Raw genomic sequence first — 72089 nt, forward strand, 5'->3', positions numbered from 1 at the left:
TGGGCGGGGCCAAACGGGCGGGGCTTCCATGCGAGTGAACATGCCTCTTGTGTGTATATAAGGTCAGAGACCGATCAGAGCAGCAGATGAAGATACAGAAGCTCGTGGTCACAGGAACAGCACAGGGATTGCGCTCTTGAAAGTCAAGGATGCAAAGGCCTCTGTCCAGCATCACAGCTGATTTTCGATGGTATATTTGGGAAGAAGGCACATCTGCCCAGCCTCCCAACGCTCACGATTTTTTTTGGGCTGATGAATGAGTCACTGCATTTGAGCTTCAACTAGTTCCAGCGACCAGGTGTGTGTTACTATGCAATCTCGCTGAAGTGCGCAGGGGTCCCTTGAGTGAGCTGTCCATCATAGTGGGTAAATAGCGGGAAGAGGGTGCACACCTCGTGTGTGTGGGCGGGGCCAAACGGGCGGGGCTTCCATGCGAGTGAACATGCCTCGTGTGTATATAAGGTCAGAGACCGATCAGAGCAGCAGCTGAAGATACAGAAGCTCGAGGTCACAGGAACAGCACAGGGATTGCGCTCGTGAAAGTCAAGGATGCAAATGCCTCTGTCCAGCATCACAGCTGATTTTTGACGGTAGATTTGGGAAGAAGGCACAGCTGCCCAGCCTCCCAACGCTCACGATTGTTTTTGGGCTGATGAATGAGTCACTGCATTTGAGCTTTAACTAGTTCCAGCGACTATGTGTGTGTTACTATGCAATCGCGCCGAAGTGCGCGTGGGGTCTCTTGAGTGAGCTGTCCATCATAGTGGGTAATGGCGGGAAGGGGGTGCACACCTCGTGTGTGTGGGCGGGGCCAAACGGGCGGGGCTTCCATGCGAGTGAACATGCCTCTTGTGTGTATATAAGGTCAGAGACCGATCAGAGCAGCAGCTGAAGATACAGAAGCTCGTGGTCACAGGAACAGCACAGGGATTGCGCTCTTGAAAGTCAAGAATGCAAAGGCCTCTGTCCAGCATCACAGCTGATGTTCGATGGTATATTTGGGAAGAAGGCACACCTGCCCAGCCTCCACGACGCTCACGATTGATTTTGGGCTGATGAATGAGTCACTGAATTTAAGCTTCAACTAGTTCCAGCGACTATGTGTGTGTTACTATGCAATCGCGCCGAAGTGCGCAGGGGTCCCTTGAGTGAGCTGTCCATCATAGTGGGTAAATGGCGGGAAGACGGTGCACACCGCGTGTGTGTGGGCGGGGCCAAACGGGCGGGGCTTCCATGCGAGTGAACATGCCTCTTGTGTGTATATAAGGTCAGAGACCGATCAGAGCAGCAGCTGAAGATACAGAAGCTCGAGGTCACAGGAACAGCACAGGGATTGCGCTCCTGAAAGTCAAGGATGCAAAGGCCTCTGTCCAGCATCACAGCTGATTTTCGATGGTATATTTGGGAAGAAGGCACACCTGCCCAGCCTCCACGACGCTCACGATTGTTTTTGGGCTGATGAATGAGTCACTGCATTTAAGCTTCAACTACGGCACATGCTTTATTGATATCTGTAAGTGCTTCCTGTTGAGGTTTAATTTTTGTGCCAGGACCATCGTGCCAGAATGGACCCTGCCCTTCATATTTATTCAAGAAGACGCCACCGTTTTGTGCCATACCTCTACTCAACTGGAGTACTTTCTACTGGATAATCAGTAAGTGCTACCTCGTTGGGTAAATGTATAGTGCTTTTACTACACTGCAGCTGCCTAAAGTGCCAGAGAGTTGTCTACAGCGACCATGTGCGTGTTACTATGCAATCGCGCCGAAGTGCGCAGGGGTCTCTTGAGTGAGCTGTCCATCATAGTGGGTAAATGGCGGGAAGACGGTGCACACCACGTGTGTGTGGGCGGGGCCAAACGGGCGGGGCTTCCATGCGAGTGAACATGCCTCTTGTGTGTATATAAGGTCAGAGACCGATCAGAGCAGCAGATGAAGATACAGAAGCTCGTGGTCACAGGAACAGCACAGGGATTGCGCTCTTGAAAGTCAAGGATGCAAAGGCCTCTGTCCAGCATCACAGCTGATTTTCGATGGTATATTTGGGAAGAAGGCACATCTGCCCAGCCTCCCAACGATCACGATTTTTTTTGGGCTGATGAATGAGTCACTGCATTTGAGCTTCAACTAGTTCCAGCGACCAGGTGTGTGTTACTATGCAATCTCGCCGAAGTGCGCAGGGGTCCCTTGAGTGAGCTGTCCATCATAGTGGGTAAATAGCGGGAAGAGGGTGCACACCTCGTGTGTGTGGGCGGGGCCAAACGGGCGGGGCTTCCATGCGAGTGAACATGCCTCTTGTGTGTATATAAGGTCAGAGACCGATCAGAGCAGCAGCTGAAGATACAGAAGCTCGAGGTCACAGGAACAGCACAGGGATTGCGCTCCTGAAAGTCAAGGATGCAAAGGCCTCTGTCCAGCATCACAGCTGATTTTCGATGGTATATTTGGGAAGAAGGCACACCTGCCCAGCCTCCAAGACGCTCACGATTGTTTTTGGGCTGATGAATGAGTCACTGCATTTAAGCTTCAACTAGGGCACATGCTGTAATGATATCTGTAAGTGCTTCCTGTTGAGGTTTAATTTTTGTGCCAGGACCATCCTGCCAGAATGGACCCTGCCCTTCATATTTATTCAAGAAGACGCCACCGTTTTGTGCCATACCTCTACTCAACTGGAGTACTTTCTACTGGATAATCAGTAAGTGCTACCTCGTTGGGTAAATGTATAGTGCTCTTACTACACTACAGCTGCCTAAAGTGCCAGAGAGTTGTCTACAGCGACCATGTGCGTGTTACTATGCAATCGCGCCGAAGTGCGCAGGGGTCTCTTGAGTGAGCTGTCCATCATAGTGGGTAAATGGCGGGAAGACGGTGCACACCACGTGTGTGTGGGTGGGGCCAAACGGGCGGGGCTTCCATGCGAGTGAACATGCCTCTTGTGTGTATATAAGGTCAGAGACCGATCAGAGCAGCAGATGAAGATACAGAAGCTCGTGGTCACAGGAACAGCACAGGGATTGCGCTCTTGAAAGTCAAGGATGCAAAGGCCTCTGTCCAGCATCACAGCTGATTTTCGATGGTATATTTGGGAAGAAGGCACATCTGCCCAGCCTCCCAACGCTCACGATTTTTTTTGGGCTGATGAATGAGTCACTGCATTTGAGCTTCAACTAGTTCCAGCGACCAGGTGTGTGTTACTATGCAATCTCGCCGAAGTGCGCAGGGGTCCCTTGAGTGAGCTGTCCATCATAGTGGGTAAATAGCGGGAAGAGGGTGCACACCTCGTGTGTGTGGGCGGGGCCAAACGGGCGGGGCTTCCATGCGAGTGAACATGCCTCTTGTGTGTATATAAGGTCAGAGACCGATCAGAGCAGCAGCTGAAGATACAGAAGCTCGAGGTCACAGGAACAGCACAGGGATTGCGCTCGTGAAAGTCAAGGATGCAAATGCCTCTGTCCAGCATCACAGCTGATTTTTGACAGTAGATTTGGGAAGAAGGCACAGCTGCCCAGCCTCCCAACGCTCACGATTGTTTTTGGGCTGATGAATGAGTCACTGCATTTGAGCTTCAACTAGTTCCAGCGACTATGTGTGTGTTACTATGCAATCGCGCCGAAGTGCGCAGGGGTCCCTTGAGTGAGCTGTCCATCATAGTGGGTAAATGGCGGGAAGACGGTGCACACCGCGTGTGTGTGGGCGGGGCCAAACGGGCGGGGCTTCCATGCGAGTGAACATGCCTCTTGTGTGTATATAAGGTCAAAAACCGATCAGAGCAGCAGCTGAAGATACAGAAGCTCGAGGTCACAGGAACAGCACAGGGATTGCGCTCCTGAAAGTCAAGGATGCAAAGGCCTCTGTCCAGCATCACAGCTGATTTTTGACAGTAGATTTGGGAAGAAGGCACACCTGCCCAGCCTCCCAACGCTCACGATTGTTTTTGGGCTGATGAATGAGTCACTGCATTTGAGCTTCAACTAGTTCCAGCGACTATGTGTGTGTTACTATGCAATCGCGCCGAAGTGCGCAGGGGTCCCTTGGGTGAGCTGTCCATCATAGTGGGTAAATGGCGGGGAGACGGTGCACACCGCGTGTGTGTGGGCGGGGCCAAACGGGCGGGGCTTCCATGCGAGTGAACATGCCTCTTGTGTGTATATAAGGTCAGAGACCGATCAGAGCAGCAGCTGAAGATACAGAAGCTCGAGGTCACAGGAACAGCACAGGGATTGCGCTCTTGAAAGTCAAGGATGCAAAGGCCTCTGTCCAGCATCACAGCTGATTTTTGACGGTAGATTTGGGAAGAAGGCACAGCTGCCCAGCCTCCCAACGCTCACGATTGTTTTTGGGCTGATGAATGAGTCACTGCATTTGAGCTTCAACTAGTTCCAGCGACTATGTGTGTGTTACTATGCAATCGCGCCGAAGTGCGCAGGGGTCCCTTGAGTGAGCTGTCCATCATAGTGGGTAAATGGCGGGAAGACGGTGCACACCGCGTGTGTGTGGGCGGGGCCAAACGGGCGGGGCTTCCATGCGAGTGAACATGCCTCTTGTGTGTATATAAGGTCAGAGACCGATCAGAGCAGCAGCTGAAGATACAGAAGCTCGAGGTCACAGGAACAGCACAGGGATTGCGCTCCTGAAAGTCAAGGATGCAAAGGCCTCTGTCCAGCATCACAGCTGATTTTCGATGGTATATTTGGGAAGAAGGCACACCTGCCCAGCCTCCACGACGCTCACGATTGTTTTTGGGCTGATGAATGAGTCACTGCATTTAAGCTTCAACTACTGCACATGCTTTATTGATATCTGTAAGTGCTTCCTGTTGAGGTTTAATTTTTGTGCCAGGACCATCGTGCCAGAATGGACCCTGCCCTTCATATTTATTCAAGAAGACGCCACCGTTTTGTGCCATACCTCTACTCAACTGGAGTACTTTCTACTGGATAATCAGTAAGTGCTACCTCGTTGGGTAAATGTATAGTGCTTTTACTACACTACAGCTGCCTAAAGTGCCAGAGAGTTGTCTACAGCGACCATGTGCGTGTTACTATGCAATCGCGCCGAAGTGCGCAGGGGTCCCTTGGGTGAGCTGTCCATCATAGTGGGTAAATGGCGGGGAGACGGTGCACACCGCGTGTGTGTGGGCGGGGCCAAACGGGCGGGGCTTCCATGCGAGTGAACATGCCTCTTGTGTGTATATAAGGTCAGAGACCGATCAGAGCAGCAGCTGAAGATACAGAAGCTCGAGGTCACAGGAACAGCACAGGGATTGCGCTCCTGAAAGTCAAGGATGCAAAGGCCTCTGTCCAGCATCACAGCTGATTTTCGATGGTATATTTGGGAAGAAGGCACACCTGCCCAGCCTCCACGACGCTCACGATTGTTTTTGGGCTGATGAATGAGTCACTGCATTTAAGCTTCAACTACGGCACATGCTTTATTGATATCTGTAAGTGCTTCCTGTTGAGGTTTAATTTTTGTGCCAGGACCATCGTGCCAGAATGGACCCTGCCCTTCATATTTATTCAAGAAGACGCCACCGTTTTGTGCCATACCTCTACTCAACTGGAGTACTTTCTACTGGATAATCAGTAAGTGCTACCTCGTTGGGTAAATGTATAGTGCTTTTACTACACTACAGCTGCCTAAAGTGCCAGAGAGTTGTCTACAGCGACCATGTGCGTGTTACTATGCAATCGCGCCGAAGTGCGCAGGGGTCTCTTGAGTGAGCTGTCCATCATAGTGGGTAAATGGCGGGAAGACGGTGCACACCACGTGTGTGTGGGCGGGGCCAAACGGGCGGGGCTTCCATGCGAGTGAACATGCCTCTTGTGTGTATATAAGGTCAGAGACCGATCAGAGCAGCAGATGAAGATACAGAAGCTCGTGGTCACAGGAACAGCACAGGGATTGCGCTCTTGAAAGTCAAGGATGCAAAGGCCTCTGTCCAGCATCACAGCTGATTTTCGATGGTATATTTGGGAAGAAGGCACACCTGCCCAGCCTCCACGACGCTCACGATTGTTTTTGGGCTGATGACTGAGTCACTGCATTTAAGCTTCAACTACGGCACATGCTTTATTGATATCTGTAAGTGCTTCCTGTTGAGGTTTAATTTTTGTGCCAGGACCATCGTGCCAGAATGGACCCTGCCCATCATATTTATTCAAGAAGACCCCACCGTTTTGTGCCATACCTCTACTCAACTGGAGTACTTTCTACTGGATAATCAGTAAGTGCTACCTCGTTGGGTAAATGTATAGTGCTTTTACTACACTACAGCTGCCTAAAATGCCAGAGAGTTGTCTACAGCGACCATGTGCGTGTTACTATGCAATCGCGCCGAAGTGCGCAGGGGTCTCTTGAGTGAGCTGTCCATCATAGTGGGTAAATGGCGGGAAGACGGTGCACACCACGTGTGTGTGGGCGGGGCCAAACGGGCGGGGCTTCCATGCGAGTGAACATGCCTCTTGTGTGTATATAAGGTCAGAGACCGATCAGAGCAGCAGCTGAAGATACAGAAGCTCGAGGTCACAGGAACAGCACAGGGATTGCGCTCCTGAAAGTCAAGGATGCAAAGGCCTCTGTCCAGCATCACAGCTGATTTTCGATGGTATATTTGGGAAGAAGGCACACCTGCCCAGCCTCCAAGACGCTCACGATTGTTTTTGGGCTGATGAATGAGTCACTGCATTTAAGCTTCAACTAGGGCACATGCTGTAATGATATCTGTAAGTGCTTCCTGTTGAGGTTTAATTTTTGTGCCAGGACCATCCTGCCAGAATGGACCCTGCCCTTCATATTTATTCAAGAAGACGCCACCGTTTTGTGCCATACCTCTACTCAACTGGAGTACTTTCTACTGGATAATCAGTAAGTGCTACCTCGTTGGGTAAATGTATAGTGCTCTTACTACACTACAGCTGCCTAAAGTGCCAGAGAGTTGTCTACAGCGACCATGTGCGTGTTACTATGCAATCGCGCCGAAGTGCGCAGGGGTCTCTTGAGTGAGCTGTCCATCATAGTGGGTAAATGGCGGGAAGACGGTGCACACCACGTGTGTGTGGGTGGGGCCAAACGGGCGGGGCTTCCATGCGAGTGAACATGCCTCTTGTGTGTATATAAGGTCAGAGACCGATCAGAGCAGCAGATGAAGATACAGAAGCTCGTGGTCACAGGAACAGCACAGGGATTGCGCTCTTGAAAGTCAAGGATGCAAAGGCCTCTGTCCAGCATCACAGCTGATTTTCGATGGTATATTTGGGAAGAAGGCACATCTGCCCAGCCTCCCAACGCTCACGATTTTTTTTGGGCTGATGAATGAGTCACTGCATTTGAGCTTCAACTAGTTCCAGCGACCATGTGCGTGTTACTATGCAATCGCGCCGAAGTGCGCAGGGGTCCCTTGGGTGAGCTGTCCATCATAGTGGGTAAATGGCGGGGAGACGGTACACACCGCGTGTGTGTGGGCGGGGCCAAACGGGCGGGGCTTCCATGCGAGTGAACATGCCTCTTGTGTGTATATAAGGTCAGAGACCGATCAGAGCAGCAGCTGAAGATACAGAAGCTCGAGGTCACAGGAACAGCACAGGGATTGCGCTCCTGAAAGTCAAGGATGCAAAGGCCTCTGTCCAGCATCACAGCTGATTTTCGATGGTATATTTGGGAAGAAGGCACACCTGCCCAGCCTCCACGACGCTCACGATTGTTTTTGGGCTGATGAATGAGTCACTGCATTTAAGCTTCAACTACGGCACATGCTTTATTGATATCTGTAAGTGCTTCCTGTTGAGGTTTAATTTTTGTGCCAGGACCATCGTGCCAGAATGGACCCTGCCCTTCATATTTATTCAAGAAGACGCCACCGTTTTGTGCCATACCTCTACTCAACTGGAGTACTTTCTACTGGATAATCAGTAAGTGCTACCTCGTTGGGTAAATGTATAGTGCTTTTACTACACTACAGCTGCCTAAAGTGCCAGAGAGTTGTCTACAGCGACCATGTGTGTGTTACTATGCAATCGCGCCGAAGTGCGCAGGGGTCTCTTGAGTGAGCTGTCCATCATAGTGGGTAAATGGCGGGAAGAGGGTGCACACCTCGTGTGTGTGGGCGGGGCCAAACAGGCGGGGCTTCCATGCGAGTGAACATGCCTCTTGTGTGTATATAAGGTCAGAGACCGATCAGAGCAGCAGCTGAAGATACAGAAGCTCGAGGTCACAGGAACAGCACAGGGATTGCGCTCCTGAAAGTCAAGGATGCAAAGGCCTCTGTCCAGCATCACAGCTGATTTTCGATGGTATATTTGGGAAGAAGGCACACCTGCCCAGCCTCCACGACGCTCACGATTGTTTTTGGGCTGATGAATGAGTCACTGCATTTAAGCTTCAACTACGGCACATGCTTTATTGATATCTGTAAGTGCTTCCTGTTGAGGTTTAATTTTTGTGCCAGGACCATCGTGCCAGAATGGACCCTGCCCTTCATATTTATTCAAGAAGACGCCACCGTTTTGTGCCATACCTCTACTCAACTGGAGTACTTTCTACTGGATAATCAGTAAGTGCTACCTCGTTGGGTAAATGTATAGTGCTTTTACTACACTACAGCTGCCTAAAGTGCCAGAGAGTTGTCTACAGCGACCATGTGCGTGTTACTATGCAATCGCGCCGAAGTGCGCAGGGGTCTCTTGAGTGAGCTGTCCATCATAGTGGGTAAATGAATGAATGAAAATGTTTTTATTCTGCGCATACTTTGCCCCATGGGCGTCAAGGCGCCTAACATCAAAACACAGCTTATCACTCCAGGGAACGTTCAGTTAGAGATAAGACTTCCTAAAGAACCATGTCTTTAGCTCCTTTTTGAACAACTCAATAGATGGCAACCTCTTAAGCTCAATGGGAATCGAATTCCAGAGCTGAGGGGCCACCACTGAAAAGGCCCTAGCTCCCCATCTTGCCAGCCTGACCCTTGGCACGACAAGTTGGAGCAATTCAGCGGATCGAAGGCCTCTAACTGGGACATAGCGAGCGAGCAAGGAACTAATCCCACTCATTGATCCCTCAGCCAATGCTCTGTAAGTCATGCAAAGAATTTTAAAAGAAATTCTGTGCTGCACTGGAAGCCAGTGAAGATCTTTCCTGGCTTTAGTCGCCGAAGCCACCTTAGGAAGGGCCAATACAAAACGTGCAGCCGCGTTCTGCACAATTTGCAGTCGATGTACAAGGCTCTTGTTGGACTCCATATACAGGGAATTGCAATAATCCAACCTGGAGCCAACAAGAGCGACTGCAATTTGTTTCCGAGCTTGGGGAGAAAGATATTCACGGATTCTATTTAGAGTTCTAATCACACCCCAGCAAGTGGCCACGGTCCTGTTTACTTGAAATGGCGGGAAGACAGTGCACACCACGTGTGTGTGGGCGGGGCCAAACGGGCGGGGCTTCCATGCGAGTGAACATGCCTCTTGTGTGTATATAAGGTCAGAGACCGATCAGAGCAGCAGATGAAGATACAGAAGCTCGTGGTCACAGGAACAGCACAGGGATTGCGCTCTTGAAAGTCAAGGATGCAAAGGCCTCTGTCCAGCATCACAGCTGATTTTCGATGGTATATTTGGGAAGAAGGCACATCTGCCCAGCCTCCCAACGCTCACGATTTTTTTTGGGCTGATGAATGAGTCACTGCATTTGAGCTTCAACTAGTTCCAGCGACCAGGTGTGTGTTACTATGCAATCTCGCCGAAGTGCGCAGGGGTCCCTTGAGTGAGCTGTCCATCATAGTGGGTAAATAGCGGGAAGAGGGTGCACACCTCGTGTGTGTGGGCGGGGCCAAACGGGCGGGGCTTCCATGCGAGTGAACATGCCTCTTGTGTGTATATAAGGTCAGAGACCGATCAGAGCAGCAGCTGAAGATACAGAAGCTCGAGGTCACAGGAACAGCACAGGGATTGCGCTCGTGAAAGTCAAGGATGCAAATGCCTCTGTCCAGCATCACAGCTGATTTTTGACAGTAGATTTGGGAAGAAGGCACAGCTGCCCAGCCTCCCAACGCTCACGATTGTTTTTGGGCTGATGAATGAGTCACTGCATTTGAGCTTCAACTAGTTCCAGCGACTACGTGTGTGTTACTATGCAATCGCGCCGAAGTGCGCAGGGGTCCCTTGAGTGAGCTGTCCATCATAGTGGGTAAATGGCGGGAAGACGGTGCACACCGCGTGTGTGTGGGCGGGGCCAAACGGGCGGGGCTTCCATGCGAGTGAACATGCCTCTTGTGTGTATATAAGGTCAGAGACCGATCAGAGCAGCAGCTGAAGATACAGAAGCTCGAGGTCACAGGAACAGCACAGGGATTGCGCTCGTGAAAGTCAAGGATGCAAATGCCTCTGTCCAGCATCACAGCTGATTTTTGACAGTAGATTTGGGAAGAAGGCACAGCTGCCCAGCCTCCCAACGCTCACGATTGTTTTTGGGCTGATGAATGAGTCACTGCATTTGAGCTTCAACTAGTTCCAGCGACTATGTGTGTGTTACTATGCAATCGCGCCGAAGTGCGCAGGGGTCCCTTGAGTGAGCTGTCCATCATAGTGGGTAAATGGCGGGGAGACGGTGCACACCGCGTGTGTGTGGGCGGGGCCAAACGGGCGGGGCTTCCATGCGAGTGAACATGCCTCTTGTGTGTATATAAGGTCAAAAACCGATCAGAGCAGCAGCTGAAGATACAGAAGCTCGAGGTCACAGGAACAGCACAGGGATTGCGCTCTTGAAAGTCAAGGATGCAAAGGCCTCTGTCCAGCATCACAGCTGATTTTTGACGGTAGATTTGGGAAGAAGGCACAGCTGCCCAGCCTCCCAACGCTCACGATTGTTTTTGGGCTGATGAATGAGTCACTGCATTTGAGCTTCAACTAGTTCCAGCGACTATGTGTGTGTTACTATGCAATCGCGCCGAAGTGCGCAGGGGTCCCTTGAGTGAGCTGTCCATCATAGTGGGTAAATGGCGGGAAGACGGTGCACACCGCGTGTGTGTGGGCGGGGCCAAACGGGCGGGGCTTCCATGCGAGTGAACATGCCTCTTGTGTGTATATAAGGTCAGAGACCGATCAGAGCAGCAGCTGAAGATACAGAAGCTCGAGGTCACAGGAACAGCACAGGGATTGCGCTCCTGAAAGTCAAGGATGCAAAGGCCTCTGTCCAGCATCACAGCTGATTTTCGATGGTATATTTGGGAAGAAGGCACACCTGCCCAGCCTCCACGACGCTCACGATTGTTTTTGGGCTGATGAATGAGTCACTGCATTTAAGCTTCAACTACTGCACATGCTTTATTGATATCTGTAAGTGCTTCCTGTTGAGGTTTAATTTTTGTGCCAGGACCATCGTGCCAGAATGGACCCTGCCCTTCATATTTATTCAAGAAGACGCCACCGTTTTGTGCCATACCTCTACTCAACTGGAGTACTTTCTACTGGATAATCAGTAAGTGCTACCTCGTTGGGTAAATGTATAGTGCTTTTACTACACTACAGCTGCCTAAAGTGCCAGAGAGTTGTCTACAGCGACCATGTGCGTGTTACTATGCAATCGCGCCGAAGTGCGCAGGGGTCCCTTGGGTGAGCTGTCCATCATAGTGGGTAAATGGCGGGGAGACGGTGCACACCGCGTGTGTGTGGGCGGGGCCAAACGGGCGGGGCTTCCATGCGAGTGAACATGCCTCTTGTGTGTATATAAGGTCAGAGACCGATCAGAGCAGCAGCTGAAGATACAGAAGCTCGAGGTCACAGGAACAGCACAGGGATTGCGCTCCTGAAAGTCAAGGATGCAAAGGCCTCTGTCCAGCATCACAGCTGATTTTCGATGGTATATTTGGGAAGAAGGCACACCTGCCCAGCCTCCACGACGCTCACGATTGTTTTTGGGCTGATGAATGAGTCACTGCATTTAAGCTTCAACTACGGCACATGCTTTATTGATATCTGTAAGTGCTTCCTGTTGAGGTTTAATTTTTGTGCCAGGACCATCGTGCCAGAATGGACCCTGCCCTTCATATTTATTCAAGAAGACGCCACCGTTTTGTGCCATACCTCTACTCAACTGGAGTACTTTCTACTGGATAATCAGTAAGTGCTACCTCGTTGGGTAAATGTATAGTGCTTTTACTACACTACAGCTGCCTAAAGTGCCAGAGAGTTGTCTACAGCGACCATGTGCGTGTTACTATGCAATCGCGCCGAAGTGCGCAGGGGTCTCTTGAGTGAGCTGTCCATCATAGTGGGTAAATGGCGGGAAGACGGTGCACACCACGTGTGTGTGGGCGGGGCCAAACGGGCGGGGCTTCCATGCGAGTGAACATGCCTCTTGTGTGTATATAAGGTCAGAGACCGATCAGAGCAGCAGATGAAGATACAGAAGCTCGTGGTCACAGGAACAGCACAGGGATTGCGCTCTTGAAAGTCAAGGATGCAAAGGCCTCTGTCCAGCATCACAGCTGATTTTCGATGGTATATTTGGGAAGAAGGCACACCTGCCCAGCCTCCACGACGCTCACGATTGTTTTTGGGCTGATGACTGAGTCACTGCATTTAAGCTTCAACTACGGCACATGCTTTATTGATATCTGTAAGTGCTTCCTGTTGAGGTTTAATTTTTGTGCCAGGACCATCGTGCCAGAATGGACCCTGCCCTTCATATTTATTCAAGAAGACCCCACCGTTTTGTGCCATACCTCTACTCAACTGGAGTACTTTCTACTGGATAATCAGTAAGTGCTACCTCGTTGGGTAAATGTATAGTGCTTTTACTACACTACAGCTGCCTAAAATGCCAGAGAGTTGTCTACAGCGACCATGTGCGTGTTACTATGCAATCGCGCCGAAGTGCGCAGGGGTCTCTTGAGTGAGCTGTCCATCATAGTGGGTAAATGGCGGGAAGACGGTGCACACCACGTGTGTGTGGGCGGGGCCAAACGGGCGGGGCTTCCATGCGAGTGAACATGCCTCTTGTGTGTATATAAGGTCAGAGACCGATCAGAGCAGCAGCTGAAGATACAGAAGCTCGAGGTCACAGGAACAGCACAGGGATTGCGCTCCTGAAAGTCAAGGATGCAAAGGCCTCTGTCCAGCATCACAGCTGATTTTCGATGGTATATTTGGGAAGAAGGCACACCTGCCCAGCCTCCAAGACGCTCACGATTGTTTTTGGGCTGATGAATGAGTCACTGCATTTAAGCTTCAACTAGGGCACATGCTGTAATGATATCTGTAAGTGCTTCCTGTTGAGGTTTAATTTTTGTGCCAGGACCATCCTGCCAGAATGGACCCTGCCCTTCATATTTATTCAAGAAGACGCCACCGTTTTGTGCCATACCTCTACTCAACTGGAGTACTTTCTACTGGATAATCAGTAAGTGCTACCTCGTTGGGTAAATGTATAGTGCTCTTACTACACTACAGCTGCCTAAAGTGCCAGAGAGTTGTCTACAGCGACCATGTGCGTGTTACTATGCAATCGCGCCGAAGTGCGCAGGGGTCTCTTGAGTGAGCTGTCCATCATAGTGGGTAAATGGCGGGAAGACGGTGCACACCACGTGTGTGTGGGTGGGGCCAAACGGGCGGGGCTTCCATGCGAGTGAACATGCCTCTTGTGTGTATATAAGGTCAGAGACCGATCAGAGCAGCAGATGAAGATACAGAAGCTCGTGGTCACAGGAACAGCACAGGGATTGCGCTCTTGAAAGTCAAGGATGCAAAGGCCTCTGTCCAGCATCACAGCTGATTTTCGATGGTATATTTGGGAAGAAGGCACATCTGCCCAGCCTCCCAACGCTCACGATTTTTTTTGGGCTGATGAAGGAGTCACTGCATTTGAGCTTCAACTAGTTCCAGCGACCATGTGCGTGTTACTATGCAATCGCGCCGAAGTGCGCAGGGGTCCCTTGGGTGAGCTGTCCATCATAGTGGGTAAATGGCGGGGAGACGGTGCACACCGCGTGTGTGTGGGCGGGGCCAAACGGGCGGGGCTTCCATGCGAGTGAACATGCCTCTTGTGTGTATATAAGGTCAGAGACCGATCAGAGCAGCAGCTGAAGATACAGAAGCTCGAGGTCACAGGAACAGCACAGGGATTGCGCTCCTGAAAGTCAAGGATGCAAAGGCCTCTGTCCAGCATCACAGCTGATTTTCGATGGTATATTTGGGAAGAAGGCACACCTGCCCAGCCTCCACGACGCTCACGATTGTTTTTGGGCTGATGAATGAGTCACTGCATTTAAGCTTCAACTACGGCACATGCTTTATTGATATCTGTAAGTGCTTCCTGTTGAGGTTTAATTTTTGTGCCAGGACCATCGTGCCAGAATGGACCCTGCCCTTCATATTTATTCAAGAAGACGCCACCGTTTTGTGCCATACCTCTACTCAACTGGAGTACTTTCTACTGGATAATCAGTAAGTGCTACCTCGTTGGGTAAATGTATAGTGCTTTTACTACACTACAGCTGCCTAAAGTGCCAGAGAGTTGTCTACAGCGACCATGTGTGTGTTACTATGCAATCGCGCCGAAGTGCGCAGGGGTCTCTTGAGTGAGCTGTCCATCATAGTGGGTAAATGGCGGGAAGAGGGTGCACACCTCGTGTGTGTGGGCGGGGCCAAACAGGCGGGGCTTCCATGCGAGTGAACATGCCTCTTGTGTGTATATAAGGTCAGAGACCGATCAGAGCAGCAGCTGAAGATACAGAAGCTCGAGGTCACAGGAACAGCACAGGGATTGCGCTCCTGAAAGTCAAGGATGCAAAGGCCTCTGTCCAGCATCACAGCTGATTTTCGATGGTATATTTGGGAAGAAGGCACACCTGCCCAGCCTCCACGACGCTCACGATTGTTTTTGGGCTGATGAATGAGTCACTGCATTTAAGCTTCAACTACGGCACATGCTTTATTGATATCTGTAAGTGCTTCCTGTTGAGGTTTAATTTTTGTGCCAGGACCATCGTGCCAGAATGGACCCTGCCCTTCATATTTATTCAAGAAGACGCCACCGTTTTGTGCCATACCTCTACTCAACTGGAGTACTTTCTACTGGATAATCAGTAAGTGCTACCTCGTTGGGTAAATGTATAGTGCTTTTACTACACTACAGCTGCCTAAAGTGCCAGAGAGTTGTCTACAGCGACCATGTGCGTGTTACTATGCAATCGCGCCGAAGTGCGCAGGGGTCTCTTGAGTGAGCTGTCCATCATAGTGGGTAAATGAATGAATGAAAATGTTTTTATTCTGCGCATACTTTGCCCCATGGGCGTCAAGGCGCCTAACATCAAAACACAGCTTATCACTCCAGGGAACGTTCAGTTAGAGATAAGACTTCCTAAAGAACCATGTCTTTAGCTCCTTTTTGAACAACTCAATAGATGGCAACCTCTTAAGCTCAATGGGAATCGAATTCCAGAGCTGAGGGGCCACCACTGAAAAGGCCCTAGCTCCCCATCTTGCCAGCCTGACCCTTGGCACGACAAGTTGGAGCAATTCAGCGGATCGAAGGCCTCTAACTGGGACATAGCGAGCGAGCAAGGAACTAATCCCACTCATTGATCCCTCAGCCAATGCTCTGTAAGTCATGCAAAGAATTTTAAAAGAAATTCTGTGCTGCACTGGAAGCCAGTGAAGATCTTTCCTGGCTTTAGTCGCCGAAGCCACCTTAGGAAGGGCCAATACAAAACGTGCAGCCGCGTTCTGCACAATTTGCAGTCGATGTACAAGGCTCTTGTTGGACTCCATATACAGGGAATTGCAATAATCCAACCTGGAGCCAACAAGAGCGACTGCAATTTGTTTCCGAGCTTGGGGAGAAAGATATTCACGGATTCTATTTAGAGTTCTAATCACACCCCAGCAAGTGGCCACGGTCCTGTTTACTTGAAATGGTGGGAAGACAGTGCACACCACGTGTGTGTGGGCGGGGCCAAACGGGCGGGGCTTCCATGCGAGTGAACATGCCTCTTGTGTGTATATAAGGTCAGAGACCGATCAGAGCAGCAGATGAAGATACAGAAGCTCGTGGTCACAGGAACAGCACAGGGATTGCGCTCTTGAAAGTCAAGGATGCAAAGGCCTCTGTCCAGCATCACAGCTGATTTTCGATGGTATATTTGGGAAGAAGGCACATCTGCCCAGCCTCCCAACGCTCACGATTTTTTTTGGGCTGATGAATGAGTCACTGCATTTGAGCTTCAACTAGTTCCAGCGACCAGGTGTGTGTTACTATGCAATCTCGCCGAAGTGCGCAGGGGTCCCTTGAGTGAGCTGTCCATCATAGTGGGTAAATAGCGGGAAGAGGGTGCACACCTCGTGTGTGTGGGCGGGGCCAAACGGGCGGGGCTTCCATGCGAGTGAACATGCCTCTTGTGTGTATATAAGGTCAGAGACCGATCAGAGCAGCAGCTGAAGATACAGAAGCTCGAGGTCACAGGAACAGCACAGGGATTGCGCTCGTGAAAGTCAAGGATGCAAATGCCTCTGTCCAGCATCACAGCTGATTTTTGACAGTAGATTTGGGAAGAAGGCACAGCTGCCCAGCCTCCCAACGCTCACGATTGTTTTTGGGCTGATGAATGAGTCACTGCATTTGAGCTTCAACTAGTTCCAGCGACTATGTGTGTGTTACTATGCAATCGCGCCGAAGTGCGCAGGGGTCCCTTGAGTGAGCTGTCCATCATAGTGGGTAAATGGCGGGAAGACGGTGCACACCGCGTGTGTGTGGGCGGGGCCAAACGGGCGGGGCTTCCATGCGAGTGAACATGCCTCTTGTGTGTATATAAGGTCAAAAACCGATCAGAGCAGCAGCTGAAGATACAGAAGCTCGAGGTCACAGGAACAGCACAGGGATTGCGCTCCTGAAAGTCAAGGATGCAAAGGCCTCTGTCCAGCATCACAGCTGATTTTTGACAGTAGATTTGGGAAGAAGGCACACCTGCCCAGCCTCCCAACGCTCACGATTGTTTTTGGGCTGATGAATGAGTCACTGCATTTGAGCTTCAACTAGTTCCAGCGACTATGTGTGTGTTACTATGCAATCGCGCCGAAGTGCGCAGGAGTCCCTTGGGTGAGCTGTCCATCATAGTGGGTAAATGGCGGGGAGACGGTGCACACCGCGTGTGTGTGGGCGGGGCCAAACGGGCGGGGCTTCCATGCGAGTGAACATGCCTCTTGTGTGTATATAAGGTCAGAGACCGATCAGAGCAGCAGCTGAAGATACAGAAGCTCGAGGTCACAGGAACAGCACAGGGATTGCGCTCTTGAAAGTCAAGGATGCAAAGGCCTCTGTCCAGCATCACAGCTGATTTTTGACGGTAGATTTGGGAAGAAGGCACAGCTGCCCAGCCTCCCAACGCTCACGATTGTTTTTGGGCTGATGAATGAGTCACTGCATTTGAGCTTCAACTAGTTCCAGCGACTATGTGTGTGTTACTATGCAATCGCGCCGAAGTGCGCAGGGGTCCCTTGAGTGAGCTGTCCATCATAGTGGGTAAATGGCGGGAAGACGGTGCACACCGCGTGTGTGTGGGCGGGGCCAAACGGGCGGGGCTTCCATGCGAGTGAACATGCCTCTTGTGTGTATATAAGGTCAGAGACCGATCAGAGCAGCAGCTGAAGATACAGAAGCTCGAGGTCACAGGAACAGCACAGGGATTGTGCTCCTGAAAGTCAAGGATGCAAAGGCCTCTGTCCAGCATCACAGCTGATTTTCGATGGTATATTTGGGAAGAAGGCACACCTGCCCAGCCTCCAAGACGCTCACGATTGTTTTTGGGCTGATGAATGAGTCACTGCATTTAAGCTTCAACTAGGGCACATGCTGTAATGATATCTGTAAGTGCTTCCTGTTGAGGTTTAATTTTTGTGCCAGGACCATCCTGCCAGAATGGACCCTGCCCTTCATATTTATTCAAGAAGACGCCACCGTTTTGTGCCATACCTCTACTCAACTGGAGTACTTTCTACTGGATAATCAGTAAGTGCTACCTCGTTGGGTAAATGTATAGTGCTTTTACTACACTACAGCTGCCTAAAGTGCCAGAGAGTTGTCTACAGCGACCAGGTGTGTGTTACAATGCATTCGCGCCGAAGGGCGCAGGGGTCCCTTGAGTGAGCTGTCCATCATAGTGGGTAAATGGCGGGAAGACGGTGCACACCGCGTGTGTGTGGGCGGGGCCAAACGGGCGGGGCTTCCATGCGAGTGAACATGCCTCTTGTGTGTATATAAGGTCAGAGACCGATCAGAGCAGCAGCTGAAGATACAGAAGCTCGAGGTCACAGGAACAGCACAGGGATTGCGCTCCTGAAAGTCAAGGATGCAAAGGCCTCTGTCCAGCATCACAGCTGATTTTCGATGGTATATTTGGGAAGAAGGCACACCTGCCCAGCCTCCACGACGCTCACGATTGTTTTTGGGCTGATGAATGAGTCACTGCATTTAAGCTTCAACTACGGCACATGCTTTATTGATATCTGTAAGTGCTTCCTGTTGAGGTTTAATTTTTGTGCCAGGACCATCGTGCCAGAATGGACCCTGCCCTTCATATTTATTCAAGAAGACGCCACCGTTTTGTGCCATACCTCTACTCAACTGGAGTACTTTCTACTGGATAATCAGTAAGTGCTACCTCGTTGGGTAAATGTATAGTGCTTTTACTACACTACAGCTGCCTAAAGTGCCAGAGAGTTGTCTACAGCGACCATGTGCGTGTTACTATGCAATCGCGCCGAAGTGCGCAGGGGTCTCTTGAGTGAGCTGTCCATCATAGTGGGTAAATGGCGGGAAGACGGTGCACACCACGTGTGTGTGGGTGGGGCCAAACGGGCGGGGCTTCCATGCGAGTGAACATGCCTCTTGTGTGTATATAAGGTCAGAGACCGATCAGAGCAGCAGATGAAGATACAGAAGCTCGTGGTCACAGGAACAGCACAGGGATTGCGCTCTTGAAAGTCAAGGATGCAAAGGCCTCTGTCCAGCATCACAGCTGATTTTCGATGGTATATTTGGGAAGAAGGCACATCTGCCCAGCCTCCCAACGCTCACGATTTTTTTTGGGCTGATGAATGAGTCACTGCTTTTGAGCTTCAACTAGTTCCAGCGACCAGGTGTGTGTTACTATGCAATCTCGCTGAAGTGCGCAGGGGTCCCTTGAGTGAGCTGTCCATCATAGTGGGTAAATAGCGGGAAGAGGGTGCACACCTCGTGTGTGTGGGCGGGGCCAAACGGGCGGGGCTTCCATGCGAGTGAACATGCCTCTTGTGTGTATATAAGGTCAGAGACCGATCAGAGCAGCAGCTGAAGATACAGAAGCTCGAGGTCACAGGAACAGCACAGGGATTGCGCTCGTGAAAGTCAAGGATGCAAATGCCTCTGTCCAGCATCACAGCTGATTTTTGACGGTAGATTTGGGAAGAAGGCACAGCTGCCCAGCCTCCCAACGCTCACGATTGTTTTTGGGCTGATGAATGAGTCACTGCATTTGAGCTTCAACTAGTTCCAGCGACTATGTGTGTGTTACTATGCAATCGCGCCGAAGTGCGCAGGGGTCCCTTGAGTGAGCTGTCCATCATAGTGGGTAAATGGCGGGAAGACGGTGCACACCGCGTGTGTGTGGGCGGGGCCAAACGGGCGGGGCTTCCATGCGAGTGAACATGCCTCTTGTGTGTATATAAGGTCAGAGACCGATCAGAGCAGCAGCTGAAGATACAGAAGCTCGAGGTCACAGGAACAGCACAGGGATTGCGCTCCTGAAAGTCAAGGATGCAAAGGCCTCTGTCCAGCATCACAGCTGATTTTCGATGGTATATTTGGGAAGAAGGCACACCTGCCCAGCCTCCACGACGCTCACGATTGTTTTTGGGGCTGATGAATGAGTCACTGCATTTAAGCTTCAACTACGGCACATGCTTTATTGATATCTGTAAGTGCTTCCTGTTGAGGTTTAATTTTTGTGCCAGGACCATCGTGCCAGAATGGACCCTGCCCTTCATATTTATTCAAGAAGACGCCACCGTTTTGTGCCATACCTCTACTCAACTGGAGTACTTTCTACTGGATAATCAGTAAGTGCTACCTCGTTGGGTAAATGTATAGTGCTTTTACTACACTACAGCTGCCTAAAGTGCCAGAGAGTTGTCTACAGCGACCATGTGCGTGTTACTATGCAATCGCGCCGAAGTGCGCAGGGGTCTCTTGAGTGAGCTGTCCATCATAGTGGGTAAATGGCGGGAAGACGGTGCACACCACGTGTGTGTGGGTGGGGCCAAACGGGCGGGGCTTCCATGCGAGTGAACATGCCTCTTGTGTGTATATAAGGTCAGAGACCGATCAGAGCAGCAGATGAAGATACAGAAGCTCGTGGTCACAGGAACAGCACAGGGATTGCGCTCTTGAAAGTCAAGGATGCAAAGGCCTCTGTCCAGCATCACAGCTGATTTTCGATGGTATATTTGGGAAGAAGGCACATCTGCCCAGCCTCCCAACGCTCACGATTTTTTTTGGGCTGATGAATGAGTCACTGCATTTGAGCTTCAACTAGTTCCAGCGACCAGGTGTGTGTTACTATGCAATCTCGCTGAAGTGCGCAGGGGTCCCTTGAGTGAGCTGTCCATCATAGTGGGTAAATAGCGGGAAGAGGGTGCACACCTCGTGTGTGTGGGCGGGGCCAAACGGGCGGGGCTTCCATGCGAGTGAACATGCCTCTTGTGTGTATATAAGGTCAGAGACCGATCAGAGCAGCAGCTGAAGATACAGAAGCTCGAGGTCACAGGAACAGCACAGGGATTGCGCTCGTGAAAGTCAAGGATGCAAATGCCTCTGTCCAGCATCACAGCTGATTTTTGACGGTAGATTTGGGAAGAAGGCACAGCTGCCCAGCCTCCCAACGCTCACGATTGTTTTTGGGCTGATGAATGAGTCACTGCATTTGAGCTTTAACTAGTTCCAGCGACTATGTGTGTGTTACTATGCAATCGCGCCGAAGTGCGCAGGGGTCTCTTGAGTGAGCTGTCCATCATAGTGGGTAATGGCGGGAAGGGGGTGCACACCTCGTGTGTGTGGGCGGGGCCAAACGGGCGGGGCTTCCATGCGAGTGAACATGCCTCTTGTGTGTATATAAGGTCAGAGACCGATCAGAGCAGCAGCTGAAGATACAGAAGCTCGTGGTCACAGGAACAGCACAGGGATTGCGCTCTTGAAAGTCAAGAATGCAAAGGCCTCTGTCCAGCATCACAGCTGATTTTCGATGGTATATTTGGGAAGAAGGCACACCTGCCCAGCCTCCACGACGCTCACGATTGATTTTGGGCTGATGAATGAGTCACTGAATTTAAGCTTCAACTAGTTCCAGCGACTATGTGTGTGTTACTATGCAATCGCGCCGAAGTGCGCAGGGGTCCCTTGAGTGAGCTGTCCATCATAGTGGGTAAATGGCGGGAAGACGGTGCACACCGCGTGTGTGTGGGCGGGGCCAAACGGGCGGGGCTTCCATGCGAGTGAACATGCCTCTTGTGTGTATATAAGGTCAGAGACTGATCAGAGCAGCAGCTGAAGATACAGAAGCTCGAGGTCACAGGAACAGCACAGGGATTGCGCTCCTGAAAGTCAAGGATGCAAAGGCCTCTGTCCAGCATCACAGCTGATTTTCGATGGTATATTTGGGAAGAAGGCACAGCTGCCCAGCCTCCACGACGCTCACGATTGTTTTTGGGCTGATGAATGAGTCACTGCATTTAAGCTTCAACTACGGCACATGCTTTATTGATATCTGTAAGTGCTTCCTGTTGAGGTTTAATTTTTGTGCCAGGACCATCGTGCCAGAATGGACCCTGCCCTTCATATTTATTCAAGAAGACGCCACCGTTTTGTGCCATACCTCTACTCAACTGGAGTACTTTCTACTGGATAATCAGTAAGTGCTACCTCGTTGGGTAAATGTATAGTGCTTTTACTACACTACAGCTGCCTAAAGTGCCAGAGAGTTGTCTACAGCGACCATGTGCGTGTTACTATGCAATCGCGCCGAAGTGCGCAGGGGTCTCTTGAGTGAGCTGTCCATCATAGTGGGTAAATGGCGGGAAGACGGTGCACACCACGTGTGTGTGGGCGGGGCTTCCATGCGAGTGAACATGCCTCTTGTGTGTATATAAGGTCAGAGACCGATCAGAGCAGCAGATGAAGATACAGAAGCTCGTGGTCACAGGAACAGCACAGGGATTGCGCTCTTGAAAGTCAAGGATGCAAAGGCCTCTGTCCAGCATCACAGCTGATTTTCGATGGTATATTTGGGAAGAAGGCACATCTGCCCAGCCTCCCAACGCTCACGATTTTTTTTGGGCTGATGAATGAGTCACTGCATTTGAGCTTCAACTAGTTCCAGCGACCAGGTGTGTGTTACTATGCAATCTCGCCGAAGTGCGCAGGGGTCCCTTGAGTGAGCTGTCCATCATAGTGGGTAAATAGCGGGAAGAGGGTGCACACCTCGTGTGTGTGGGCGGGGCCAAACGGGCGGGGCTTCCATGCGAGTGAACATGCCTCTTGTGTGTATATAAGGTCAGAGACCGATCAGAGCAGCAGCTGAAGATACAGAAGCTCGAGGTCACAGGAACAGCACAGGGATTGCGCTCGTGAAAGTCAAGGATGCAAATGCCTCTGTCCAGCATCACAGCTGATTTTTGACGGTAGATTTGGGAAGAAGGCACAGCTGCCCAGCCTCCCAACGCTCACGATTGTTTTTGGGCTGATGAATGAGTCACTGCATTTGAGCTTCAACTAGTTCCAGCGACTATGTGTGTGTTACTATGCAATCGCGCCGAAGTGCGCAGGGGTCCCTTGAGTGAGCTGTCCATCATAGTGGGTAAATGGCGGGAAGACGGTGCACACCGCGTGTGTGTGGGCGGGGCCAAACGGGCGGGGCTTCCATGCGAGTGAACATGCCTCTTGTGTGTATATAAGGTCAGAGACCGATCAGAGCAGCAGATGAAGATACAGAAGCTCTTGGTCACAGGAACAGCACAGGGATTGCGCTCTTGAAAGTCAAGGATGCAAATGCCTCTGTCCAGCATCACAGCTGATTTTCGATGGTATATTTGGGAAGAAGGCACATCTGCCCAGCCTCCCAACGCTCACGATTTTTTTTGGGCTGATGAATGAGTCACTGCATTTGAGCTTCAACTAGTTCCAGCGACCAGGTGTGTGTTACTATGCAATCTCGCCGAAGTGCGCAGGGGTCCCTTGAGTGAGCTGTCCATCATAGTGGGTAAATAGCGGGAAGAGGGTGCACACCTCGTGTGTGTGGGCGGGGCCAAACGGGCGGGGCTTCCATGCGAGTGAACATGCCTCTTGTGTGTATATAAGGTCAGAGACCGATCAGAGCAGCAGCTGAAGATACAGAAGCTCGAGGTCACAGGAACAGCACAGGGATTGCGCTCGTGAAAGTCAAGGATGCAAATGCCTCTGTCCAGCATCACAGCTGATTTTTGACAGTAGATTTGGGAAGAAGGCACAGCTGCCCAGCCTCCCAACGCTCACGATTGTTTTTGGGCTGATGAATGAGTCACTGCATTTGAGCTTCAACTAGTTCCAGCGACTATGTGTGTGTTACTATGCAATCGCGCCGAAGTGCGCAGGGGTCCCTTGAGTGAGCTGTCCATCATAGTGGGTAAATGGTGGGAAGACGGTGCACACCGCGTGTGTGTGGTCGGGGCCAAACGGGCGGGGCTTCCATGCGAGTGAACATGCCTCTTGTGTGTATATAAGGTCAAAAACCGATCAGAGCAGCAGCTGAAGATACAGAAGCTCGAGGTCACAGGAACAGCACAGGGATTGCGCTCCTGAAAGTCAAGGATGCAAAGGCCTCTGTCCAGCATCACAGCTGATTTTTGACAGTAGATTTGGGAAGAAGGCACACCTGCCCAGCCTCCCAACGCTCACGATTGTTTTTGGGCTGATGAATGAGTCACTGCATTTGAGCTTCAACTAGTTCCAGCGACTATGTGTGTGTTACTATGCAATCGCGCCGAAGTGCGCAGGGGTCCCTTGGGTGAGCTGTCCATCATAGTGGGTAAATGGCGGGGAGACGGTGCACACCGCGTGTGTGTGGGCGGGGCCAAACGGGCGGGGCTTCCATGCGAGTGAACATGCCTCTTGTGTGTATATAAGGTCAGAGACCGATCAGAGCAGCAGCTGAAGATACAGAAGCTCGAGGTCACAGGAACAGCACAGGGATTGCGCTCCTGAAAGTCAAGGATGCAAAGGCCTCTGTCCAGCATCACAGCTGATTTTCGATGGTATATTTGGGAAGAAGGCACACCTGCCCAGCCTCCAAGACGCTCACGATTGTTTTTGGGCTGATGAATGAGTCACTGCATTTAAGCTTCAACTAGGGCACATGCTGTAATGATATCTGTAAGTGCTTCCTGTTGAGGTTTAATTTTTGTGCCAGGACCATCCTGCCAGAATGGACCCTGCCCTTCATATTTATTCAAGAAGACGCCACCGTTTTGTGCCATACCTCTACTCAACTGGAGTACTTTCTACTGGATAATCAGTAAGTGCTACCTCGTTGGGTAAATGTATAGTGCTTTTACTACACTACAGCTGCCTAAAGTGCCAGAGAGTTGTCTACAGCGACCAGGTGTGTGTTACAATGCATTCGCGCCGAAGGGCGCAGGGGTCTCTTGAGTGAGCTGTCCATCATAGTGGGTAAATGGCGGGAAGACGGTGCACACCGCGTGTGTGTGGGCGGGGTCAAACGGGCGGGGCTTCCATGCGAGTGAACATGCCTCTTGTGTGTATATAAGGTCAGAGACCGATCAGAGCAGCAGCTGAAGATACAGAAGCTCGAGGTCACAGGAACAGCACAGGGATTGCGCTCCTGAAAGTCAAGGATGCAAAGGCCTCTGTCCAGCATCACAGCTGATTTTTTGACAGTAGATTTGGGAAGAAGGCACACCTGCCCAGCCTCCCAACGCTCACGATTGTTTTTGGGCTGATGAATGAGTCACTGCATTTGAGCTTCAACTAGTTCCAGCGACCAGGTGTGTGTTACTATGCAATCTCCCCGAAGTGCGCAGGGGTCTCTTGAGTGAGCTGTCCATCATAGTGGGTAAATGGCGGGAAGACGGTGCACACCACATGTGTGTGGGCGGGGCCAAACGGGCGGCGCTTGCATGCGAGTGAACATGCCTCTTGTGTGTATGTAAGGTCAGAGACCGATCAGAGCAGCAGCTGAAGATACAGAAGCTCGTGGTCACAGGAACAGCACAGGGATTGCGCTCTTGAAAGTCAAGGATGCAAAGGCCTCTGTCCAGCATCACAGCTGATTTTTGACGGTAGATTTGGGAAGAAGGCACAGCTGCCCAGCCTCCCAACGCTCACGATTGTTTTTGGGCTGATGAATGAGTCACTGCATTTGAGCTTCAACTAGTTCCAGCGACTATGTGTGTGTTACTATGCAATCGCGCCGAAGTGCGCAGGGGTCCCTTGAGTGAGCTGTCCATCATAGTGGGTAAATGGCGGGAAGACGGTGCACACCGCGTGTGTGTGGGCGGGGCCAAACGGGCGGGGCTTCCATGCGAGTGAACATGCCTCTTGTGTGTATATAAGGTCAGAGACCGATCAGAGCAGCAGCTGAAGATACAGAAGCTCGAGGTCACAGGAACAGCACAGGGATTGCGCTCCTGAAAGTCAAGGATGCAAAGGCCTCTGTCCAGCATCACAGCTGATTTTCGATGGTATATTTGGGAAGAAGGCACACCTGCCCAGCCTCCACGACGCTCACGATTGTTTTTGGGCTGATGAATGAGTCACTGCATTTAAGCTTCAACTACGGCACATGCTTTATTGATATCTGTAAGTGCTTCCTGTTGAGGTTTAATTTTTGTGCCAGGACCATCGTGCCAGAATGGACCCTGCCCTTCATATTTATTCAAGAAGACGCCACCGTTTTGTGCCATACCTCTACTCAACTGGAGTACTTTCTACTGGATAATCAGTAAGTGCTACCTCGTTGGGTAAATGTATAGTGCTTTTACTACACTACAGCTGCCTAAAGTGCCAGAGAGTTGTCTACAGCGACCATGTGCGTGTTACTATGCAATCGCGCCGAAGTGCGCAGGGGTCTCTTGAGTGAGCTGTCCATCATAGTGGGTAAATGGCGGGAAGACGGTGCACACCACGTGTGTGTGGGTGGGGCCAAACGGGCGGGGCTTCCATGCGAGTGAACATGCCTCTTGTGTGTATATAAGGTCAGAGACCGATCAGAGCAGCAGATGAAGATACAGAAGCTCGTGGTCACAGGAACAGCACAGGGATTGCGCTCTTGAAAGTCAAGGATGCAAAGGCCTCTGTCCAGCATCACAGCTGATTTTCGATGGTATATTTGGGAAGAAGGCACATCTGCCCAGCCTCCCAACGCTCACGATTTTTTTTGGGCTGATGAATGAGTCACTGCATTTGAGCTTCAACTAGTTCCAGCGACCAGGTGTGTGTTACTATGCAATCTCGCTGAAGTGCGCAGGGGTCCCTTGAGTGAGCTGTCCATCATAGTGGGTAAATAGCGGGAAGAGGGTGCACACCTCGTGTGTGTGGGCGGGGCCAAACGGGCGGGGCTTCCATGCGAGTGAACATGCCTCTTGTGTGTATATAAGGTCAGAGACCGATCAGAGCAGCAGCTGAAGATACAGAAGCTCGAGGTCACAGGAACAGCACAGGGATTGCGCTCGTGAAAGTCAAGGATGCAAATGCCTCTGTCCAGCATCACAGCTGATTTTTGACAGTAGATTTGGGAAGAAGGCACAGCTGCCCAGCCTCCCAACGCTCACGATTGTTTTTGGGCTGATGAATGAGTCACTGCACTTGAGCTTCAACTAGTTCCAGCGACTATGTGTGTGTTACTATGCAATTGCGCCGAAGTGCGCAGGGGTCCCTTGAGTGAGCTGTCCATCATAGTGGGTAAATGGCGGGAAGACGGTGCACACCGCGTGTGTGTGGGCGGGGCCAAACGGGCGGGGCTTCCATGCGAGTGAACATGCCTCTTGTGTGTATATAAGGTCAAAAACCGATCAGAGCAGCAGCTGAAGATACAGAAGCTCGAGGTCACAAGAACAGCACAGGGATTGCGCTCCTGAAAGTCAAGGATGCAAAGGCCTCTGTCCAGCATCACAGCTGATTTTTGACAGTAGATTTGGGAAGAAGGCACACCTGCCCAGCCTCCCAACGCTCACGATTGTTTTTGGGCTGATGAATGAGTCACTGCATTTGAGCTTCAACTAGTTCCAGCGACTATGTGTGTGTTACTATGCAATCGCGCCGAAGTGCGCAGGGGTCCCTTGGGTGAGCTGTCCATCATAGTGGGTAAATGGCGGGGAGACGGTGCACACCGCGTGTGTGTGGGCGGGGCCAAACGGGCGGGGCTTCCATGCGAGTGAACATGCCTCTTGTGTGTATATAAGGTCAGAGACCGATCAGAGCAGCAGCTGAAGATACAGAAGCTCGAGGTCACAGGAACAGCACAGGGATTGCGCTCTTGAAAGTCAAGGATGCAAAGGCCTCTGTCCAGCATCACAGCTGATTTTTGACGGTAGATTTGGGAAGAAGGCACAGCTGCCCAGCCTCCCAACGCTCACGATTGTTTTTGGGCTGATGAATGAGTCACTGCATTTGAGCTTCAACTAGTTCCAGCGACTATGTGTGTGTTACTATGCAATCGCGCCGAAGTGCGCAGGGGTCCCTTGAGTGAGCTGTCCATCATAGTGGGTAAATGGCGGGAAGACGGTGCACACCGCGTGTGTGTGGGCGGGGCCAAACGGGCGGGGCTTCCATGCGAGTGAACATGCCTCTTGTGTGTATATAAGGTCAGAGACCGATCAGAGCAGCAGCTGAAGATACAGAAGCTTGAGGTCACAGGAACAGCACAGGGATTGCGCTCCTGAAAGTCAAGGATGCAAAGGCCTCTGTCCAGCATCACAGCTGATTTTCGATGGTATATTTGGGAAGAAGGCACACCTGCCCAGCCTCCAAGACGCTCACGATTGTTTTTGGGCTGATGAATGAGTCACTGCATTTAAGCTTCAACTAGGGCACATGCTGTAATGATATCTGTAAGTGCTTCCTGTTGAGGTTTAATTTTTGTGCCAGGACCATCCTGCCAGAATGGACCCTGCCCTTCATATTTATTCAAGAAGACGCCACCGTTTTGTGCCATACCTCTACTCAACTGGAGTACTTTCTACTGGATAATCAGTAAGTGCTACCTCGTTGGGTAAATGTATAGTGCTTTTACTACACTACAGCTGCCTAAAGTGCCAGAGAGTTGTCTACAGCGACCATGTGCGTGTTACTATGCAATCGCGCCGAAGTGCGCAGGGGTCTCTTGAGTGAGCTGTCCATCATAGTGGGTAAATGGCGGGAAGAGGGTGCACACCTCGTGTGTGTGGGCGGGGCCAAACAGGCGGGGCTTCCATGCGAGTGAACATGCCTCTTGTGTGTATATAAGGTCAGAGACCGATCAGAGCAGCAGCTGAAGATACAGAAGCTCGAGGTCACAGGAACAGCACAGGGATTGCGCTCCTGAAAGTCAAGGATGCAAAGGCCTCTGTCCAGCATCACAGCTGATTTTCGATGGTATATTTGGGAAGAAGGCACACCTGCCCAGCCTCCACGACGCTCACGATTGTTTTTGGGCTGATGACTGAGTCACTGCATTTAAGCTTCAACTACGGCACATGCTTTATTGATATCTGTAAGTGCTTCCTGTTGAGGTTTAATTTTTGTGCCAGGACCATCGTGCCAGAATGGACCCTGCCCTTCATATTTATTCAAGAAGACGCCACCGTTTTGTGCCATACCTCTACTCAACTGGAGTACTTTCTACTGGATAATCAGTAAGTGCTACCTCGTTGGGTAAATGTATAGTGCTTTTACTACACTACAGCTGCCTAAAGTGCCAGAGAGTTGTCTACAGCGACCATGTGCGTGTTACTATGCAATCGCGCCGAAGTGCGCAGGGGTCTCTTGAGTGAGCTGTCCATCATAGTGGGTAAATGGCGGGAAGACGGTGCACACCACGTGTGTGTGGGCGGGGCCAAACGGGCGGGGCTTCCATGCGAGTGAACATGCCTCTTGTGTGTATATAAGGTCAGAGACCGATCAGAGCAGCAGATGAAGATACAGAAGCTCGTGGTCACAGGAACAGCACAGGGATTGCGCTCTTGAAAGTCAAGGATGCAAAGGCCTCTGTCCAGCATCACAGCTGATTTTCGATGGTATATTTGGGAAGAAGGCACATCTGCCCAGCCTCCCAACGCTCACGATTTTTTTTGGGCTGATGAATGAGTCACTGCATTTGAGCTTCAACTAGTTCCAGCGACCAGGTGTGTGTTACTATGCAATCTCGCTGAAGTGCGCAGGGGTCCCTTGAGTGAGCTGTCCATCATAGTGGGTAAATAGCGGGAAGAGGGTGCACACCTCGTGTGTGTGGGCGGGGCCAAACGGGCGGGGCTTCCATGCGAGTGAACATGCCTCTTGTGTGTATATAAGGTCAGAGACCGATCAGAGCAGCAGCTGAAGATACAGAAGCTCGAGGTCACAGGAACAGCACAGGGATTGCGCTCGTGAAAGTCAAGGATGCAAATGCCTCTGTCCAGCATCACAGCTGATTTTTGACGGTAGATTTGGGAAGAAGGCACAGCTGCCCAGCCTCCCAACGCTCACGATTGTTTTTGGGCTGATGAATGAGTCACTGCATTTGAGCTTTAACTAGTTCCAGCGACTATGTGTGTGTTACTATGCAATCGCGCCGAAGTGCGCAGGGGTCTCTTGAGTGAGCTGTCCATCATAGTGGGTAATGGCGGGAAGGGGGTGCACACCTCGTGTGTGTGGGCGGGGCCAAACGGGCGGGGCTTCCATGCGAGTGAACATGCCTCTTGTGTGTATATAAGGTCAGAGACCGATCAGAGCAGCAGCTGAAGATACAGAAGCTCGTGGTCACAGGAACAGCACAGGGATTGCGCTCTTGAAAGTCAAGAATGCAAAGGCCTCTGTCCAGCATCACAGCTGATTTTCGATGGTATATTTGGGAAGAAGGCACACCTGCCCAGCCTCCACGACGCTCACGATTGATTTTGGGCTGATGAATGAGTCACTGAATTTAAGCTTCAACTAGTTCCAGCGACTATGTGTGTGTTACTATGCAATCGCGCCGAAGTGCGCAGGGGTCCCTTGAGTGAGCTGTCCATCATAGTGGGTAAATGGCGGGAAGACGGTGCACACCGCGTGTGTGTGGGCGGGGCCAAACGGGCGGGGCTTCCATGCGAGTGAACATGCCTCTTGTGTGTATATAAGGTCAGAGACCGATCAGAGCAGCAGCTGAAGATACAGAAGCTCGAGGTCACAGGAACAGCACAGGGATTGCGCTCCTGAAAGTCAAGGATGCAAAGGCCTCTGTCCAGCATCACAGCTGATTTTCGATGGTATATTTGGGAAGAAGGCACACCTGCCCAGCCTCCACGACGCTCACGATTGTTTTTGGGCTGATGAATGAGTCACTGCATTTAAGCTTCAACTACGGCACATGCTTTATTGATATCTGTAAGTGCTTCCTGTTGAGGTTTAATTTTTGTGCCAGGACCATCGTGCCAGAATGGACCCTGCCCTTCATATTTATTCAAGAAGACGCCACCGTTTTGTGCCATACCTCTACTCAACTGGAGTACTTTCTACTGGATAATCAGTAAGTGCTACCTCGTTGGGTAAATGTATAGTGCTTTTACTACACTACAGCTGCCTAAAGTGCCAGAGAGTTGTCTACAGCGACCATGTGCGTGTTACTATGCAATCGCGCCGAAGTGCGCAGGGGTCTCTTGAGTGAGCTGTCCATCATAGTGGGTAAATGGCGGGAAGACGGTGCACACCGCGTGTGTGTGGGCGGGGCCAAACGGGCGGGGCTTCCATGCGAGTGAACATGCCTCTTGTGTGTATATAAGGTCAAAAACCGATCAGAGCAGCAGCTGAAGATACAGAAGCTCGAGGTCACAAGAACAGCACAGGGATTGCGCTCCTGAAAGTCAAGGATGCAAAGGCCTCTGTCCAGCATCACAGCTGATTTTTGACAGTAGATTTGGGAAGAAGGCACACCTGCCCAGCCTCCCAACGCTCACGATTGTTTTTGGGCTGATGAATGAGTCACTGCATTTGAGCTTCAACTAGTTCCAGCGACTATGTGTGTGTTACTATGCAATCGCGCCGAAGTGCGCAGGGGTCCCTTGGGTGAGCTGTCCATCATAGTGGGTAAATGGCGGGGAGACGGTGCACACCGCGTGTGTGTGGGCGGGGCCAAACGGGCGGGGCTTCCATGCGAGTGAACATGCCTCTTGTGTGTATATAAGGTCAGAGACCGATCAGAGCAGCAGCTGAAGATACAGAAGCTCGAGGTCACAGGAACAGCACAGGGATTGCGCTCTTGAAAGTCAAGGATGCAAAGGCCTCTGTCCAGCATCACAGCTGATTTTTGACGGTAGATTTGGGAAGAAGGCACAGCTGCCCAGCCTCCCAACGCTCACGATTGTTTTTGGGCTGATGAATGAGTCACTGCATTTGAGCTTCAACTAGTTCCAGCGACTATGTGTGTGTTACTATGCAATCGCGCCGAAGTGCGCAGGGGTCCCTTGAGTGAGCTGTCCATCATAGTGGGTAAATGGCGGGAAGACGGTGCACACCGCGTGTGTGTGGGCGGGGCCAAACGGGCGGGGCTTCCATGCGAGTGAACATGCCTCTTGTGTGTATATAAGGTCAGAGACCGATCAGAGCAGCAGCTGAAGATACAGAAGCTTGAGGTCACAGGAACAGCACAGGGATTGCGCTCCTGAAAGTCAAGGATGCAAAGGCCTCTGTCCAGCATCACAGCTGATTTTCGATGGTATATTTGGGAAGAAGGCACACCTGCCCAGCCTCCAAGACGCTCACGATTGTTTTTGGGCTGATGAATGAGTCACTGCATTTAAGCTTCAACTAGGGCACATGCTGTAATGATATCTGTAAGTGCTTCCTGTTGAGGTTTAATTTTTGTGCCAGGACCATCCTGCCAGAATGGACCCTGCCCTTCATATTTATTCAAGAAGACGCCACCGTTTTGTGCCATACCTCTACTCAACTGGAGTACTTTCTACTGGATAATCAGTAAGTGCTACCTCGTTGGGTAAATGTATAGTGCTTTTACTACACTACAGCTGCCTAAAGTGCCAGAGAGTTGTCTACAGCGACCATGTGCGTGTTACTATGCAATCGCGCCGAAGTGCGCAGGGGTCTCTTGAGTGAGCTGTCCATCATAGTGGGTAAATGGCGGGAAGAGGGTGCACACCTCGTGTGTGTGGGCGGGGCCAAACAGGCGGGGCTTCCATGCGAGTGAACATGCCTCTTGTGTGTATATAAGGTCAGAGACCGATCAGAGCAGCAGCTGAAGATACAGAAGCTCGAGGTCACAGGAACAGCACAGGGATTGCGCTCCTGAAAGTCAAGGATGCAAAGGCCTCTGTCCAGCATCACAGCTGATTTTCGATGGTATATTTGGGAAGAAGGCACACCTGCCCAGCCTCCACGACGCTCACGATTGTTTTTGGGCTGATGACTGAGTCACTGCATTTAAGCTTCAACTACGGCACATGCTTTATTGATATCTGTAAGTGCTTCCTGTTGAGGTTTAATTTTTGTGCTAGGACCATCGTGCCAGAATGGACCCTGCCCTTCATATTTATTCAAGAAGACGCCACCGTTTTGTGCCATACCTCTACTCAACTGGAGTACTTTCTACTGGATAATCAGTAAGTGCTACCTCGTTGGGTAAATGTATAGTGCTTTTACTACACTACAGCTGCCTAAAGTGCCAGAGAGTTGTCTACAGCGACCATGTGCGTGTTACTATGCAATCGCGCCGAAGTGCGCAGGGGTCTCTTGAGTGAGCTGTCCATCATAGTGGGTAAATGGCGGGAAGACGGTGCACACCGCGTGTGTGTGGGCGGGGCCAAACGGGCGGGGCTTCCATGCGAGTGAACATGCCTCTTGTGTGTATATAAGGTCAGAGACCGATCAGAGCAGCAGCTGAAGATACAGAAGCTCGAGGTCACAGGAACAGCACAGGGATTGCGCTCCTGAAAGTCAAGGATGCAAAGGCCTCTGTCCAGCATCACAGCTGATTTTCGATGGTATATTTGGGAAGAAGGCACACCTGCCCAGCCTCCACGACGCTCACGATTGTTTTTGGGCTGATGAATGAGTCACTGCATTTAAGCTTCAACTACGGCACATGCTTTATTGATATCTGTAAGTGCTTCCTGTTGAGGTTTAATTTTTGTGCCAGGACCATCGTGCCAGAATGGACCCTGCCCTTCATATTTATTCAAGAAGACGCCACCGTTTTGTGCCATACCTCTACTCAACTGGAGTACTTTCTACTGGATAATCAGTAAGTGCTACCTCGTTGGGTAAATGTATAGTGCTTTTACGACACTACAGCTGCCTAAAGTGCCAGAGAGTTGTCTACAGCGACCATGTGCGTGTTACTATGCAATCGCGCCGAAGTGCGCAGGGGTCTCTTGAGTGAGCTGTCCATCATAGTGGGTAAATGGCGGGAAGACGGTGCACACCGCGTGTGTGTGGGCGGGGCCAAACGGGCGGGGCTTCCATGCGAGTGAACATGCCTCTTGTGTGTATATAAGGTCAAAAACCGATCAGAGCAGCAGCTGAAGATACAGAAGCTCGAGGTCACAAGAACAGCACAGGGATTGCGCTCCTGAAAGTCAAGGATGCAAAGGCCTCTGTCCAGCATCACAGCTGATTTTTGACAGTAGATTTGGGAAGAAGGCACACCTGCCCAGCCTCCCAACGCTCACGATTGTTTTTGGGCTGATGAATGAGTCACTGCATTTGAGCTTCAACTAGTTCCAGCGACTATGTGTGTGTTACTATGCAATCGCGCCGAAGTGCGCAGGGGTCCCTTGGGTGAGCTGTCCATCATAGTGGGTAAATGGCGGGGAGACGGTGCACACCGCGTGTGTGTGGGCGGGGCCAAACGGGCGGGGCTTCCATGCGAGTGAACATGCCTCTTGTGTGTATATAAGGTCAGAGACCGATCAGAGCAGCAGCTGAAGATACAGAAGCTCGAGGTCACAGGAACAGCACAGGGATTGCGCTCTTGAAAGTCAAGGATGCAAAGGCCTCTGTCCAGCATCACAGCTGATTTTTGACGGTAGATTTGGGAAGAAGGCACAGCTGCCCAGCCTCCCGACGCTCACGATTGTTTTTGGGCTGATGAATGAGTCACTGCATTTGAGCTTTAACTAGTTCCAGCGACTATGTGTGTGTTACTATGCAATCGCGCCGAAGTGCGCAGGGGTCTCTTGAGTGAGCTGTCCATCATAGTGGGTAATGGCGGGAAGGGGGTGCACACCTCGTGTGTGTGGGCGGGGCCAAACGGGCGGGGCTTCCATGCGAGTGAACATGCCTCTTGTGTGTATATAAGGTCAGAGACCGATCAGAGCAGCAGCTGAAGATACAGAAGCTCGTGGTCACAGGAACAGCACAGGGATTGCGCTCTTGAAAGTCAAGAATGCAAAGGCCTCTGTCCAGCATCACAGCTGATTTTCGATGGTATATTTGGGAAGAAGGCACACCTGCCCAGCCTCCACGACGCTCACGATTGATTTTGGGCTGATGAATGAGTCACTGAATTTAAGCTTCAACTAGTTCCAGCGACTATGTGTGTGTTACTATGCAATCGCGCCGAAGTGCGCAGGGGTCCCTTGAGTGAGCTGTCCATCATAGTGGGTAAATGGCGGGAAGACGGTGCACACCGCGTGTGTGTGGGCGGGGCCAAACGGGCGGGGCTTCCATGCGAGTGAACATGCCTCTTGTGTGTATATAAGGTCAGAGACCGATCAGAGCAGCAGCTGAAGATACAGAAGCTCGAGGTCACAGGAACAGCACAGGGATTGCGCTCCTGAAAGTCAAGGATGCAAAGGCCTCTGTCCAGCATCACAGCTGATTTTCGATGGTATATTTGGGAAGAAGGCACACCTGCCCAGCCTCCACGACGCTCACGATTGTTTTTGGGCTGATGAATGAGTCACTGCATTTAAGCTTCAACTACGGCACATGCTTTATTGATATCTGTAAGTGCTTCCTGTTGAGGTTTAATTTTTGTGCCAGGACCATCGTGCCAGAATGGACCCTGCCCTTCATATTTATTCAAGAAGACGCCACCGTTTTGTGCCATACCTCTACTCAACTGGAGTACTTTCTACTGGATAATCAGTAAGTGCTACCTCGTTGGGTAAATGTATAGTGCTTTTACTACACTACAGCTGCCTAAAGTGCCAGAGAGTTGTCTACAGCGACCATGTGCGTGTTACTATGCAATCGCGCCGAAGTGCGCAGGGGTCTCTTGAGTGAGCTGTCCATCATAGTGGGTAAATGGCGGGAAGACGGTGCACACCACGTGTGTGTGGGCGGGGCCAAACGGGCGGGGCTTCCATGCGAGTGAACATGCCTCTTGTGTGTATATAAGGTCAGAGACCGATCAGAGCAGCAGATGAAGATACAGAAGCTCGTGGTCACAGGAACAGCACAGGGATTGCGCTCTTGAAAGTCAAGGATGCAAAGGCCTCTGTCCAGCATCACAGCTGATTTTCGATGGTATATTTGGGAAGAAGGCACATCTGCCCAGCCTCCCAACGCTCACGATTTTTTTTGGGCTGATGAATGAGTCACTGCATTTGAGCTTCAACTAGTTCCAGCGACCAGGTGTGTGTTACTATGCAATCTCGCTGAAGTGCGCAGGGGTCCCTTGAGTGAGCTGTCCATCATAGTGGGTAAATAGCGGGAAGAGGGTGCACACCTCGTGTGTGTGGGCGGGGCCAAACGGGCGGGGCTTCCATGCGAGTGAACATGCCTCTTGTGTGTATATAAGGTCAGAGACCGATCAGAGCAGCAGCTGAAGATACAGAAGCTCGAGGTCACAGGAACAGCACAGGGATTGCGCTCGTGAAAGTCAAGGATGCAAATGCCTCTGTCCAGCATCACAGCTGATTTTTGACGGTAGATTTGGGAAGAAGGCACAGCTGCCCAGCCTCCCAACGCTCACGATTGTTTTTGGGCTGATGAATGAGTCACTGCATTTGAGCTTTAACTAGTTCCAGCGACTATGTGTGTGTTACTATGCAATCGCGCCGAAGTGCGCAGGGGTCTCTTGAGTGAGCTGTCCATCATAGTGGGTAATGGCGGGAAGGGGGTGCACACCTCGTGTGTGTGGGCGGGGCCAAACGGGCGGGGCTTCCATGCGAGTGAACATGCCTCTTGTGTGTATATAAGGTCAGAGACCGATCAGAGCAGCAGCTGAAGATACAGAAGCTCGTGGTCACAGGAACAGCACAGGGATTGCGCTCTTGAAAGTCAAGAATGCAAAGGCCTCTGTCCAGCATCACAGCTGATTTTCGATGGTATATTTGGGAAGAAGGCACACCTGCCCAGCCTCCACGACGCTCACGATTGATTTTGGGCTGATGAATGAGTCACTGAATTTAAGCTTCAACTAGTTCCAGCGACTATGTGTGTGTTACTATGCAATCGCGCCGAAGTGCGCAGGGGTCCCTTGAGTGAGCTGTCCATCATAGTGGGTAAATGGCGGGAAGACGGTGCACACCGCGTGTGTGTGGGCGGGGCCAAACGGGCGGGGCTTCCATGCGAGTGAACATGCCTCTTGTGTGTATATAAGGTCAGAGACCGATCAGAGCAGCAGCTGAAGATACAGAAGCTCGAGTTCACAGGAACAGCACAGGGATTGCGCTCCTGAAAGTCAAGGATGCAAAGGCCTCTGTCCAGCATCACAGCTGATTTTCGATGGTATATTTGGGAAGAAGGCACACCTGCCCAGCCTCCACGACGCTCACGATTGTTTTTGGGCTGATGAATGAGTCACTGCATTTAAGCTTCAACTACAGCACATGCTTTATTGATATCTGTAAGTGCTTCCTGTTGAGGTTTAATTTTTGTGCCAGGACCATCGTGCCAGAATGGACCCTGCCCTTCATATTTATTCAAGAAGACGCCACCGTTTTGTGCCATACCTCTACTCAACTGGAGTACTTTCTACTGGATAATCAGTAAGTGCTACCTCGTTGGGTAAATGTATAGTGCTTTTACTACACTACAGCTGCCTAAAGTGCCAGAGAGTTGTCTACAGCGACCATGTGCGTGTTACTCTGCAATCGCGCCGAAGTGCGCAGGGGTCTCTTGAGTGAGCTGTCCATCATAGTGGGTAAATGGCGGGAAGACGGTGCACACCACGTGTGTGTGGGCGGGGCCAAACGGGCGGGGCTTCCATGCGAGTGAACATGCCTCTTGTGTGTATATAAGGTCAGAGACCGATCAGAGCAGCAGATGAAGATACAGAAGCTCGTGGTCACAGGAACAGCTCAGGGATTGCGCTCTTGAAAGTCAAGGATGCAAAGGCCTCTGTCCAGCATCACAGCTGATTTTCGATGGTATATTTGGGAAGAAGGCACATCTGCCCAGCCTCCCAACGCTCACGATTTTTTTTGGGCTGATGAATGAGTCACTGCATTTGAGCTTCAACTAGTTCCAGCGACCAGGTGTGTGTTACTATGCAATCTCGCCGAAGTGCGCAGGGGTCCCTTGAGTGAGCTGTCCATCATAGTGGGTAAATAGCGGGAAGAGGGTGCACACCTCGTGTGTGTGGGCGGGGCCAAACGGGCGGGGCTTCCATGCGAGTGAACATGCCTCTTGTGTGTATATAAGGTCAGAGACCGATCAGAGCAGCAGCTGAAGATACAGAAGCTCGAGGTCACAGGAACAGCACAGGGATTGCGCTCGTGAAAGTCAAGGATGCAAATGCCTCTGTCCAGCATCACAGCTGATTTTTGACGGTAGATTTGGGAAGAAGGCACAGCTGCCCAGCCTCCCAACGCTCACGATTGTTTTTGGGCTGATGAATGAGTCACTGCATTTGAGCTTCAACTAGTTCCAGCGACTATGTGTGTGTTACTATGCAATCGCGCCGAAGTGCGCAGGGGTCTCTTGAGTGAGCTGTCCATCATAGTGGGTAATGGCGGGAAGGGGGTGCACACCTCGTGTGTGTGGGCGGGGCCAAACGGGCGGGGCTTCCATGCCTCTTGTGTGTATATAAGGTCAGAGACCGATCAGAGCAGCAGCTGAAGATACAGAAGCTCGTGGTCACAGGAACAGCACAGGGATTGCGCTCTTGAAAGTCAAGAATGCAAAGGCCTCTGTCCAGCATCACAGCTGATTTTCGATGGTATATTTGGGAAGAAGGCACACCTGCCCAGCCTCCACGACGCTCACGATTGATTTTGGGCTGATGAATGAGTCACTGAATTTAAGCTTCAACTAGTTCCAGCGACTATGTGTGTGTTACTATGCAATCGCGCCGAAGTGCGCAGGGGTCCCTTGAGTGAGCTGTCCATCATAGTGGGTAAATGGCGGGAAGACGGTGCACACCACGTGTGTGTGGGTGGGGCCAAACGGGCGGGGCTTCCATGCGAGTGAACATGCCTCTTGTGTGTATATAAGGTCAGAGACCGATCAGAGCAGCAGATGAAGATACAGAAGCTCTTGGTCACAGGAACAGCACAGGGATTGCGCTCTTGAAAGTCAAGGATGCAAATGCCTCTGTCCAGCATCACAGCTGATTTTCGATGGTATATTTGGGAAGAAGGCACATCTGCCCAGCCTCCCAACGCTCACGATTTTTTTTGGGCTGATGAATGAGTCACTGCATTTGAGCTTCAACTAGTTCCAGCGACCAGGTGTGTGTTACTATGCAATCTCGCCGAAGTGCGCAGGGGTCCCTTGAGTGAGCTGTCCATCATAGTGGGTAAATAGCGGGAAGAGGGTGCACACCTCGTGTGTGTGGGCGGGGCCAAACGGGCGGGGCTTCCATGCGAGTGAACATGCCTCTTGTGTGTATATAAGGTCAGAGACCGATCAGAGCAGCAGCTGAAGATACAGAAGCTCGAGGTCACAGGAACAGCACAGGGATTGCGCTCGTGAAAGTCAAGGATGCAAATGCCTCTGTCCAGCATCACAGCTGATTTTTGACAGTAGATTTGGGAAGAAGGCACAGCTGCCCAGCCTCCCAACGCTCACGATTGTTTTTGGGCTGATGAATGAGTCACTGCATTTGAGCTTCAACTAGTTCCAGCGACTATGTGTGTGTTACTATGCAATCGCGCCGAAGTGCGCAGGGGTCCCTTGAGTGAGCTGTCCATCATAGTGGGTAAATGGCGGGAAGACGGTGCACACCGCGTGTGTGTGGGCGGGGCCAAACGGGCGGGGCTTCCATGCGAGTGAACATGCCTCTTGTGTGTATATAAGGTCAAAAACCGATCAGAGCAGCAGCTGAAGATACAGAAGCTCGAGGTCACAGGAACAGCACAGGGATTGCGCTCCTGAAAGTCAAGGATGCAAAGGCCTCTGTCCAGCATCACAGCTGATTTTTGACAGTAGATTTGGGAAGAAGGCACACCTGCCCAGCCTCCCAACGCTCACGATTGTTTTTGGGCTGATGAATGAGTCACTGCATTTGAGCTTCAACTAGTTCCAGCGACTATGTGTGTGTTACTATGCAATCGCGCCGAAGTGCGCAGGGGTCCCTTGGGTGAGCTGTCCATCATAGTGGGTAAATGGCGGGGAGACGGTGCACACCGCGTGTGTGTGGGCGGGGCCAAACGGGCGGGGCTTCCATGCGAGTGAACATGCCTCTTGTGTGTATATAAGGTCAGAGACCGATCAGAGCAGCAGCTGAAGATACAGAAGCTCGAGGTCACAGGAACAGCACAGGGATTGCGCTCTTGAAAGTCAAGGATGCAAAGGCCTCTGTCCAGCATCACAGCTGATTTTTGACGGTAGATTTGGGAAGAAGGCACAGCTGCCCAGCCTCCCAACGCTCACGATTGTTTTTGGGCTGATGAATGAGTCACTGCATTTGAGCTTCAACTAGTTCCAGCGACTATGTGTGTGTTACTATGCAATCGCGCCGAAGTGCGCAGGGGTCCCTTGAGTGAGCTGTCCATCATAGTGGGTAAATGGCGGGAAGACGGTGCACACCGCGTGTGTGTGGGCGGGGCCAAACGGGCGGGGCTTCCATGCGAGTGAACATGCCTCTTGTGTGTATATAAGGTCAGAGACCGATCAGAGCAGCAGCTGAAGATACAGAAGCTCGAGGTCACAGGAACAGCACAGGGATTGCGCTCCTGAAAGTCAAGGATGCAAAGGCCTCTGTCCAGCATCACAGCTGATTTTCGATGGTATATTTGGGAAGAAGGCACACCTGCCCAGCCTCCAAGACGCTCACGATTGTTTTTGGGCTGATGAATGAGTCACTGCATTTAAGCTTCAACTAGGGCACATGCTGTAATGATATCTGTAAGTGCTTCCTGTTGAGGTTTAATTTTTGTGCCAGGACCATCCTGCCAGAATGGACCCTGCCCTTCATATTTATTCAAGAAGACGCCACCGTTTTGTGCCATACCTCTACTCAACTGGAGTACTTTCTACTGGATAATCAGTAAGTGCTACCTCGTTGGGTAAATGTATAGTGCTTTTACTACACTACAGCTGCCTAAAGTGCCAGAGAGTTGTCTACAGCGACCAGGTGTGTGTTACAATGCATTCGCGCCGAAGGGCGCAGGGGTCCCTTGAGTGAGCTGTCCATCATAGTGGGTAAATGGCGGGAAGACGGTGCACACCGCGTGTGTGTGGGCGGGGCCAAACGGGCGGGGCTTCCATGCGAGTGAACATGCCTCTTGTGTGTATATAAGGTCAGAGACCGATCAGAGCAGCAGCTGAAGATACAGAAGCTCGAGGTCACAGGAACAGCACAGGGATTGCGCTCCTGAAAGTCAAGGATGCAAAGGCCTCTGTCCAGCATCACAGCTGATTTTTTGACAGTAGATTTGGGAAGAAGGCACACCTGCCCAGCCTCCCAACGCTCACGATTGTTTTTGGGCTGATGAATGAGTCACTGCATTTGAGCTTCAACTAGTTCCAGCGACCAGGTGTGTGTTACTATGCAATCTCCCCGAAGTGCGCAGGGGTCTCTTGAGTGAGCTGTCCATCATAGTGGGTAAATGGCGGGAAGACGGTGCACACCGCGTGTGTGTGGGCGGGGCCAAACGGGCGGGGCTTCCATGCGAGTGAACATGCCTCTTGTGTGTATATAAGGTCAAAAACCGATCAGAGCAGCAGCTGAAGATACAGAAGCTCGAGGTCACAAGAACAGCACAGGGATTGCGCTCCTGAAAGTCAAGGATGCAAAGGCCTCTGTCCAGCATCACAGCTGATTTTTGACAGTAGATTTGGGAAGAAGGCACACCTGCCCAGCCTCCCAACGCTCACGATTGTTTTTGGGCTGATGAATGAGTCACTGCATTTGAGCTTCAACTAGTTCCAGCGACTATGTGTGTGTTACTATGCAATCGCGCCGAAGTGCGCAGGGGTCCCTTGGGTGAGCTGTCCATCATAGTGGGTAAATGGCGGGGAGACGGTGCACACCGCGTGTGTGTGGGCGGGGCCAAACGGGCGGGGCTTCCATGCGAGTGAACATGCCTCTTGTGTGTATATAAGGTCAGAGACCGATCAGAGCAGCAGCTGAAGATACAGAAGCTCGAGGTCACAGGAACAGCACAGGGATTGCGCTCTTGAAAGTCAAGGATGCAAAGGCCTCTGTCCAGCATCACAGCTGATTTTTGACGGTAGATTTGGGAAGAAGGCACAGCTGCCCAGCCTCCCAACGCTCACGATTGTTTTTGGGCTGATGAATGAGTCACTGCATTTGAGCTTCAACTAGTTCCAGCGACTATGTGTGTGTTACTATGCAATCGCGCCGAAGTGCGCAGGGGTCCCTTGAGTGAGCTGTCCATCATAGTGGGTAAATGGCGGGAAGACGGTGCACACCGCGTGTGTGTGGGCGGGGCCAAACGGGCGGGGCTTCCATGCGAGTGAACATGCCTCTTGTGTGTATATAAGGTCAGAGACCGATCAGAGCAGCAGCTGAAGATACAGAAGCTTGAGGTCACAGGAACAGCACAGGGATTGCGCTCCTGAAAGTCAAGGATGCAAAGGCCTCTGTCCAGCATCACAGCTGATTTTCGATGGTATATTTGGGAAGAAGGCACACCTGCCCAGCCTCCAAGACGCTCACGATTGTTTTTGGGCTGATGAATGAGTCACTGCATTTAAGCTTCAACTAGGGCACATGCTGTAATGATATCTGTAAGTGCTTCCTGTTGAGGTTTAATTTTTGTGCCAGGACCATCCTGCCAGAATGGACCCTGCCCTTCATATTTATTCAAGAAGACGCCACCGTTTTGTGCCATACCTCTACTCAACTGGAGTACTTTCTACTGGATAATCAGTAAGTGCTACCTCGTTGGGTAAATGTATAGTGCTTTTACTACACTACAGCTGCCTAAAGTGCCAGAGAGTTGTCTACAGCGACCATGTGCGTGTTACTATGCAATCGCGCCAAAGTGCGCAGGGGTCTCTTGAGTGAGCTGTCCATCATAGTGGGTAAATGGCGGGAAGAGGGTGCACACCTCGTGTGTGTGGGCGGGGCCAAACAGGCGGGGCTTCCATGCGAGTGAACATGCCTCTTGTGTGTATATAAGGTCAGAGACCGATCAGAGCAGCAGCTGAAGATACAGAAGCTCGAGGTCACAGGAACAGCACAGGGATTGCGCTCCTGAAAGTCAAGGATGCAAAGGCCTCTGTCCAGCATCACAGCTGATTTTCGATGGTATATTTGGGAAGAAGGCACACCTGCCCAGCCTCCACGACGCTCACGATTGTTTTTGGGCTGATGACTGAGTCACTGCATTTAAGCTTCAACTACGGCACATGCTTTATTGATATCTGTAAGTGCTTCCTGTTGAGGTTTAATTTTTGTGCCAGGACCATCGTGCCAGAATGGACCCTGCCCTTCATATTTATTCAAGAAGACGCCACCGTTTTGTGCCATACCTCTACTCAACTGGAGTACTTTCTACTGGATAATCAGTAAGTGCTACCTCGTTGGGTAAATGTATAGTGCTTTTACTACACTACAGCTGCCTAAAGTGCCAGAGAGTTGTCTACAGCGACCATGTGCGTGTTACTATGCAATCGCGCCGAAGTGCGCAGGGGTCTCTTGAGTGAGCTGTCCATCATAGTGGGTAAATGGCGGGAAGACGGTGCACACCACGTGTGTGTGGGCGGGGCCAAACGGGCGGGGCTTCCATGCGAGTGAACATGCCTCTTGTGTGTATATAAGGTCAGAGACCGATCAGAGCAGCAGATGAAGATACAGAAGCTCGTGGTCACAGGAACAGCACAGGGATTGCGCTCTTGAAAGTCAAGGATGCAAAGGCCTCTGTCCAGCATCACAGCTGATTTTCGATGGTATATTTGGGAAGAAGGCACATCTGCCCAGCCTCCCAACGCTCACGATTTTTTTTGGGCTGATGAATGAGTCACTGCATTTGAGCTTCAACTAGTTCCAGCGACCAGGTGTGTGTTACTATGCAATCTCGCTGAAGTGCGCAGGGGTCCCTTGAGTGAGCTGTCCATCATAGTGGGTAAATAGCGGGAAGAGGGTGCACACCTCGTGTGTGTGGGCGGGGCCAAACGGGCGGGGCTTCCATGCGAGTGAACATGCCTCTTGTGTGTATATAAGGTCAGAGACCGATCAGAGCAGCAGCTGAAGATACAGAAGCTCGAGGTCACAGGAACAGCACAGGGATTGCGCTCGTGAAAGTCAAGGATGCAAATGCCTCTGTCCAGCATCACAGCTGATTTTTGACGGTAGATTTGGGAAGAAGGCACAGCTGCCCAGCCTCCCAACGCTCACGATTGTTTTTGGGCTGATGAATGAGTCACTGCATTTGAGCTTTAACTAGTTCCAGCGACTATGTGTGTGTTACTATGCAATCGCGCCGAAGTGCGCAGGGGTCTCTTGAGTGAGCTGTCCATCATAGTGGGTAATGGCGGGAAGGGGGTGCACACCTCGTGTGTGTGGGCGGGGCCAAACGGGCGGGGCTTCCATGCGAGTGAACATGCCTCTTGTGTGTATATAAGGTCAGAGACCGATCAGAGCAGCAGCTGAAGATACAGAAGCTCGTGGTCACAGGAACAGCACAGGGATTGCGCTCTTGAAAGTCAAGAATGCAAAGGCCTCTGTCCAGCATCACAGCTGATTTTCGATGGTATATTTGGGAAGAAGGCACACCTGCCCAGCCTCCACGACGCTCACGATTGATTTTGGGCTGATGAATGAGTCACTGAATTTAAGCTTCAACTAGTTCCAGCGACTATGTGTGTGTTACTATGCAATCGCGCCGAAGTGCGCAGGGGTCCCTTGAGTGAGCTGTCCATCATAGTGGGTAAATGGCGGGAAGACGGTGCACACCGCGTGTGTGTGGGCGGGGCCAAACGGGCGGGGCTTCCATGCGAGTGAACATGCCTCTTGTGTGTATATAAGGTCAGAGACCGATCAGAGCAGCAGCTGAAGATACAGAAGCTCGAGTTCACAGGAACAGCACAGGGATTGCGCTCCTGAAAGTCAAGGATGCAAAGGCCTCTGTCCAGCATCACAGCTGATTTTCGATGGTATATTTGGGAAGAAGGCACACCTGCCCAGCCTCCACGACGCTCACGATTGTTTTTGGGCTGATGAATGAGTCACTGCATTTAAGCTTCAACTACGGCACATGCTTTATTGATATCTGTAAGTGCTTCCTGTTGAGGTTTAATTTTTGTGCCAGGACCATCGTGCCAGAATGGACCCTGCCCTTCATATTTATTCAAGAAGACGCCACCGTTTTGTGCCATACCTCTACTCAACTGGAGTACTTTCTACTGGATAATCAGTAAGTGCTACCTCGTTGGGTAAATGTATAGTGCTTTTACTACACTACAGCTGCCTAAAGTGCCAGAGAGTTGTCTACAGCGACCATGTGCGTGTTACTATGCAATCGCGCCGAAGTGCGCAGGGGTCTCTTGAGTGAGCTGTCCATCATAGTGGGTAAATGGCGGGAAGACGGTGCACACCACGTGTGTGTGGGCGGGGCCAAACGGGCGGGGCTTCCATGCGAGTGAACATGCCTCTTGTGTGTATATAAGGTCAGAGACCGATCAGAGCAGCAGATGAAGATACAGAAGCTCGTGGTCACAGGAACAGCACAGGGATTGCGCTCTTGAAAGTCAAGGATGCAAAGGCCTCTGTCCAGCATCACAGCTGATTTTCGATGGTATATTTGGGAAGAAGGCACATCTGCCCAGCCTCCCAACGCTCACGATTTTTTTTGGGCTGATGAATGAGTCACTGCATTTGAGCTTCAACTAGTTCCAGCGACCAGGTGTGTGTTACTATGCAATCTCGCCGAAGTGCGCAGGGGTCCCTTGAGTGAGCTGTCCATCATAGTGGGTAAATAGCGGGAAGAGGGTGCACACCTCGTGTGTGTGGGCGGGGCCAAACGGGCGGGGCTTCCATGCGAGTGAACATGCCTCTTGTGTGTATATAAGGTCAGAGACCGATCAGAGCAGCAGCTGAAGATACAGAAGCTCGAGGTCACAGGAACAGCACAGGGATTGCGCTCGTGAAAGTCAAGGATGCAAATGCCTCTGTCCAGCATCACAGCTGATTTTTGACGGTAGATTTGGGAAGAAGGCACAGCTGCCCAGCCTCCCAACGCTCACGATTGTTTTTGGGCTGATGAATGAGTCACTGCATTTGAGCTTCAACTAGTTCCAGCGACTATGTGTGTGTTACTATGCAATCGCGCCGAAGTGCGCAGGGGTCCCTTGAGTGAGCTGTCCATCATAGTGGGTAAATGGCGGGAAGACGGTGCACACCGCGTGTGTGTGGGCGGGGCCAAACGGGCGGGGCTTCCATGCGAGTGAACATGCCTCTTGTGTGTATATAAGGTCAGAGACCGATCAGAGCAGCAGCTGAAGATACAGAAGCTCGAGGTCACAGGAACAGCACAGGGATTGCGCTCCTGAAAGTCAAGGATGCAAAGGCCTCTGTCCAGCATCACAGCTGATTTTCGATGGTATATTTGGGAAGAAGGCACACCTGCCCAGCCTCCACGACGCTCACGATTGTTTTTGGGCTGATGAATGAGTCACTGCATTTAAGCTTCAACTACGGCACATGCTTTATTGATATCTGTAAGTGCTTCCTGTTGAGGTTTAATTTTTGTGCCAGGACCATCGTGCCAGAATGGACCCTGCCCTTCATATTTATTCAAGAAGACGCCACCGTTTTGTGCCATACCTCTACTCAACTGGAGTACTTTCTACTGGATAATCAGTAAGTGCTACCTCGTTGGGTAAATGTATAGTGCTTTTACTACACTACAGCTGCCTAAAGTGCCAGAGAGTTGTCTACAGCGACCATGTGCATGTTACTATGCAATCGCGCCGAAGTGCGCAGGGGTCTCTTGAGTGAGCTGTCCATCATAGTGGGTAAATGGCGGGAAGACGGTGCACACCACGTGTGTGTGGGTGGGGCCAAACGGGCGGGGCTTCCATGCGAGTGAACATGCCTCTTGTGTGTATATAAGGTCAGAGACCGATCAGAGCAGCAGATGAAGATACAGAAGCTCTTGGTCACAGGAACAGCACAGGGATTGCGCTCTTGAAAGTCAAGGATGCAAATGCCTCTGTCCAGCATCACAGCTGATTTTCGATGGTATATTTGGGAAGAAGGCACATCTGCCCAGCCTCCCAACGCTCACGATTTTTTTTGGGCTGATGAATGAGTCACTGCATTTGAGCTTCAACTAGTTCCAGCGACCAGGTGTGTGTTACTATGCAATCTCGCCGAAGTGCGCAGGGGTCCCTTGAGTGAGCTGTCCATCATAGTGGGTAAATAGCGGGAAGAGGGTGCACACCTCGTGTGTGTGGGCGGGGCCAAACGGGCGGGGCTTCCATGCGAGTGAACATGCCTCTTGTGTGTATATAAGGTCAGAGACCGATCAGAGCAGCAGCTGAAGATACAGAAGCTCGAGGTCACAGGAACAGCACAGGGATTGCGCTCCTGAAAGTCAAGGATGCAAAGGCCTCTGTCCAGCATCACAGCTGATTTTTGACAGTAGATTTGGGAAGAAGGCACACCTGCCCAGCCTCCCAATGCTCACGATTGTTTTTGGGCTGATGAATGAGTCACTGCATTTGAGCTTCAACTAGTTCCAGCGACTATGTGTGTGTTACTATGCAATCGCGCCGAAGTGCGCAGGGGTCCCTTGGGTGAGCTGTCCATCATAGTGGGTAAATGGCGGGGAGACGGTGCACACCGCGTGTGTGTGGGCGGGGCCAAACGGGCGGGGCTTCCATGCGAGTGAACATGCCTCTTGTGTGTATATAAGGTCAGAGACCGATCAGAGCAGCAGCTGAAGATACAGAAGCTCGAGGTCACAGGAACAGCACAGGGATTGCGCTCTTGAAAGTCAAGGATGCAAAGGCCTCTGTCCAGCATCACAGCTGATTTTTGACGGTAGATTTGGGAAGAAGGCACAGCTGCCCAGCCTCCCAACGCTCACGATTGTTTTTGGGCTGATGAATGAGTCACTGCATTTGAGCTTCAACTAGTTCCAGCGACTATGTGTGTGTTACTATGCAATCGCGCCGAAGTGCGCAGGGGTCCCTTGAGTGAGCTGTCCATCATAGTGGGTAAATGGCGGGAAGACGGTGCACACCGCGTGTGTGTGGGCGGGGCCAAACGGGCGGGGCTTCCATGCGAGTGAACATGCCTCTTGTGTGTATATAAGGTCAGAGACCGATCAGAGCAGCAGCTGAAGATACAGAAGCTCGAGGTCACAGGAACAGCACAGGGATTGCGCTCCTGAAAGTCAAGGATGCAAAGGCCTCTGTCCAGCATCACAGCTGATTTTCGATGGTATATTTGGGAAGAAGGCACACCTGCCCAGCCTCCAAGACGCTCACGATTGTTTTTGGGCTGATGAATGAGTCACTGCATTTAAGCTTCAACTAGGGCACATGCTGTAATGATATCTGTAAGTGCTTCCTGTTGAGGTTTAATTTTTGTGCCAGGACCATCCTGCCAGAATGGACCCTGCCCTTCATATTTATTCAAGAAGACGCCACCGTTTTGTGCCATACCTCTACTCAACTGGAGTACTTTCTACTGGATAATCAGTAAGTGCTACCTCGTTGGGTAAATGTATAGTGCTTTTACTACACTACAGCTGCCTAAAGTGCCAGAGAGTTGTCTACAGCGACCAGGTGTGTGTTACAATGCATTCGCGCCGAAGGGCGCAGGGGTCCCTTGAGTGAGCTGTCCATCATAGTGGGTAAATGGCGGGAAGACGGTGCACACCGCGTGTGTGTGGGCGGGGCCAAACGGCGGGGCTTCCATGCGAGTGAACATGCCTCTTGTGTGTATATAAGGTCAGAGACCGATCAGAGCAGCAGCTGAAGATACAGAAGCTCGAGGTCACAGGAACAGCACAGGGATTGCGCTCCTGAAAGTCAAGGATGCAAAGGCCTCTGTCCAGCATCACAGCTGATTTTTTGACAGTAGATTTGGGAAGAAGGCACACCTGCCCAGCCTCCCAACGCTCACGATTGTTTTTGGGCTGATGAATGAGTCACTGCATTTGAGCTTCAACTAGTTCCAGCGACCAGGTGTGTGTTACTATGCAATCTCCCCGAAGTGCGCAGGGGTCTCTTGAGTGAGCTGTCCATCATAGTGGGTAAATGGCGGGAAGACGGTGCACACCACATGTGTGTGGGCGGGGCCAAACGGGCGGCGCTTGCATGCGAGTGAACATGCCTCTTGTGTGTATGTAAGGTCAGAGACCGATCAGAGCAGCAGCTGAAGATACAGAAGCTCGTGGTCACAGGAACAGCACAGGGATTGCGCTCTTGAAAGTCAAGGATGCAAAGGCCTCTGTCCAGCATCACAGCTGATTTTTGACGGTAGATTTGGGAAGAAGGCACAGCTGCCCAGCCTCCCAACGCTCACGATTGTTTTTGGGCTGATGAATGAGTCACTGCATTTGAGCTTCAACTACTTCCAGCGACTATGTGTGTGTTACTATGCAATCGCGCCGAAGTGCGCAGGGGTCCCTTGAGTGAGCTGTCCATCATAGTGGGTAAATGGCGGGAAGACGGTGCACACCGCGTGTGTGTGGGCGGGGCCAAACGGGCGGGGCTTCCATGCGAGTGAACATGCCTCTTGTGTGTATATAAGGTCAGAGACCGATCAGAGCAGCAGCTGAAGATACAGAAGCTCGAGGTCACAGGAACAGCACAGGGATTGCGCTCCTGAAAGTCAAGGATGCAAAGGCCTCTGTCCAGCATCACAGCTGATTTTCGATGGTATATTTGGGAAGAAGGCACACCTGCCCAGCCTCCACGACGCTCACGATTGTTTTTGGGCTGATGAATGAGTCACTGCATTTAAGCTTCAACTACGGCACATGCTTTATTGATATCTGTAAGTGCTTCCTGTTGAGGTTTAATTTTTGTGCCAGGACCATCGTGCCAGAATGGACCCTGCCCTTCATATTTATTCAAGAAGACGCCACCGTTTTGTGCCATACCTCTACTCAACTGGAGTACTTTCTACTGGATAATCAGTAAGTGCTACCTCGTTGGGTAAATGTATAGTGCTTTTACTACACTACAGCTGCCTAAAGTGCCAGAGAGTTGTCTACAGCGACCATGTGCGTGTTACTATGCAATCGCGCCGAAGTGCGCAGGGGTCTCTTGAGTGAGCTGTCCATCATAGTGGGTAAATGGCGGGAAGACGGTGCACACCACGTGTGTGTGGGTGGGGCCAAACAGGCGGGGCTTCCATGCGAGTGAACATGCCTCTTGTGTGTATATAAGGTCAGAGACCGATCAGAGCAGCAGATGAAGATACAGAAGCTCGTGGTCACAGGAACAGCACAGGGATTGCGCTCTTGAAAGTCAAGGATGCAAAGGCCTCTGTCCAGCATCACAGCTGATTTTCGATGGTATATTTGGGAAGAAGGCACATCTGCCCAGCCTCCCAACGCTCACGATTTTTTTTGGGCTGATGAATGAGTCACTGCATTTGAGCTTCAACTAGTTCCAGCGACCAGGTGTGTGTTACTATGCAATCTCGCCGAAGTGCGCAGGGGTCCCTTGAGTGAGCTGTCCATCATAGTGGGTAAATAGCGGGAAGAGGGTGCACACCTCGTGTGTGTGGGCGGGGCCAAACATGCGAGTGAACATGCCTCTTGTGTGTATATAAGGTCAGAGACCGATCAGAGCAGCAGCTGAAGATACAGAAGCTCGAGGTCACAGGAACAGCACAGGGATTGCGCTCGTGAAAGTCAAGGATGCAAATGCCTCTGTCCAGCATCACAGCTGATTTTTGACAGTAGATTTGGGAAGAAGGCACAGCTGCCCAGCCTCCCAACGCTCACGATTGTTTTTGGGCTGATGAATGAGTCACTGCATTTGAGCTTCAACTAGTTCCAGCGACTATGTGTGTGTTACTATGCAATCGCGCCGAAGTGCGCAGGGGTCCCTTGAGTGAGCTGTCCATCATAGTGGGTAAATGGCGGGAAGACGGTGCACACCGCGTGTGTGTGGGCGGGGCCAAACGGGCGGGGCTTCCATGCGAGTGAACATGCCTCTTGTGTGTATATAAGGTCAAAAACCGATCAGAGCAGCAGCTGAAGATACAGAAGCTCGAGGTCACAGGAACAGCACAGGGATTGCGCTCCTGAAAGTCAAGGATGCAAAGGCCTCTGTCCAGCATCACAGCTGATTTTTGACAGTAGATTTGGGAAGAAGGCACACCTGCCCAGCCTCCCAACGCTCACGATTGTTTTTGGGCTGATGAATGAGTCACTGCATTTGAGCTTCAACTAGTTCCAGCGACTATGTGTGTGTTACTATGCAATCGCGCCGAAGTGCGCAGGGGTCCCTTGGGTGAGCTGTCCATCATAGTGGGTAAATGGCGGGGAGACGGTGCACACCGCGTGTGTGTGTGGGCGGGGCCAAACGGGCGGGGCTTCCATGCGAGTGAACATGCCTCTTGTGTGTATATAAGGTCAGAGACCGATCAGAGCAGCAGCTGAAGATACAGAAGCTCGAGGTCACAGGAACAGCACAGGGATTGCGCTCTTGAAAGTCAAGGATGCAAAGGCCTCTGTCCAGCATCACAGCTGATTTTTGACGGTAGATTTGGGAAGAAGGCACAGCTGCCCAGCCTCCCAACGCTCACGATTGTTTTTGGGCTGATGAATGAGTCACTGCATTTGAGCTTCAACTAGTTCCAGCGACTATGTGTGTGTTACTATGCAATCGCGCCGAAGTGCGCAGGGGTCCCTTGAGTGAGCTGTCCATCATAGTGGGTAAATGGCGGGAAGACGGTGCACACCGCGTGTGTGTGGGCGGGGCCAAACGGGCGGGGCTTCCATGCGAGTGAACATGCCTCTTGTGTGTATATAAGGTCAGAGACCGATCAGAGCAGCAGCTGAAGATACAGAAGCTTGAGGTCACAGGAACAGCACAGGGATTGCGCTCCTGAAAGTCAAGGATGCAAAGGCCTCTGTCCAGCATCACAGCTGATTTTCGATGGTATATTTGGGAAGAAGGCACACCTGCCCAGCCTCCAAGACGCTCACGATTGTTTTTGGGCTGATGAATGAGTCACTGCATTTAAGCTTCAACTAGGGCACATGCTGTAATGATATCTGTAAGTGCTTCCTGTTGAGGTTTAATTTTTGTGCCAGGACCATCCTGCCAGAATGGACCCTGCCCTTCATATTTATTCAAGAAGACGCCACCGTTTTGTGCCATACCTCTACTCAACTGGAGTACTTTCTACTGGATAATCAGTAAGTGCTACCTCGTTGGGTAAATGTATAGTGCTTTTACTACACTACAGCTGCCTAAAGTGCCAGAGAGTTGTCTACAGCGACCATGTGCGTGTTACTATGCAATCGCGCCGAAGTGCGCAGGGGTCTCTTGAGTGAGCTGTCCATCATAGTGGGTAAATGGCGGGAAGAGGGTGCACACCTCGTGTGTGTGGGCGGGGCCAAACAGGCGGGGCTTCCATGCGAGTGAACATGCCTCTTGTGTGTATATAAGGTCAGAGACCGATCAGAGCAGCAGCTGAAGATACAGAAGCTCGAGGTCACAGGAACAGCACAGGGATTGCGCTCCTGAAAGTCAAGGATGCAAAGGCCTCTGTCCAGCATCACAGCTGATTTTCGATGGTATATTTGGGAAGAAGGCACACCTGCCCAGCCTCCACGACGCTCACGATTGTTTTTGGGCTGATGACTGAGTCACTGCATTTAAGCTTCAACTACGGCACATGCTTTATTGATATCTGTAAGTGCTTCCTGTTGAGGTTTAATTTTTGTGCCAGGACCATCGTGCCAGAATGGACCCTGCCCTTCATATTTATTCAAGAAGACGCCACCGTTTTGTGCCATACCTCTACTCAACTGGAGTACTTTCTACTGGATAATCAGTAAGTGCTACCTCGTTGGGTAAATGTATAGTGCTTTTACTACACTACAGCTGCCTAAAGTGCCAGAGAGTTGTCTACAGCGACCATGTGCGTGTTACTATGCAATCGCGCCGAAGTGCGCAGGGGTCTCTTGAGTGAGCTGTCCATCATAGTGGGTAAATGGCGGGAAGACGGTGCACACCACGTGTGTGTGGGCGGGGCCAAACGGGCGGGGCTTCCATGCGAGTGAACATGCCTCTTGTGTGTATATAAGGTCAGAGACCGATCAGAGCAGCAGATGAAGATACAGAAGCTCGTGGTCACAGGAACAGCACAGGGATTGCGCTCTTGAAAGTCAAGGATGCAAAGGCCTCTGTCCAGCATCACAGCTGATTTTCGATGGTATATTTGGGAAGAAGGCACATCTGCCCAGCCTCCCAACGCTCACGATTTTTTTTGGGCTGATGAATGAGTCACTGCATTTGAGCTTCAACTAGTTCCAGCGACCAGGTGTGTGTTACTATGCAATCTCGCCGAAGTGCGCAGGGGTCCCTTGAGTGAGCTGTCCATCATAGTGGGTAAATAGCGGGAAGAGGGTGCACACCTCGTGTGTGTGGGCGGGGCCAAACGGGCGGGGCTTCCATGCGAGTGAACATGCCTCTTGTGTGTATATAAGGTCAGAGACCGATCAGAGCAGCAGCTGAAGATACAGAAGCTCGAGGTCACAGGAACAGCACAGGGATTGCGCTCGTGAAAGTCAAGGATGCAAATGCCTCTGTCCAGCATCACAGCTGATTTTTGACAGTAGATTTGGGAAGAAGGCACAGCTGCCCAGCCTCCCAACGCTCACGATTGTTTTTGGGCTGATGAATGAGTCACTGCATTTGAGCTTCAACTAGTTCCAGCGACTATGTGTGTGTTACTATGCAATCGCGCCGAAGTGCGCAGGGGTCCCTTGAGTGAGCTGTCCATCATAGTGGGTAAATGGCGGGAAGACGGTGCACACCGCGTGTGTGTGGGCGGGGCCAAACGGGCGGGGCTTCCATGCGAGTGAACATGCCTCTTGTGTGTATATAAGGTCAAAAACCGATCAGAGCAGCAGCTGAAGATACAGAAGCTCGAGGTCACAGGAACAGCACAGGGATTGCGCTCCTGAAAGTCAAGGATGCAAAGGCCTCTGTCCAGCATCACAGCTGATTTTTGACAGTAGATTTGGGAAGAAGGCACACCTGCCCAGCCTCCCAACGCTCACGATTGTTTTTGGGCTGATGAATGAGTCACTGCATTTGAGCTTCAACTAGTTCCAGCGACTATGTGTGTGTTACTATGCAATCGCGCCGAAGTGCGCAGGGGTCCCTTGGGTGAGCTGTCCATCATAGTGGGTAAATGGCGGGGAGACGGTGCACACCGCGTGTGTGTGGGCGGGGCCAAACGGGCGGGGCTTCCATGCGAGTGAACATGCCTCTTGTGTGTATATAAGGTCAGAGACCGACCAGAGCAGCAGCTGAAGATACAGAAGCTCGAGGTCACAGGAACAGCACAGGGATTGCGCTCTTGAAAGTCAAGGATGCAAAGGCCTCTGTCCAGCATCACAGCTGATTTTTGACGGTAGATTTGGGAAGAAGGCACAGCTGCCCAGCCTCCCAACGCTCACGATTGTTTTTGGGCTGATGAATGAGTCACTGCATTTGAGCTTCAACTAGTTCCAGCGACTATGTGTGTGTTACTATGCAATCGCGCCGAAGTGCGCAGGGGTCCCTTGAGTGAGCTGTCCATCATAGTGGGTAAATGGCGGGAAGACGGTGCACACCGCGTGTGTGTGGGCGGGGCCAAACGGGCGGGGCTTCCATGCGAGTGAACATGCCTCTTGTGTGTATATAAGGTCAGAGACCGATCAGAGCAGCAGCTGAAGATACAGAAGCTCGAGGTCACAGGAACAGCACAGGGATTGCGCTCCTGAAAGTCAAGGATGCAAAGGCCTCTGTCCAGCATCACAGCTGATTTTCGATGGTATATTTGGGAAGAAGGCACACCTGCCCAGCCTCCAAGACGCTCACGATTGTTTTTGGGCTGATGAATGAGGCACTGCATTTAAGCTTCAACTAGGGCACATGCTGTAATGATATCTGTAAGTGCTTCCTGTTGAGGTTTAATTTTTGTGCCAGGACCATCCTGCCAGAATGGACCCTGCCCTTCATATTTATTCAAGAAGACGCCACCGTTTTGTGCCATACCTCTACTCAACTGGAGTACTTTCTACTGGATAATCAGTAAGTGCTACCTCGTTGGGTAAATGTATAGTGCTTTTACTACACTACAGCTGCCTAAAGTGCCAGAGAGTTGTCTACAGCGACCAGGTGTGTGTTACAATGCATTCGCGCCGAAGGGCGCAGGGGTCCCTTGAGTGAGCTGTCCATCATAGTGGGTAAATGGCGGGAAGACGGTGCACACCGCGTGTGTGTGGGCGGGGCCAAACGGGCGGGGCTTCCATGCGAGTGAACATGCCTCTTGTGTGTATATAAGGTCAGAGACCGATCAGAGCAGCAGCTGAAGATACAGAAGCTCGAGGTCACAGGAACAGCACAGGGATTGCGCTCCTGAAAGTCAAGGATGCAAAGGCCTCTGTCCAGCATCACAGCTGATTTTTTGACAGTAGATTTGGGAAGAAGGCACACCTGCCCAGCCTCCCAACGCTCACGATTGTTTTTGGGCTGATGAATGAGTCACTGCATTTGAGCTTCAACTAGTTCCAGCGACCAGGTGTGTGTTACTATGCAATCTCCCCGAAGTGCGCAGGGGTCTCTTGAGTGAGCTGTCCATCATAGTGGGTAAATGGCGGGAAGACGGTGCACACCACATGTGTGTGGGCGGGGCCAAACGGGCGGCGCTTGCATGCGAGTGAACATGCCTCTTGTGTGTATGTAAGGTCAGAGACCGATCAGAGCAGCAGCTGAAGATACAGAAGCTCGTGGTCACAGGAACAGCACAGGGATTGCGCTCTTGAAAGTCAAGGATGCAAAGGCCTCTGTCCAGCATCACAGCTGATTTTTGACGGTAGATTTGGGAAGAAGGCACAGCTGCCCAGCCTCCCAACGCTCACGATTGTTTTTGGGCTGATGAATGAGTCACTGCATTTGAGCTTCAACTAGTTCCAGCGACTATGTGTGTGTTACTATGCAATCGCGCCGAAGTGCGCAGGGGTCCCTTGAGTGAGCTGTCCATCATAGTGGGTAAATGGCGGGAAGACGGTGCACACCGCGTGTGTGTGGGCGGGGCCAAACGGGCGGGGCTTCCATGCGAGTGAACATGCCTCTTGTGTGTATATAAGGTCAGAGACCGATCAGAGCAGCAGCTGAAGATACAGAAGCTCGAGGTCACAGGAACAGCACAGGGATTGCGCTCCTGAAAGTCAAGGATGCAAAGGCCTCTGTCCAGCATCACAGCTGATTTTCGATGGTATATTTGGGAAGAAGGCACACCTGCCCAGCCTCCACGACGCTCACGATTGTTTTTGGGCTGATGAATGAGTCACTGCATTTAAGCTTCAACTACGGCACATGCTTTATTGATATCTGTAAGTGCTTCCTGTTGAGGTTGAATTTTTGTGCCAGGACCATCGTGCCAGAATGGACCCTGCCCTTCATATTTATTCAAGAAGACGCCACCGTTTTGTGCCATACCTCTACTCAACTGGAGTACTTTCTACTGGATAATCAGTAAGTGCTACCTCGTTGGGTAAATGTATAGTGCTTTTACTACACTACAGCTGCCTAAAGTGCCAGAGAGTTGTCTACAGCGACCATGTGCGTGTTACTATGCAATCGCGCCGAAGTGCGCAGGGGTCTCTTGAGTGAGCTGTCCATCATAGTGGGTAAATGGCGGGAAGACGGTGCACACCACGTGTGTGTGGGTGGGGCCAAACAGGCGGGGCTTCCATGCGAGTGAACATGCCTCTTGTGTGTATATAAGGTCAGAGACCGATCAGAGCAGCAGATGAAGATACAGAAGCTCGTGGTCACAGGAACAGCACAGGGATTGCGCTCTTGAAAGTCAAGGATGCAAAGGCCTCTGTCCAGCATCACAGCTGATTTTCGATGGTATATTTGGGAAGAAGGCACATCTGCCCAGCCTCCCAACGCTCACGATTTTTTTTGGGCTGATGAATGAGTCACTGCATTTGAGCTTCAACTAGTTCCAGCGACCAGGTGTGTGTTACTATGCAATCTCGCCGAAGTGCGCAGGGGTCCCTTGAGTGAGCTGTCCATCATAGTGGGTAAATAGCGGGAAGAGGGTGCACACCTCGTGTGTGTGGGCGGGGCCAAACATGCGAGTGAACATGCCTCTTGTGTGTATATAAGGTCAGAGACCGATCAGAGCAGCAGCTGAAGATACAGAAGCTCGAGGTCACAGGAACAGCACAGGGATTGCGCTCGTGAAAGTCAAGGATGCAAATGCCTCTGTCCAGCATCACAGCTGATTTTTGACAGTAGATTTGGGAAGAAGGCACAGCTGCCCAGCCTCCCAACGCTCACGATTGTTTTTGGGCTGATGAATGAGTCACTGCATTTGAGCTTCAACTAGTTCCAGCGACTATGTGTGTGTTACTATGCAATCGCGCCGAAGTGCGCAGGGGTCCCTTGAGTGAGCTGTCCATCATAGTGGGTAAATGGCGGGAAGACGGTGCACACCGCGTGTGTGTGGGCGGGGCCAAACGGGCGGGGCTTCCATGCGAGTGAACATGCCTCTTGTGTGTATATAAGGTCAGAGACCGATCAGAGCAGCAGCTGAAGATACAGAAGCTTGAGGTCACAGGAACAGCACAGGGATTGCGCTCCTGAAAGTCAAGGATGCAAAGGCCTCTGTCCAGCATCACAGCTGATTTTCGATGGTATATTTGGGAAGAAGGCACACCTGCCCAGCCTCCAAGACGCTCACGATTGTTTTTGGGCTGATGAATGAGTCACTGCATTTAAGCTTCAACTAGGGCACATGCTGTAATGATATCTGTAAGTGCTTCCTGTTGAGGTTTAATTTTTGTGCCAGGACCATCCTGCCAGAATGGACCCTGCCCTTCATATTTATTCAAGAAGACGCCACCGTTTTGTGCCATACCTCTACTCAACTGGAGTACTTTCTACTGGATAATCAGTAAGTGCTACCTCGTTGGGTAAATGTATAGTGCTTTTACTACACTACAGCTGCCTAAAGTGCCAGAGAGTTGTCTACAGCGACCATGTGCGTGTTACTATGCAATCGCGCCGAAGTGCGCAGGGGTCTCTTGAGTGAGCTGTCCATCATAGTGGGTAAATGGCGGGAAGAGGGTGCACACCTCGTGTGTGTGGGCGGGGCCAAACAGGCGGGGCTTCCATGCGAGTGAACATGCCTCTTGTGTGTATATAAGGTCAGAGACCGATCAGAGCAGCAGCTGAAGATACAGAAGCTCGAGGTCACAGGAACAGCACAGGGATTGCGCTCCTGAAAGTCAAGGATGCAAAGGCCTCTGTCCAGCATCACAGCTGATTTTCGATGGTATATTTGGGAAGAAGGCACACCTGCCCAGCCTCCACGACGCTCACGATTGTTTTTGGGCTGATGACTGAGTCACTGCATTTAAGCTTCAACTACGGCACATGCTTTATTGATATCTGTAAGTGCTTCCTGTTGAGGTTTAATTTTTGTGCCAGGACCATCGTGCCAGAATGGACCCTGCCCTTCATATTTATTCAAGAAGACGCCACCGTTTTGTGCCATACCTCTACTCAACTGGAGTACTTTCTACTGGATAATCAGTAAGTGCTACCTCGTTGGGTAAATGTATAGTGCTTTTACTACACTACAGCTGCCTAAAGTGCCAGAGAGTTGTCTACAGCGACCATGTGCGTGTTACTATGCAATCGCGCCGAAGTGCGCAGGGGTCTCTTGAGTGAGCTGTCCATCATAGTGGGTAAATGGCGGGAAGACGGTGCACACCACGTGTGTGTGGGCGGGGCCAAACGGGCGGGGCTTCCATGCGAGTGAACATGCCTCTTGTGTGTATATAAGGTCAGAGACCGATCAGAGCAGCAGATGAAGATACAGAAGCTCGTGGTCACAGGAACAGCACAGGGATTGCGCTCTTGAAAGTCAAGGATGCAAAGGCCTCTGTCCAGCATCACAGCTGATTTTCGATGGTATATTTGGGAAGAAGGCACATCTGCCCAGCCTCCCAACGCTCACGATTTTTTTTGGGCTGATGAATGAGTCACTGCATTTGAGCTTCAACTAGTTCCAGCGACCAGGTGTGTGTTACTATGCAATCTCGCCGAAGTGCGCAGGGGTCCCTTGAGTGAGCTGTCCATCATAGTGGGTAAATAGCGGGAAGAGGGTGCACACCTCGTGTGTGTGGGCGGGGCCAAACGGGCGGGGCTTCCATGCGAGTGAACATGCCTCTTGTGTGTATATAAGGTCAGAGACCGATCAGAGCAGCAGCTGAAGATACAGAAGCTCGAGGTCACAGGAACAGCACAGGGATTGCGCTCGTGAAAGTCAAGGATGCAAATGCCTCTGTCCAGCATCACAGCTGATTTTTGACAGTAGATTTGGGAAGAAGGCACAGCTGCCCAGCCTCCCAACGCTCACGATTGTTTTTGGGCTGATGAATGAGTCACTGCATTTGAGCTTCAACTAGTTCCAGCGACTATGTGTGTGTTACTATGCAATCGCGCCGAAGTGCGCAGGGGTCCCTTGAGTGAGCTGTCCATCATAGTGGGTAAATGGCGGGAAGACGGTGCACACCGCGTGTGTGTGGGCGGGGCCAAACGGGCGGGGCTTCCATGCGAGTGAACATGCCTCTTGTGTGTATATAAGGTCAAAAACCGATCAGAGCAGCAGCTGAAGATACAGAAGCTCGAGGTCACAGGAACAGCACAGGGATTGCGCTCCTGAAAGTCAAGGATGCAAAGGCCTCTGTCCAGCATCACAGCTGATTTTTGACAGTAGATTTGGGAAGAAGGCACACCTGCCCAGCCTCCCAACGCTCACGATTGTTTTTGGGCTGATGAATGAGTCACTGCATTTGAGCTTCAACTAGTTCCAGCGACTATGTGTGTGTTACTATGCAATCGCGCCGAAGTGCGCAGGGGTCCCTTGGGTGAGCTGTCCATCATAGTGGGTAAATGGCGGGGAGACGGTGCACACCGCGTGTGTGTGGGCGGGGCCAAACGGGCGGGGCTTCCATGCGAGTGAACATGCCTCTTGTGTGTATATAAGGTCAGAGACCGACCAGAGCAGCAGCTGAAGATACAGAAGCTCGAGGTCACAGGAACAGCACAGGGATTGCGCTCTTGAAAGTCAAGGATGCAAAGGCCTCTGTCCAGCATCACAGCTGATTTTTGACGGTAGATTTGGGAAGAAGGCACAGCTGCCCAGCCTCCCAACGCTCACGATTGTTTTTGGGCTGATGAATGAGTCACTGCATTTGAGCTTCAACTAGTTCCAGCGACTATGTGTGTGTTACTATGCAATCGCGCCGAAGTGCGCAGGGGTCCCTTGAGTGAGCTGTCCATCATAGTGGGTAAATGGCGGGAAGACGGTGCACACCGCGTGTGTGTGGGCGGGGCCAAACGGGCGGGGCTTCCATGCGAGTGAACATGCCTCTTGTGTGTATATAAGGTCAGAGACCGATCAGAGCAGCAGCTGAAGATACAGAAGCTCGAGGTCACAGGAACAGCACAGGGATTGCGCTCCTGAAAGTCAAGGATGCAAAGGCCTCTGTCCAGCATCACAGCTGATTTTCGATGGTATATTTGGGAAGAAGGCACACCTGCCCAGCCTCCAAGACGCTCACGATTGTTTTTGGGCTGATGAATGAGGCACTGCATTTAAGCTTCAACTAGGGCACATGCTGTAATGATATCTGTAAGTGCTTCCTGTTGAGGTTTAATTTTTGTGCCAGGACCATCCTGCCAGAATGGACCCTGCCCTTCATATTTATTCAAGAAGACGCCACCGTTTTGTGCCATACCTCTACTCAACTGGAGTACTTTCTACTGGATAATCAGTAAGTGCTACCTCGTTGGGTAAATGTATAGTGCTTTTACTACACTACAGCTGCCTAAAGTGCCAGAGAGTTGTCTACAGCGACCAGGTGTGTGTTACAATGCATTCGCGCCGAAGGGCGCAGGGGTCCCTTGAGTGAGCTGTCCATCATAGTGGGTAAATGGCGGGAAGACGGTGCACACCGCGTGTGTGTGGGCGGGGCCAAACGGGCGGGGCTTCCATGCGAGTGAACATGCCTCTTGTGTGTATATAAGGTCAGAGACCGATCAGAGCAGCAGCTGAAGATACAGAAGCTCGAGGTCACAGGAACAGCACAGGGATTGCGCTCCTGAAAGTCAAGGATGCAAAGGCCTCTGTCCAGCATCACAGCTGATTTTTTGACAGTAGATTTGGGAAGAAGGCACACCTGCCCAGCCTCCCAACGCTCACGATTGTTTTTGGGCTGATGAATGAGTCACTGCATTTGAGCTTCAACTAGTTCCAGCGACCAGGTGTGTGTTACTATGCAATCTCCCCGAAGTGCGCAGGGGTCTCTTGAGTGAGCTGTCCATCATAGTGGGTAAATGGCGGGAAGACGGTGCACACCACATGTGTGTGGGCGGGGCCAAACGGGCGGCGCTTGCATGCGAGTGAACATGCCTCTTGTGTGTATGTAAGGTCAGAGACCGATCAGAGCAGCAGCTGAAGATACAGAAGCTCGTGGTCACAGGAACAGCACAGGGATTGCGCTCTTGAAAGTCAAGGATGCAAAGGCCTCTGTCCAGCATCACAGCTGATTTTTGACGGTAGATTTGGGAAGAAGGCACAGCTGCCCAGCCTCCCAACGCTCACGATTGTTTTTGGGCTGATGAATGAGTCACTGCATTTGAGCTTCAACTAGTTCCAGCGACTATGTGTGTGTTACTATGCAATCGCGCCGAAGTGCGCAGGGGTCCCTTGAGTGAGCTGTCCATCATAGTGGGTAAATGGCGGGAAGACGGTGCACACCGCGTGTGTGTGGGCGGGGCCAAACGGGCGGGGCTTCCATGCGAGTGAACATGCCTCTTGTGTGTATATAAGGTCAGAGACCGATCAGAGCAGCAGCTGAAGATACAGAAGCTCGAGGTCACAGGAACAGCACAGGGATTGCGCTCCTGAAAGTCAAGGATGCAAAGGCCTCTGTCCAGCATCACAGCTGATTTTCGATGGTATATTTGGGAAGAAGGCACACCTGCCCAGCCTCCACGACGCTCACGATTGTTTTTGGGCTGATGAATGAGTCACTGCATTTAAGCTTCAACTACGGCACATGCTTTATTGATATCTGTAAGTGCTTCCTGTTGAGGTTTAATTTTTGTGCCAGGACCATCGTGCCAGAATGGACCCTGCCCTTCATATTTATTCAAGAAGACGCCACCGTTTTGTGCCATACCTCTACTCAACTGGAGTACTTTCTACTGGATAATCAGTAAGTGCTACCTCGTTGGGTAAATGTATAGTGCTTTTACTACACTACAGCTGCCTAAAGTGCCAGAGAGTTGTCTACAGCGACCATGTGCGTGTTACTATGCAATCGCGCCGAAGTGCGCAGGGGTCTCTTGAGTGAGCTGTCCATCATAGTGGGTAAATGGCGGGAAGACGGTGCACACCACGTGTGTGTGGGTGGGGCCAAACGGGCGGGGCTTCCATGCGAGTGAACATGCCTCTTGTGTGTATATAAGGTCAGAGACCGATCAGAGCAGCAGATGAAGATACAGAAGCTCGTGGTCACAGGAACAGCACAGGGATTGCGCTCTTGAAAGTCAAGGATGCAAAGGCCTCTGTCCAGCATCACAGCTGATTTTCGATGGTATATTTGGGAAGAAGGCACATCTGCCCAGCCTCCCAACGCTCACGATTTTTTTTGGGCTGATGAATGAGTCACTGCATTTGAGCTTCAACTAGTTCCAGCGACCAGGTGTGTGTTACTATGCAATCTCGCTGAAGTGCGCAGGGGTCCCTTGAGTGAGCTGTCCATCATAGTGGGTAAATAGCGGGAAGAGGGTGCACACCTCGTGTGTGTGGGCGGGGCCAAACGGGCGGGGCTTCCATGCGAGTGAACATGCCTCTTGTGTGTATATAAGGTCAGAGACCGATCAGAGCAGCAGCTGAAGATACAGAAGCTCGAGGTCACAGGAACAGCACAGGGATTGCGCTCGTGAAAGTCAAGGATGCAAATGCCTCTGTCCAGCATCACAGCTGATTTTTGACGGTAGATTTGGGAAGAAGGCACAGCTGCCCAGCCTCCCAACGCTCACGATTGTTTTTGGGCTGATGAATGAGTCACTGCATTTGAGCTTTAACTAGTTCCAGCGACTATGTGTGTGTTACTATGCAATCGCGCCGAAGTGCGCAGGGGTCTCTTGAGTGAGCTGTCCATCATAGTGGGTAATGGCGGGAAGGGGGTGCACACCTCGTGTGTGTGGGTGGGGCCAAACGGGCGGGGCTTCCATGCGAGTGAACATGCCTCTTGTGTGTATATAAGGTCAGAGACCGATCAGAGCAGCAGCTGAAGATACAGAAGCTCGTGGTCACAGGAACAGCACAGGGATTGCGCTCTTGAAAGTCAAGAATGCAAAGGCCTCTGTCCAGCATCACAGCTGATTTTCGATGGTATATTTGGGAAGAAGGCACACCTGCCCAGCCTCCACGACGCTCACGATTGATTTTGGGCTGATGAATGAGTCACTGAATTTAAGCTTCAACTAGTTCCAGCGACTATGTGTGTGTTACTATGCAATCGCGCCGAAGTGCGCAGGGGTCCCTTGAGTGAGCTGTCCATCATAGTGGGTAAATGGCGGGAAGACGGTGCACACCGCGTGTGTGTGGGCGGGGCCAAACGGGCGGGGCTTCCATGCGAGTGAACATGCCTCTTGTGTGTATATAAGGTCAGAGACCGATCAGAGCAGCAGCTGAAGATACAGAAGCTCGAGGTCACAGGAACAGCACAGGGATTGCGCTCCTGGAAGTCAAGGATGCAAAGGCCTCTGTCCAGCATCACAGCTGATTTTCGATGGTATATTTGGGAAGAAGGCACACCTGCCCAGCCTCCAAGACGCTCACGATTGTTTTTGGGCTGATGAATGAGTCACTGCATTTAAGCTTCAACTAGGGCACATGCTGTAATGATATCTGTAAGTGCTTCCTGTTGAGGTTTAATTTTTGTGCCAGGACCATCCTGCCAGAATGGACCCTGCCCTTCATATTTATTCAAGAAGACGCCACCGTTTTGTGCCATACCTCTACTCAACTGGAGTACTTTCTACTGGATAATCAGTAAGTGCTACCTCGTTGGGTAAATGTATAGTGCTTTTACTACACTACAGCTGCCTAAAGTGCCAGAGAGTTGTCTACAGCGACCATGTGCGTGTTACTATGCAATCGCGCCGAAGTGCGCAGGGGTCTCTTGAGTGAGCTGTCCATCATAGTGGGTAAATGGCGGGAAGAGGGTGCACACCTCGTGTGTGTGGGCGGGGCCAAACAGGCGGGGCTTCCATGCGAGTGAACATGCCTCTTGTGTGTATATAAGGTCAGAGACCGATCAGAGCAGCAGCTGAAGATACAGAAGCTCGAGGTCACAGGAACAGCACAGGGATTGCGCTCCTGAAAGTCAAGGATGCAAAGGCCTCTGTCCAGCATCACAGCTGATTTTCGATGGTATATTTGGGAAGAAGGCACACCTGCCCAGCCTCCACGACGCTCACGATTGTTTTTGGGCTGATGACTGAGTCACTGCATTTAAGCTTCAACTACGGCACATGCTTTATTGATATCTGTAAGTGCTTCCTGTTGAGGTTTAATTTTTGTGCCAGGACCATCGTGCCAGAATGGACCCTGCCCTTCATATTTATTCAAGAAGACGCCACCGTTTTGTGCCATACCTCTACTCAACTGGAGTACTTTCTACTGGATAATCAGTAAGTGCTACCTCGTTGGGTAAATGTATAGTGCTTTTACTACACTACAGCTGCCTAAAGTGCCAGAGAGTTGTCTACAGCGACCATGTGCGTGTTACTATGCAATCGCGCCGAAGTGCGCAGGGGTCTCTTGAGTGAGCTGTCCATCATAGTGGGTAAATGGCGGGAAGACGGTGCACACCACGTGTGTGTGGGCGGGGCCAAACGGGCGGGGCTTCCATGCGAGTGAACATGCCTCTTGTGTGTATATAAGGTCAGAGACCGATCAGAGCAGCAGATGAAGATACAGAAGCTCGTGGTCACAGGAACAGCACAGGGATTGCGCTCTTGAAAGTCAAGGATGCAAATGCCTCTGTCCAGCATCACAGCTGATTTTTGACAGTAGATTTGGGAAGAAGGCACAGCTGCCCAGCCTCCCAACGCTCACGATTGTTTTTGGGCTGATGAATGAGTCACTGCATTTGAGCTTCAACTAGTTCCAGCGACTATGTGTGTGTTACTATGCAATCGCGCCGAAGTGCGCAGGGGTCCCTTGAGTGAGCTGTCCATCATAGTGGGTAAATGGCGGGAAGACGGTGCACACCGCGTGTGTGTGGGCGGGGCCAAACGGGCGGGGCTTCCATGCGAGTGAACATGCCTCTTGTGTGTATATAAGGTCAAAAACCGATCAGAGCAGCAGCTGAAGATACAGAAGCTCGAGGTCACAGGAACAGCACAGGGATTGCGCTCCTGAAAGTCAAGGATGCAAAGGCCTCTGTCCAGCATCACAGCTGATTTTTGACAGTAGATTTGGGAAGAAGGCACACCTGCCCAGCCTCCCAACGCTCACGATTGTTTTTGGGCTGATGAATGAGTCACTGCATTTGAGCTTCAACTAGTTCCAGCGACTATGTGTGTGTTACTATGCAATCGCGCCGAAGTGCGCAGGGGTCCCTTGGGTGAGCTGTCCATCATAGTGCGTAAATGGCGGGGAGACGGTGCACACCGCGTGTGTGTGGGCGGGGCCAAACGGGCGGGGCTTCCATGCGAGTGAACATGCCTCTTGTGTGTATATAAGGTCAGAGACCGATCAGAGCAGCAGCTGAAGATACAGAAGCTCGAGGTCACAGGAACAGCACAGGGATTGCGCTCTTGAAAGTCAAGGATGCAAAGGCCTCTGTCCAGCATCACAGCTGATTTTTGACGGTAGATTTGGGAAGAAGGCACAGCTGCCCAGCCTCCCAACGCTCACGATTGTTTTTGGGCTGATGAATGAGTCACTGCATTTGAGCTTCAACTAGTTCCAGCGACTATGTGTGTGTTACTATGCAATCGCGCCGAAGTGCGCAGGGGTCCCTTGAGTGAGCTGTCCATCATAGTGGGTAAATGGCGGGAAGACGGTGCACACCGCGTGTGTGTGGGCGGGGCCAAACGGGCGGGGCTTCCATGCGAGTGAACATGCCTCTTGTGTGTATATAAGGTCAGAGACCGATCAGAGCAGCAGCTGAAGATACAGAAGCTCGAGGTCACAGGAACAGCACAGGGATTGCGCTCCTGAAAGTCAAGGATGCAAAGGCCTCTGTCCAGCATCACAGCTGATTTTCGATGGTATATTTGGGAAGAAGGCACACCTGCCCAGCCTCCAAGACGCTCACGATTGTTTTTGGGCTGATGAATGAGTCACTGCATTTAAGCTTCAACTAGGGCACATGCTGTAATGATATCTGTAAGTGCTTCCTGTTGAGGTTTAATTTTTGTGCCAGGACCATCCTGCCAGAATGGACCCTGCCCTTCATATTTATTCAAGAAGACGCCACCGTTTTGTGCCATACCTCTACTCAACTGGAGTACTTTCTACTGGATAATCAGTAAGTGCTACCTCGTTGGGTAAATGTATAGTGCTTTTACTACACTACAGCTGCCTAAAGTGCCAGAGAGTTGTCTACAGCGACCAGGTGTGTGTTACAATGCATTCGCGCCGAAGGGCGCAGGGGTCCCTTGAGTGAGCTGTCCATCATAGTGGGTAAATGGCGGGAAGACGGTGCACACCGCGTGTGTGTGGGCGGGGCCAAACGGGCGGGGCTTCCATGCGAGTGAACATGCCTCTTGTGTGTATATAAGGTCAGAGACCGATCAGAGCAGCAGCTGAAGATACAGAAGCTCGAGGTCACAGGAACAGCACAGGGATTGCGCTCTTGAAAGTCAAGGATGCAAATGCCTCTGTCCAGCATCACAGCTGATTTTTGACAGTAGATTTGGGAAGAAGGCACAGCTGCCCAGCCTCCCAACGCTCACGATTGTTTTTGGGCTGATGAATGAGTCACTGCATTTGAGCTTCAACTAGTTCCAGCGACTATGTGTGTGTTACTATGCAATCGCGCCGAAGTGCGCAGGGGTCCCTTGAGTGAGCTGTCCATCATAGTGGGTAAATGGCGGGAAGACGGTGCACACCGCGTGTGTGTGGGCGGGGCCAAACGGGCGGGGCTTCCATGCGAGTGAACATGCCTCTTGTGTGTATATAAGGTCAAAAACCGATCAGAGCAGCAGCTGAAGATACAGAAGCTCGAGGTCACAGGAACAGCACAGGGATTGCGCTCCTGAAAGTCAAGGATGCAAAGGCCTCTGTCCAGCATCACAGCTGATTTTTGACAGTAGATTTGGGAAGAAGGCACACCTGCCCAGCCTCCCAACGCTCACGATTGTTTTTGGGCTGATGAATGAGTCACTGCATTTGAGCTTCAACTAGTTCCAGCGACTATGTGTGTGTTACTATGCAATCGCGCCGAAGTGCGCAGGGGTCCCTTGGGTGAGCTGTCCATCATAGTGGGTAAATGGCGGGGAGACGGTGCACACCGCGTGTGTGTGGGCGGGGCCAAACGGGCGGGGCTTCCATGCGAGTGAACATGCCTCTTGTGTGTATATAAGGTCAGAGACCGATCAGAGCAGCAGCTGAAGATACAGAAGCTCGAGGTCACAGGAACAGCACAGGGATTGCGCTCTTGAAAGTCAAGGATGCAAAGGCCTCTGTCCAGCATCACAGCTGATTTTTGACGGTAGATTTGGGAAGAAGGCACAGCTGCCCAGCCTCCCAACGCTCACGATTGTTTTTGGGCTGATGAATGAGTCACTGCATTTGAGCTTCAACTAGTTCCAGCGACTATGTGTGTGTTACTATGCAATCGCGCCGAAGTGCGCAGGGGTCCCTTGAGTGAGCTGTCCATCATAGTGGGTAAATGGCGGGAAGACGGTGCACACCGCGTGTGTGTGGGCGGGGCCAAACGGGCGGGGCTTCCATGCGAGTGAACATGCCTCTTGTGTGTATATAAGGTCAGAGACCGATCAGAGCAGCAGCTGAAGATACAGAAGCTCGAGGTCACAGGAACAGCACAGGGATTGCGCTCCTGAAAGTCAAGGATGCAAAGGCCTCTGTCCAGCATCACAGCTGATTTTCGATGGTATATTTGGGAAGAAGGCACACCTGCCCAGCCTCCAAGACGCTCACGATTGTTTTTGGGCTGATGAATGAGTCACTGCATTTAAGCTTCAACTAGGGCACATGCTGTAATGATATCTGTAAGTGCTTCCTGTTGAGGTTTAATTTTTGTGCCAGGACCATCCTGCCAGAATGGACCCTGCCCTTCATATTTATTCAAGAAGACGCCACCGTTTTGTGCCATACCTCTACTCAACTGGAGTACTTTCTACTGGATAATCAGTAAGTGCTACCTCGTTGGGTAAATGTATAGTGCTTTTACTACACTACAGCTGCCTAAAGTGCCAGAGAGTTGTCTACAGCGACCAGGTGTGTGTTACAATGCATTCGCGCCGAAGGGCGCAGGGGTCCCTTGAGTGAGCTGTCCATCATAGTGGGTAAATGGCGGGAAGACGGTGCACACCGCGTGTGTGTGGGCGGGGCCAAACGGGCGGGGCTTCCATGCGAGTGAACATGCCTCTTGTGTGTATATAAGGTCAGAGACCGATCAGAGCAGCAGCTGAAGATACAGAAGCTCGAGGTCACAGGAACAGCACAGGGATTGCGCTCCTGAAAGTCAAGGATGCAAAGGCCTCTGTCCAGCATCACAGCTGATTTTTTGACAGTAGATTTGGGAAGAAGGCACACCTGCCCAGCCTCCCAACGCTCACGATTGTTTTTGGGCTGATGAATGAGTCACTGCATTTGAGCTTCAACTAGTTCCAGCGACCAGGTGTGTGTTACTATGCAATCTCCCCGAAGTGCGCAGGGGTCTCTTGAGTGAGCTGTCCATCATAGTGGGTAAATGGCGGGAAGACGGTGCACACCACATGTGTGTGGGCGGGGCCAAACGGGCGGCGCTTGCATGCGAGTGAACATGCCTCTTGTGTGTATGTAAGGTCAGAGACCGATCAGAGCAGCAGCTGAAGATACAGAAGCTCGTGGTCACAGGAACAGCACAGGGATTGCGCTCTTGAAAGTCAAGGATGCAAAGGCCTCTGTCCAGCATCACAGCTGATTTTTGACGGTAGATTTGGGAAGAAGGCACAGCTGCCCAGCCTCCCAACGCTCACGATTGTTTTTGGGCTGATGAATGAGTCACTGCATTTGAGCTTCAACTAGTTCCAGCGACTATGTGTGTGTTACTATGCAATCGCGCCGAAGTGCGCAGGGGTCCCTTGAGTGAGCTGTCCATCATAGTGGGTAAATGGCGGGAAGACGGTGCACACCGCGTGTGTGTGGGCGGGGCCAAACGGGCGGGGCTTCCATGCGAGTGAACATGCCTCTTGTGTGTATATAAGGTCAGAGACCGATCAGAGCAGCAGCTGAAGATACAGAAGCTCGAGGTCACAGGAACAGCACAGGGATTGCGCTCCTGAAAGTCAAGGATGCAAAGGCCTCTGTCCAGCATCACAGCTGATTTTCGATGGTATATTTGGGAAGAAGGCACACCTGCCCAGCCTCCACGACGCTCACGATTGTTTTTGGGCTGATGAATGAGTCACTGCATTTAAGCTTCAACTACGGCACATGCTTTATTGATATCTGTAAGTGCTTCCTGTTGAGGTTTAATTTTTGTGCCAGGACCATCGTGCCAGAATGGACCCTGCCCTTCATATTTATTCAAGAAGACGCCACCGTTTTGTGCCATACCTCTACTCAACTGGAGTACTTTCTACTGGATAATCAGTAAGTGCTACCTCGTTGGGTAAATGTATAGTGCTTTTACTACACTACAGCTGCCTAAAGTGCCAGAGAGTTGTCTACAGCGACCATGTGCGTGTTACTATGCAATCGCGCCGAAGTGCGCAGGGGTCTCTTGAGTGAGCTGTCCATCATAGTGGGTAAATGGCGGGAAGACGGTGCACACCACGTGTGTGTGGGCGGGGCCAAACGGGCGGGGCTTCCATGCGAGTGAACATGCCTCTTGTGTGTATATAAGGTCAGAGACCGATCAGAGCAGCAGATGAAGATACAGAAGCTCGTGGTCACAGGAACAGCACAGGGATTGCGCTCTTGGAAGTCAAGGATGCAAAGGCCTCTGTCCAGCATCACAGCTGATTTTCGATGGTATATTTGGGAAGAAGGCACATCTGCCCAGCCTCCCAACGCTCACGATTTTTTTGGGCTGATGAATGAGTCACTGCATTTGAGCTTCAACTAGTTCCAGCGACCAGGTGTGTGTTACTATGCAATCTCGCCGAAGTGCGCAGGGGTCCCTTGAGTGAGCTGTCCATCATAGTGGGTAAATAGCGGGAAGAGGGTGCACACCTCGTGTGTGTGGGCGGGGCCAAACGGGCGGGGCTTCCATGCGAGTGAACATGCCTCTTGTGTGTATATAAGGTCAGAGACCGATCAGAGCAGCAGCTGAAGATTCAGAAGCTCGAGGTCACAGGAACAGCACAGGGATTGCGCTCGTGAAAGTCAAGGATGCAAATGCCTCTGTCCAGCATCACAGCTGATTTTTGACGGTAGATTTGGGAAGAAGGCACAGCTGCACAGCCTCCCAACGCTCACGATTGTTTTTGGGCTGATGAATGAGTCACTGCATTTGAGCTTCAACTAGTTCCAGCGACTATGTGTGTGTTACTATGCAATCGCGCCGAAGTGCGCAGGGGTCCCTTGAGTGAGCTGTCCATCATAGTGGGTAAATGGCGGGAAGACGGTGCACACCGCGCGTGTGTGGGCGGGGCCAAACGGGCGGGGCTTCCATGCGAGTGAACATGCCTCTTGTGTGTATATAAGGTCAGAGACCGATCAGAGCAGCAGCTGAAGATACAGAAGCTCGAGGTCACAGGAACAGCACAGGGATTGCGCTCCTGAAAGTCAAGGATGCAAAGGCCTCTGTCCAGCATCACAGCTGATTTTCGATGGTATATTTGGGAAGAAGGCACACCTGCCCAGCCTCCACGACGCTCACGATTGTTTTTGGGCTGATGAATGAGTCACTGCATTTAAGCTTCAACTACGGCACATGCTTTATTGATATCTGTAAGTGCTTCCTGTTGAGGTTTAATTTTTGTGCCAGGACCATCGTGCCAGAATGGACCCTGCCCTTCATATTTATTCAAGAAGACGCCACCGTTTTGTGCCATACCTCTACTCAACTGGAGTACTTTCTACTGGATAATCAGTAAGTGCTACCTCGTTGGGTAAATGTATAGTGCTTTTACTACACTACAGCTGCCTAAAGTGCCAGAGAGTTGTCTACAGCGACCATGTGCGTGTTACTATGCAATCGCGCCGAAGTGCGCAGGGGTCTCTTGAGTGAGCTGTCCATCATAGTGGGTAAATGGCGGGAAGACGGTGCACACCACGTGTGTGTGGGTGGGGCCAAACGGGCGGGGCTTCCATGCGAGTGAACATGCCTCTTGTGTGTATATAAGGTCAGAGACCGATCAGAGCAGCAGATGAAGATACAGAAGCTCGTGGTCACAGGAACAGCACAGGGATTGCGCTCTTGAAAGTCAAGGATGCAAAGGCCTCTGTCCAGCATCCCAGCTGATTTTCGATGGTATATTTGGGAAGAAGGCACATCTGCCCAGCCTCCCAACGCTCACGATTTTTTTTGGGCTGATGAATGAGTCACTGCATTTGAGCTTCAACTAGTTCCAGCGACCAGGTGTGTGTTACTATGCAATCTCGCCGAAGTGCGCAGGGGTCCCTTGAGTGAGCTGTCCATCATAGTGGGTAAATAGCGGGAAGAGGGTGCACACCTCGTGTGTGTGGGCGGGGCCAAACGGGCGGGGCTTCCATGCGAGTGAACATGCCTCTTGTGTGTATATAAGGTCAGAGACCGATCAGAGCAGCAGCTGAAGATACAGAAGCTCGAGGTCACAGGAACAGCACAGGGATTGCGCTCGTGAAAGTCAAGGATGCAAATGCCTCTGTCCAGCATCACAGCTGATTTTTGACAGTAGATTTGGGAAGAAGGCACAGCTGCCCAGCCTCCCAACGCTCACGATTGTTTTTGGGCTGATGAATGAGTCACTGCATTTGAGCTTCAACTAGTTCCAGCGACAATGTGTGTGTTACTATGCAATCGCGCCGAAGTGCGCAGGGGTCCCTTGAGTGAGCTGTCCATCATAGTGGGTAAATGGCGGGAAGACGGTGCACACCG

The sequence above is a fragment of the Lissotriton helveticus genome, chromosome 8, assembly GCF_964261635.1.
Source record: "Lissotriton helveticus chromosome 8, aLisHel1.1, whole genome shotgun sequence".
NCBI classification, from domain to species: Eukaryota; Metazoa; Chordata; class Amphibia; order Caudata; family Salamandridae; genus Lissotriton; species Lissotriton helveticus.